Source organism: Rhamphochromis longiceps, linkage group LG19 (genome assembly GCF_057381845.1).
Source record: "Rhamphochromis longiceps isolate RC_006_pf linkage group LG19, R_longiceps_female_GT1.1, whole genome shotgun sequence".
NCBI classification, from domain to species: Eukaryota; Metazoa; Chordata; class Actinopteri; order Cichliformes; family Cichlidae; genus Rhamphochromis; species Rhamphochromis longiceps.
Genome location: NC_140575.1, coordinates 27,021,913 through 27,082,860, shown reverse-complemented (window position 1 = coordinate 27,082,860; position 60,948 = coordinate 27,021,913). Strand labels below are relative to the sequence as shown.

The following is a 60,948-nucleotide window of genomic DNA, read 5'->3' as shown; positions in this document are numbered from 1 at the left end:
TTCAATTCTTTTAAGTATGTCAAATAATGAGCCTTTCATTCCTAATTATGGGCTACGTAGCGTAGAGTGAAAGTTTAAGCAAACCGTGTATCATATTGAATGCACGGGTATTCAAGTGTGTCATTGTGTGATTCAGAATGAATGGCCTTTGAATGTGCATCTGTTTATCACAGTGAGTCACCCATTTGTCCCCCCAGTGGTACGTCCCTTCTCAAATGGGGCTGAAAAGGGGACAAAATACTTTACGCAGTGGTTTTTCTTTATTTTATAAATATAGATATCTGTGTGTGTATATATACAGAGCTTTGTGGGCAGACATATGCATAAATTAACACATACTGACACATATATACACAAACACCTGCACACTAAACATAAGGTAGGAGGAGAAAGATTTTTATTTCCAGTGTAATAATAAGAAAGGCAACAACAAGTAATAAAAGGAATTAAATTGCAGTGTTTAGAAAAGTTAAAAACTAAAGAAAAACAGCATTAAAATCAAGCTAGTATTGGTGTCTTTGCCTGCTAAGAAGTATAAGAAACTGAGCTTTGTCACAGTGCTGTGGCAGTGTTGGAGGTGAGACGGATTACACGGATCAGGTTGGAAAACCGTTTCATCTTCCAGTTTACCAAGACAATGTTTATACACTCTTCCTTTGCAATATCATCCCACATTATATGTATATTATACATAACGTATGGATTTCTTTTGTGAAATCTCGCCACCCTCTGGAAGCTGTTAGTTACTGCAGTCAAAAAGAGCACTGCAATACAAAATTCAATCATGTTTCAAATTAATTTTTATGCAGCTTTTAAACATTTATTTTGTGTCATTGCTCTCCAAGTTTTTCAAGGTTTTTTTTGTTTTGTTTTATTTAGAAAATCTCTCAAAAATGTTTTACACATGTTTGTGTTCTCCATAGCTGGAAGGCAGCCAGGAATTACTGAAGCTTATAACAGATATGAGGCTCAGTAATGATGTTGACTAATGTGTTATTATCTTACAAATACGGACAGATGCATTGTAGATACAGTCCATTTATAAGAAAAAGAAAATAAATTAGATGCATGGACTGCGAACAATGAAATTAGTGCCTTGAAGCATATTCTGCGAGCTGAGTATTTTCCCTCTCTCACCACACGTGGCTCACAGTTCATCCTTTCTGGCGCCGATGGGACAGGAAATCCCGGTGCCTTTGAGGCCACAGTAGCCTTTAGGTACCTTCTTCAGGTACTGCTGGTGATAGTCCTCAGCGTAGTAAAACTGCTGCCCAACCAGAATCTCAGTTGTAATGGGACCATATCCTTTTTTCTCCAGCTCCTAGAGACAAAACACAAACATTCACCACTTTAGTTAAAACTGAATGCAAACTGAGAAATAAAAAGAAAAGAAAAAAAAGCACCTGTTCATAGTGTACACTGTTTGTTATTCAGCTGATGCTCAGCACAGTGATGCCATTGACTGAGGTTAGTCATTGTCATTACGTTGTGGGTTTGTATCCTCCACACTGCTTTCATTACCACACTCATGAAATATATTCAGCATTGCTTTCTCCAACTCCCTTAGCTTCCTCAAATGAACACACCTCTTAAATGTTTTTTTTTTCAAATTCTGTAGTGTATTGCGTGTGAACTTCCAATACATCTCCCTCATACAGTAAAGGGTTTCTGCTCCTCAACTAGAAAGCAGGGTGATTGAGTGACAGAAGAAAGGAACATCTTTTGTTTTGTAGTGCAGCGTGCTTCTGTGGCTCTCTCTGTGGGACAAAGCATCAAAGAGTATCCGCTCTCTTTGAGGCCTCTTTAAGACATTTTCACACTTAGCCTTTTCTAAACACCTTTAGAGAAGGCTTCAAACCCACTAAAGCAGCACGCTCGTTCACATAGACACTCATAACGCCTTGAAAAACACCTCTGACAGATATATCAAAGGTTTACCTGCTGTGCTGAGTGGTTTTCTCTATCTAATAATACAAGCACTCAGGCCTCTCTAGATCAGTGCTCCTGAGAGCTGACAAACAACAAGTCTGAGCTGCACTGGGACTGTCTGTGGGCAACAAGTAGCTTGTGTGTACAACAGATTGCTACACCTCAGAGAGAGCAGTTTGCAGCACTGAGGTGCTTTGCTTTGTGGGGGCGTCAGATGGCTCAGAAAGTACACCAAAACAAGAGCTGAATGTGCTCAAGAAGGATGAGCATGTTCTTACCTTCTGCATGTAAGTCATTAAGTATGTTGTTTATATCCGATAAGAGTATTGTGTAGAAGGTTGTGATTGTACAAACCTCAAAGATCTATCCCTAAACTTTACACTCCTTCTGAGCAGGTTTTGGCTCATCACTTTGGTTTTATGAGAGCTCTTCTGCTTCATTTTTATTAACCAGCACCGCTGGTAATCAGGGTTGGGGTTAATTACAGTTTTTTCTGATTGCTTAAGCACATTTTTTGTAACTATTGGCTAATTTTGCAAAACTCTTCACACAAATAAGAAAACCTGTCACCCAATAATCAAAGCATTGTAGTTCTCTTGCAAAAGCGAACACAGCTAGATTACAGTTTTTTCTGAATGCTTAAACCCTAACTGTGATTCCTGTAGCACAATCTCTAAAACTATTCAGACTTATAGCAAAACCACTCACTGAGTTTGCAAAACTAAAAGCACAAAAACTGCTTTGCACTCAGTTTGCAATTTTGTAACACACACTTTGCAAAACTGTAGGCACAATTCACTGCACAACACTCAATTACCAAATTTCCAACACACTCCTAGCAAAAGTATACACATGTATGGCTATCATTAACACTAATTTGCCAACTGTCTGGCACACTTTCACATGTGAAAACTTTTTTAGATAATTAGTTCACTTTGCAATCAGCCTAAGCACTATAATACAGGTAAGCTGTGTGTGCGGAGTACAATGGAGGGAGCAGAAAGAGTGAGAAGTAGAGGAGGCCGAGGAAGAGGACGTGGAGGTGAAGAAGTAGGATGAAGAGGACGACAAGGACAAGGAGGAGCAAGAGGAAGACGAGGAGGGGGGAGAGGAAGGGTAGGAAGAGTAAGAAATAGAATTGCTGATGACATCAGAGCTACAATAGTGGACCATGTAATCAACCGTGGAATGACCCTGAGGGAAGCTGGCCAACGGGTCCAGCCTAACTCGAGCCGCTACACTGTAGCAAGTATCATAAGGACATTTTGAGAATCGGTTAGTACAGTCACTTCGCACAAAGATTTGTAGCACTGCCATATGCCAATGAGAAACACACCAATACCATTGATGTAAAAATACTGAAATTGTTACTTTACAGAATTGCTAGATGACCAGATGCTGGGGCAGAGGAAGCATGTTCACTGCAGACCAAGTAACCCATATAGTCATTATGGCGGTTGCAAATAATCCTATACTTGGAAATAAACACTTGTGTTTGTTTTGATGTGTTTGAATAAACACCAGTACTTGAAGTTTGGATCCCTCTATGCTTATGGATCTATGACAGAAGTATGAGCTCAAACTGACATGGCCTACCTTGTGCACAGAGAAAGCAAAAGCCAGATGTGTTTTGTATTCATACCATCAGTGTGTAGTTGGCGCATTGTGTGCTTAGTAGATGATGGCTTGTGTGTACTGTTTGATACGGAAACACCATTTTTACAAAGGTGTGAAGAGTTAATCTAGCTGTGTTTGCTTTTGCAAGAGAACTACAATGTTTTGATGATTGGGTGACAGGTTTTCTTATTTGTGTGAAGAGTTTTGCAAAATTAGCCAATAGTTACAAAAAATGTGCTTAAGCAATCAGAAAAAACTGTAACTCTTCACACCTTCGTAAAAATGATGTTTCCGTATCAAACAGTACACACAAGCCATCATCTACTAAGCACACAATGCGCCAACTACACACTGATGGTATGAATACAAAACACATCTGGCTTTTGCTTTCCCTGTGCACAAGGTAGGCTATGTCAGTTTGAGCTCATACTTCTGTCATAGATCCATAAGCATAGAGGGATCCAAACTTCAAGTACTGGTGTTTATTCAAACACATCAAAACAAACACAAGTGTTCATTTCCAAGTATAGGATTATTTGCAATCGCCATAATGACTATATGGGTTACTTGGTCTGCAGTGAACATGCTTCCTCTGCCCCAGCATCTGGTCATCTAGCAATTCTGTAAAGTAACAATTTCAGTATTTTTACATCAATGGTATTGGTGTGTTTCTCATTGGCATATGCCAGTGCTACAAATCTTTGTGCGAAGTGACTGTACTAACCGATTCTCATTTCAAAATGTCCTTATGATGCTTGCTACAGTGTAGCGGCTCGAGTTAGGCTGGACCCGTTGGCCAGCTACCCTCAGGGTCATTCCACGGTTGATTACATGGTCCACTATTGTAGCTCTGATGTCATCAGCAATTCTATTTCTTACTCTTCCTACCCTTCCTCTCCCCCCTCCTCATCTTCCTCTCCCCCCGCCTCGTCTTCCTCTTGCTCCTCCTTGTCCTTGTCGTCCTCTTCATCCTACTTCTTCACCTCCACGTCCTCTTCCTCGGCCTCCTCTACTTCTCACTCTTTCTGCTCCCTCCATTGTACTCCGCACACACAGCTTACCTGTATTATAGTGCTTAGGCTGATTGCAAAGTGAACTAATTATCTAAGAAAGTTTTGACATGTGAAAGTGTGCCAGACAGTTGGCAAATTAGTGTTAATGATAGCCATACATGTGTATACTTTTGCTAGGAGTGTGTTGGAAATTTGGTAATTGAGTGTTGTGCAGTGAATTGTGCCTACAGTTTTGCAAAGTGTGTGTTACAAAATTGCAAACTGAGTGCAAAGCAGTTTTTGTGCTTTTAGTTTTGCAAACTCAGTGAGTGGTTTTGCTATAAGTCTGAATAGTTTTAGAGATTGTGCTACAGGAATCACAGTTAGTGTTTAGGCATTCAGAAAAAACTGTAATCCATATTTTGTTTGTTGAAAATTGATTAGTTACTGTTACAGTTTTTTCTGAATGCTTAAACCCTAACTGTGATTCCTGTAGCACAATCTCTAAAACTATTCAGACTTATAGCAAAACCACTCACTGAGTTTGCAAAACTAAAAGCACAAAAACTGCTTTGCACTCAGTTTGCAATTTTGTAACACACACTTTGCAAAACGGTAGGCACAATTCACTGCACAACACTCAATTACCAAATTTCCAACACACTCCTAGCAAAAGTATACACATGTATGGCTATCATTAACACTAATTTGCCAACTGTCTGGCACACTTTCACATGTCAAAACTTTCTTAGATAATTAGTTCACTTTGCAATCAGCCTAAGCACTACAATACAGGTAAGCTGTGTGTGCGGAGTACAATGGAGGGAGCAGAAAGAGTGAGAAGTAGAGGAGGCCGAGGAAGAGGACGTGGAGGTGAAGAAGTAGGATGAAGAGGACGACAAGGACAAGGAGGAGCAAGAGGAAGACGAGGAGGGGGGAGAGGAAGGGTAGGAAGAGTAAGAAATAGAATTGCTGATGACATCAGAGCTACAATAGTGGACCATGTCATCAACCGTGGAATGACCCTGAGGGTAGCTGGCCAACGGGTCCAGCCTAACTCGAGCCGCTACACTGTAGCAAGCATCATAAGGACATCTTGAAATGAGAATCGGTTAGTACAGTCACTTCGCACAAAGATTTGTAGCACTGGCATATGCCAATGAGAAACACACCAATACCATTGATGTAAAAATACTGAAATTGTTACTTTACAGAATTGCTAGATGACCAGATGCTGGGGGCAGAGGAAGCATGTTCACTGCAGACCAAGTAACCCATATAGTCATTATGGCGATTGCAAATAATCCTATACTTGGAAATAAACACTTGTGTTTGTTTTGATGTGTTTGAATAAACACCAGTACTTGAAGTTTGGATCCCTCTATGCTTATGGATCTATGACAGAAGTATGAGCTCAAACTGACATAGCCTACCTTGTGCACAGGGAAAGCAAAAGCCAGATGTGTTGTGTATTCATACCATCGGTGTGCAGTTGGCGCATTGTGTGCTTAGTAGATGATGGCTTGTGTGTACTGTTTGATACGGAAACACCATTTTTACGAAGGTGTGAAGAGTTAATCTAGCTGTGTTTGCTTTTACAAGAGAACTACAATGTTTTGATTATTGGGTGACAGGTTTTCTTATTTGTGTGAAGAGTTTTGCAAAATTAGCCAATAGTTACAAAAAATGTGCTTAAGCAATCAGAAAAAACTGTAAGTTGACATTTTTATACACTCGCCGGTCACTTTAGGGTTAGGGATAGGGTACATATTGCCAGCACTAGGCTGGATCCCTTTTTCCTTAATTCTTCACGCCAATGGAAACATAATCAGGGATTTTGCTCCATATTGACTGCAGTCATAAACGGATGTACATGGTTAGCAACCATGTACAAATGGTCCTAAGGGACCTAAAGTGTGCCACGAAACACCATTAAACATCCACCAGCGGTAAGGATTTGTGTTTTCAGGAATTTATGGCAAATTTTGATGTCTCAGCAGAAATCGAGACTCATCAGACCAGGCAGCATTTTCCAATTTTCTATGTTGTCAGATTTTGTGAACTGTAGCCTCACGTTACTGTTCTAAGCTGACAGAAGGTCTGCATACCTTGGTTGTGTCAAGTTGTTATAGTGTTACTGTTGCCCTCCTGTCAGCTCGAAGAAATCTGGCCATTCTCCTTTGACCTCTGGCATCAACAAGGCATTGTCATTCAGAGAACTGCTGCTAAACCCAAGGGACGGCTGTGCAGCTTAAACCACTTTTCTTCCCCATTCTGATATTCAGTTTTATCTTCAGCACATCATCTTGACCATGTCTATATGCCTAAATACATACAGTTGCTGTCATGTGATTGGCTGATTAGATATTTGTATTAACAAACACTTGAATAGCTCCAGCCAATGAAGTAGACAGTGACTATACTTAGTAAAAAACCCACATGACCAGATTTTGCTTGTTAAATCAGTCAGTCCATCATCAAAACTGTTACAATTTCTTTGATTAAATTACTAATTATAACTGAGCTGATGAGTCTGTTGGAAAAGAGAAACAATAAAAACTCACAATGAAGCAGCGGTATGCTGTTTTTCACTGCCTAGAGCTATTTAGCTGTGAGAGTTCAACAAGCTAACCTCATACCTTTGGTCATCAGTAATTGTGTGATGAGAGAGTGAGACAATATCAGAAAAAATATCATTTCTAACTGAGACTAATGTCAGTGAAAAGCAGCAGGGTAGTGTGTGATGTTGCCCACATGGAGGCAGTGTGGTACTAACCGTGTGTGCTCGGGTTTGCTGGAGGTGATGCAGTGGAGTCAGTAAATCAAAGCTCTGCACCCCACAGAGAGGCTGAGGCAGCAGCTGACCTCTAACTCCTCAGTGGTTGCCGCTACAATGTGAGGGCTTCCTGCAGGAAGGACCCAGTGTCCACAATCCAAACTACAACACAATGCAGTCCTTAACACAGAGCCCGAGCCTCAGGAGCACAGACGTATTTACCTTTTAAAAAGGCAAACTGTGAGCAGTCTGCTAAAGAAGAACCAATTTTCCTGCTTGTATCCACCAGCACTGTGGTTAGCCAGCCGGCACAAGCAAAGAGCTTTGTACATCATGGCCTAATTAATCCGCCATCACCACCAAACCACAGTAGCAGAGAACCCTCCGGGGCAGAGGATGCTCCGTGTGAAGGGAGCGCCACGTCCAAGCAAAGGTCTGCTATTCTGAGTATACATACACCTCCACCCTGACACCCCCACACCACTCCCTCGCTCTCCATCCAGCCTTGTACAGCAGTCACAACACGGCGGCCATTTTAGATCTATAAATCAAAATGCATGGCGTCATGCCACTGTGTATAACCTTATGTGGCTTTGCTTTCTCTCTCTCTCACTGCAGCAGCGGCGGCAGCAGCAAAGGCATGGAAGGAAGAATATGGAGGGTAGGAAAGGATGTAAAGATGAGGGGGAGAAAATTCTAGATAGGAAAAAGTTGATGACGTTCAAATGATGGTTACCGAGAGACAGGCAGAAGCGTGTTTGCATGTGCAAATATGTATATGAGTGTGAGACGGCTGATGCAAAAGGTGTGTGTGCTGTTAGTCAATTTGTGGAGTCAGATATCTTGTCACAAATCCACATCATGGGGACCTGATCCCCAAAAAGCGAAGCCTTTTAGGGTTAATATGTTTTTATTTAGCAAAGATCATAGTTAGCATTGCGGCTAGTCATGGCTCGCAGTTAACGCTGGATTAAATTTGAAGCTAATGAACGCAAGTCAATGCAATGTCCTCTTAAGTGACAAAAACATGTTTGTGTGTGTGTCCAGGGCTGAGCTCACTCAGCCCAGTCAGCCCTTCCTTTCTTCACGCCTGTCGGAAAGACTCCCATGTCAAAGACATGGCTGAATGGGTGCATGTCTGTTTCTCTCTCTCTCTCTGCATCTCCCTCCATTGCCGATTCTCTCGCTCTTTCTCCCATGTGAGCACAGAGGACTTTGCTTCGTGCTACCAAGTCCTCCCCGTTCGCCATCCAAGCGAGAGAGCCCCTCGCACCATCGCCATCGCTAGAGAGGCGGCCCCGGGACACAAATAGGACGTGACACCCCGAGAGAGGGTTGAGGTGGAGGAGGAAAAATGTACTCTCTCCCTCTCTCTCTTCCTTACCCCACTGCCTTGTCTCTCTGTGTCGTCTTCCCTCGGAAGGCCTACGGCTGCAGAGTGGTGGGGAAGAGTCAGGCACTGACATAGAGTTTGTGACACTCAGTGACTCATGGTGAAGACATTTGAAAGAGGGATATGACCTCAATTCGGTGATTTATGTAATCATGACTTAGTCTGCTATACTTTCACCGGTGTGTCACTGCTGCTATTTGGGTCTCTCCATTTTTCTTTTGAGCTCTCACCTCCGTCTTGGTCGCTAATTCCAATTAGCTTTATTGCCATTATCATAATTAAGTACAGTGTTGCCATAAATTTCAGTATATTTACAATGTAAATCTGATAGTTTAACTGTGGATGAAAAAGTACTGAGACCTTAAGCAAAATTGCAGCCCTGCAGAAAACACTCTTCGTATGGGTTAATTATTCATCGTGCTTTGCCTGTCTGTGTTGATGACTTACTGTGTAATCAGACTTTAAAGTTGCGTAATTAGGCGAGTTTTGACTCTTTTACGAAGCGTTGGGTAGTATATATTCTATAATACTGAATTAATGTTTTATCGTGTAAATGTACTGAATGTAACAGCTAAAAGGCAAAAGAAGTGGAAATATAAAGAAGCATAAAATGTTAATACTCGAGCAAAGCAGTTGTTCGCATGTTTGCGCAAAGACAAAGTAAGATTTGCGCGTTCCTACCCGCTATCCATCTCCTTTCGCTCAGATCTAAAAGCCAGCACGGCACTGACTGCAGCTGCAAACATGAACTCTGGAGCACAAAAAGCTCTTCAACATCTTAAAAATGTAAATACACTCTGAGTACTACGGACGGCAAACCTGCTCTGTGGCGAAATGCCGGGCTGCGGCTCTGCCTGCAAATACACGAAAAAGCCTGACGTGATATTCATGCTCCAGTCCACGGCACCATGCTTGCCCTCAGTGACCTCGGGGAGAGAGGCAGAGTGGGAGTGATGGAAGGACTCTAAGGGAAATACAAAAAGAGAAAAAAATGGAGCAAAAGAGCGACTTTTGAAGAAATGGAGTGAAGATCGGTGACCAGAGTGTGGTCATACACAATAACAGAAAAAAAGGATATTGTATTGTTCATGTGAGGTTTTGTGAAATGCAATGAGTGTAAAACTCATCATGCACATCGCTGCATCTGTATGTGTGCAACTGTGATTTTTCTTTTTCTTTTTTTTTGCCTGCTCTGCTCATCTCTCTTTCCCTCTGTCATCATGGGTCAGGCATCCATTTTAGCTGGGCTTCTTAAGCGAGGGCTCCTACATTTTGTGAGCAGAAAAAAACACTCCTACATTTCGAGCGGGAGAGAGAGGATGCACGCTCTTCAGTCTCGGAGCAAGGTGGTGCACGCTCCTGCATTTTTTTCTTTTTCCCAGGGCAGACAACAAGTAGCTCGCTATCAGAAGACCCCAAATGCAGAAGATCAGCTCGACGTTCCCGTGAAAAGCGATCGCCTTCGAACATCGCAGCTGCAAGGCGATCGGCAACATCTCACTCGCAGGCGGCGACTTAAAAAAAAGAAGTTGCCTGCGAACAATATTCCACTAAAATTTTTCTACTTATTAATTCATCTAAGCCGATAATGCTGTTTTAATATTGATCAGCTCGGCGTGCGGCTAAATTTAAACAATTTTTTTAAAAAAATGTGCAGCACAGACTGGGTTGAGAACGCTAGAGCCGGGGAATCACTGGAAGGGTAAATCTCACTTTCTGACGACTTTCCAAAATGTGGAACGTGAGCTTGTGCGACGAGAAGCGTGATTCTGAAACCTGCTGATGTTGTGCCCTGTTTTAACAGCCCCCGGGCTTCTCCTCAAGACTTCTAGCCTCAAATGATCTCCTCCTTTTTTTTTCCCAGCCATCATCCGAACCCCTGCGCACCACCCCTACACCCTCCACCCCCCACCCATTTCAAGCTCATTAAGTTAGGATGCTTTATCAGAGGGCACACTCACCCCTCCAAGGCCCTGCACACATGCATGTGCGCATACACACGCACACAGTATTCAAGCTGGCTTGATAAAACCTATTGTTCATACATGCACACACACACACACACACACACACACACACACACACACACACACACACACACACACACACACGTGTATATATATATAGAACCCCCCGTTCATCCATTTTTCTCTCCCCTAACCCATCTCTAAGCCACCCCCACCCCCCAACTCTCCTAATCAACTCTTCCCATCCCTTCTCTCTCTCACCCTCCACTCACCCCCACGCCCCTCACCCTAGCTCAAGGGAGACACATTTTAGCAGAGAGGGAGGGATAGAAAGAAAAAGAGATGGGGGGGAAAAGAGGGATGGGGGAAGACAGAGGGAGAGAAAGTGATGCACTCCTCCTCTCTGCTCTGCTGCCACAGCAGCTTGGCTACAGAAGCCTTTGATGTTCTGCAAATTTCAAATTTCATTATAGAGAACCCCCTTCTCCTCCCCTCCCCTCCTCTCCCTCACCCACCCCCTCCCCCCTCCCTCTCTGCTCTCGCGCTTAAACAAGCTTTTCTGCCTCACTCTCCCAAGCCTCCATGCACCCCCCCCCTCTCAATGCTGAAGTTAAGAAACTGAAAGCCCTGCAGAAGAGACTCTTCGTATGGGTTAATTATTCATTGGGCTGTGCCTGTATGTGCCAAATGTATGTCTGTGTGCGTCTGTATGTACACGCGAGTGTGGGTGAGTCATGTGCTGGCAGTGGGGTGGAATAGGGATTTTGTGATGCCTTATCTCTGGTTGTCTTAGATCGCCTCCACCCACTCTCTCTTGTCACTCTTCTTGAACATGCATTCACTTCTCCTGATGCTCTCCCAGACAGCATTGGGCTTTCAGGATAAAATACACACTCACATACAACCTCACAAGCGCATACACACACACAGCAAGCTCTTCCTCCGTAGAGATGCTGTTTTCAAGCCAGACGTTCTTGAGACTCAGCATCAATGTGGCGAGGCAACCATTTCAGGGCAGGAAGCTGCCATTTTGGTTCAGAGTGTGTCAGCTGCTTTGGGAAGACACGTATCCCAGTGGTCCCAGTGGCCCTCAGATGGAACTGGGGTGCCACTGAAGTGGCTGACAGATTGGTGGAGTCAGCAGCGTTCCAGAGAGTCGGGGAGATTGAGTGAATACTGTTTCTATTCTAGAAGTTTGCAAATGTGAGTGTGTGTGTTTTGAAGGGTCTTCTATGGACTGGTTATTTATTCTCAGCCCTTCTCAGGCAGGTGATGATATAATGCTCACTATAACAGCCTTTTCTGTGCTGTGATACAAACTCAGTTTGTTTGTTTAACATTCATCTACTTGTAAATAATTACATTTCATTTTTCTGGCTATTTTAATTATTAAAAAAAAGAAAAACATCTCATCTTGTCTTAAAAAATCTCAAATTCATAATAGAAAATCATTTAATAATATTACAATAACATATCATATCATGCAATGACATATTTAAGGGTGATATTGATATTCTTTGAATGAGTACAATGTACAAAACCTCTCTAGTCTAGAGCTGCCTGGAAAAGATGACCCTAATCTGCTGACCTGCTGGGGATCATACATCGATCAGGCATAACATTTTGACCACTGACAGGTGGTCATGGGGCCTGTTACTGTGTGGGATACATTAGGGAGCAAGTGAACATTTTGTCCTCAACGTTGTTTTAGAAGCAGGAAAAATAAGGATTTGAGTTGGACCAGAGCCAAATGGGGCCAAACTGTGATGGCTAGACCAATGGATCAATAGAAGCTATGGAAGAAGGTAGCCTGGTCTGGGGTATCACATAGATGATGGGGTAAGTGCGCGTCACTCATCTGGGAAACACCAGGATGCACTAGGGGAAGAAGGCAAGCCGGTGAAGGCAGTGTGATGCTTTGGGCAATGTTCTTCTAGGAAACTTTGACACGTACCACGTATCTAAGCATTGTTGTACACCATGTACACCCTTAATGGAGAGGATAATGCACCCTGCCACAAAGAAAAATAGGTTCAGGAATGGTTTGAGGAGAACAACAACAAGTTTGAGGCGTTGACTTGACTTCCAAATTCCCCAGATCTCAACTGATCAAGCATTTGTGGGATGTGCTGGACAAACAAACCCAACATCTCGCATCTTACAGGACTTAAAAGGATCTGCAAGATAAAATAGCACACCTTCTACCTTCATGTAGTCCACGCTTCGACAGGTCAGGGCTGTTTAGGCAACAGCACAATATTAGGCACGTGATCATAATGTTATGCCTTTTCGGTGTACAAAATAATGTTTAAAATGACTGAAAGTTCTACAGGAGATTCAGGATGGCTGAATTATTTCAAAGTGGAGGGGCAATAAATAGATGATATAATTTCCCTGCTCATAGTTGGTAACAAATGAATGAATGAATAATGTAATGACATGTGAAAAGTTTCAAATATACAGACATAACATGTCCTCTTAAGTAGCAAGTTACCATTTAAAACTAATGTTTTGTGTTGAGTAATGATAAGGAAACACAACAGCTGGACAATAACGCAAAGATTTAGCATGGCTGCTATCCTCGCTAATAAAAAAGAGATATTTAACAATGAACTTAAGGAGAAAAAAACGCCAAAGCAACCTTTTATATCTGCCTGATTTCGTTCATCTAAAGTCTTAGTCGTATGTGACCGAAGTTATTATGACTGTGTACCATCAATGTTTGAAATGATCACATCAAAGACGGGGACCAGATCTGAGACTACTCAGTCAGTTGCCATCTTCAAAGCAACTTTGGTGTGTCAAGAAGGCGATAAAACAGGGACAAAACGGCAATAAGAGGCAGTCGGCGTGCTGTTGATTTTTCCTTTGAATTGGGTCAAGTTGGCACTTACATGCAATGTGTTTGCAATAAAACAGAGATTAACTGTGATAAATCACAAATCTGTGGATGTTTGTTGCCGTCCATATCAGATGTTTAGTATAGAAAAGAGTCCCTGTATGAAGGAGCGTGAATGGGTGATTGAGCCATGTTGTGTAAAGCACTGTGAGTACTTACAGTAGACAAGCGCTATATAAGATCCACGTGTTAATGAGGATATTGTTACTGTACCAAATGCGTGCATTGGTCTGGGTTTTCTTCTTTCAGGTTCTCCCTTTAGCGGTTGCCTCCGTCTCACACTATCCCTTTCCTCCTCTCTGGCAGCTTCCGTATTTAACATGCCCAATATATCCACTATCCCTCCTCTGCACATGTCCAAACAATCTCAGCCTTGCTTCTCTAACTTTCTCTCCAAACTGGTCAACCTCAGCTAAGCTCTGATGGACTCATTTTTAATCTTGTCTGGTCAGTCCCAAAAAAATCTCTGCTGTCTTCAGCTCGTCCTCTGGTCTTTTTCTCAGTTCCACCATCTCCAAACAATACATCCTTTCCTTTCACTCATGCTGCTGTCCTTCTGTGACAAGTTACCCTGACACTCATCTCCTCCCACTTCACGCTGCCTGCATTCTCTTCTTCACCTCTCTTGTGCCCTTTCCGTTGCTCTGGATGGTTGATCCCAGGTATTCAAACTAATATACCTTCACTACCTGCAGCTTCACTGTCATACCTGTCTCCCTCTCATTCACACGCATGTATTGTGCCTTGTTTCTACAGACTTTCACTCCTCTTGTCTCCAGAGCATGCCTCCACCTCTCTTTCACCTGCTTCTTACTCTCATGTACAGATCATCCTTCTCTCTCACTGAGTCCAAACACAACTTCCATATCTCTGCTTTCTTTGTCTTTAGCCAACAATAGATCAGTTTCCACCAGCACCTTGTTGGCAAACAGCACCGGAGGAGGTCATTTTTAACTCGGGCCCCAACCGATCTGGTATGGAAATCTCATTCTTGATGTTTTTGTTTGATCTTATAAAGATTTTACACCATCATGATGCTACCTTTGACATATATTTGAGTTTGGGCTAGACGGGGAGCATTGATAAATGGGATAAAGGCAACAGAACCCTGGAAAAAAAGCCATGGAGAGATGATTGAATTATGTCCTGACGTCTGTGTAGAAATGTCTGAAACACTGGAACCGGCTCTGCTCACTGTAAAAAGGAAAGCAAGATGTATCCTTGTATGTGCCTTGCATACAAGGATACTCCTCCTCCCCTCCCTCCATCGCTCCATTAAGTTCAGTTCAGTTCTGCTCTGCTTCAATAAAATCCCAGTATTACTGTGGAGCAGGAATATGTGGCTCGTCTCTAAACACTCAGAGCGGGGACTGAATAAAGAGCAACAGGACAGAGCCAAAGTTTTAGCACTGTGCTCACAGCTTTGAGCCATCCAGTCATGCCAATTACACACTCATTCTGATAACATCTCCCCCGTCTTTCCAAATAAATAAACACTCCTAGAGGCAATTATCACACACACATATCAGCCACAAAATAAGACATGCTTTTGGTGTAAAAAGCATAATTTACAGTTAATTGCCTGCCACAAACCTTAGTCACTCAGGTTTGTGTGTTTCATTATTTGAAGGAGCACATGCCAATCTGTCTGCCTTTATAAATTGAATAGCAATTAGTTGCAGGCCTTTCTCCAATCTGTTCGAGACTGACTCTTGCCAGTTAAGGTTGAAATGAGACAGGCTGTCTCCCACCAGGTGAACTGTGCAGTCCTTGCAACTGCAAGCATCCAGAGGTTGAGGGTGCCGCACGCTCAAATTCCAGGTGAAAATGGGTCATTGAAACTACTTGCTATTGGTCCCAGGTAACAAGAAAATTCAATGTAAGCACTTCGCAACTACTGATTATTCTGGGTCTCCTAAAAGTTTTCACTTTCACTTGCATTTGAGGCCCTACAGTGAACCGGGTGAACTCCAAAGAGCTGCCAAACAGATCACAGGTAAGATTGTTTGGTCGAATGCCGTTTCTAAGTTCAAAGATGAACTTTTAAACTCAAAATATACACATGTAATTTCCTCCTGTCTCTTACTATGCAGATGGTAATGCATGTGTGCCATCTGTGCATTTCTCTCCCTGTTTCTTTGTTGACTGTTACAGGCTTCATCCATTTGCCCCATGCTCTTTAGCTTTTTAAAAAATACTTCAAGGGTGTATCTTGGTGGTATGTGTGCTTGTGTGCGTGTGGGTGTGATGAGGTCGTGGTCAGTTGACAGCCAAAGGGCAGGGTCATCTTCAGTTGATAACCTGTCAGCGATGACTCTCTGATCTAACTGGCTCTCTCGTACTTTTCATGTTCTTCCTCCCCCACCTTTATGGTCCCAGCTGCCACTCCTCTCTAACCTCTGACCCAAGCCCAAGGCCAAGGTTGGGAGGTTGTTGCCACGGCAACAAAACAGGCCCGCAGCGCCTGGCTGCTGACCCCGGGAGCCCCAAGTAACCCTAACGATCATAATTTGCTCCCCTCTGCCCCCTGCCAGCTCATCCATGAATACCATTTGGAGGAGCGAAGAGGGTGATGCCGGGAACAACGGACGGATCGGCAGGCTGATGGGCAGAACAATAGAACGAACAAAAGAAGCACGCGTGCGCCACTGAAAGGGAGAGCTTTAGAAATCAGTTAAGATGGCCTTTTGACCCCCTTCCTCTCTTTCGGTTTAAGAAAGACGGTTTAGATGCATATCACCTAAAAAGATGGTTTTGCTTGACTAAACTGCATAAGAGGTTGCTACTCCAGACACTAATTTTTAATTGCCATTCAAATAATAAAGAAAGCTCCAAACTACCACTTAGACTGCTGCAACACTCAAAAAGGTTCCTATATACTGATAAAACCTATATATGATGACTCAGTCATATTTATATACATGCATTACGTTAGTCTTTTAACTGGAAAGGTGTGTGAGACTTTCTTCACATTTTTCAAAAGCAGTAGCCACGGAGCGTGGCTACTGCTTTACTTGGCTTATAGTTTGGTTATATGCAATCCCATACTTGAGTAAATATAATAATAAAACCTCCTGATGTGTGTGAGGGGGTATCATACCTGCTGGAAGGCCACTTTACTCTTCAGCGCAATCTCCTGCTGAGTGGGGTTGGATGTGTAAATGGCTGAACGATACTGAGTACCTTGGTCATTGTGCTGCTTCATACCTGCATAAAACACACACACACACACACACACACACACACACACACACACACACACACACACACACACACACACACACACACACACACACACACACACAAAGGAAAAATAAGACACCCCACAAAAATGCATGAAGCACCACAATCAGAGCAGACACAATGTGATTTGCATGCAAAAGGCTTTCATAATTATGTCCTCATCCTGCGTCTTGAATTCATGAGGCCGAATGAATTCAAAGTTCACAGCAGATTCAGGCTTTCATTAGGAAGGCCTGAGTCGTGTAGGTGTATGGGCAAATGAAGGTGGACACATTTTCCTCTTCTTTGTCATCTATGTGACAGTGTCAAACATTTTCATCAGCTTTACGTCAGAGTGTTTGGGAGGATATCCAGGTATACTGTAACTTGATTAGGGGGCCAAACAGCTGCCATCCTTTCTATGCTTTTCAAATGCTAAACTCCTGAGCAGCTCAGACATCCGTGGACACATCTCCCACTCTGCATTTGTTTCCTTTCTTTACTGAAGTGTGTCATTCTTGTCTTCTTCTATCTTTCTAAATCCTTGTCTTTTTCAGTCATTGGCGTTTTGTTATGGGCTTGAATCACTGATACATGTGTTCTTGTTTAGAGGCCTGTCAGATATGCCTTTCAGCCTGATTTTGATGGTGGATTAGTTCATGTGGACAACACGTTTACTCCTCCTTCCAGCCACTCTCATTTTACTGCACTTTTGGCTACTGGTCAGCGATTGGCAAGCAAAACAAATGGTTCATTCTTACATTTTAAAGCTTGTCATGTTTCTGTCACCATATTCAGAACATTTTGCTGTGTCTTTGTCATGTAGAGGTAATATGCTTTTGTGTCTCCTTCCCTTTCTCTTTTTCTTGTTTTAACACAGATTTTTCTGGGGCACCATATCCTACATGGCCAGAAAGCAGCAGCATGGGATCAAACTGGCGTGAACATTTTGGCAAACATCTGCCTCTTCAGACATCTGGCAAGAAGCAACTCTTGAAAAAAGTCACACAACATTTTGAAACAACAGTTTTGCTCATTTGTGTTGTATTTTGAAACTGTGCTGGGCCCTGTACCAAAGCAAGGCAATCCGACTCAGTAAGTCAACCCAGGACTTCCAAATCTAGCTACGAGTGTGTTCACATGAAAGGCATTGCAAATGTGGGCAGGTCTACTGACAGAAGAGCAACTGATCTTACAAAGAAAGATAATACAATGATATTAGAAAAATATTTAGAGAATAAACACATATAAAACCGACTGCCACAGACAATGTGTGCTAGTATGAGAGTGTGTGTGTGAGAGGAAAAGTGCTGAACAGTAGTTTAGTATTAAAAGCCCTGTATGAATGTGTGAGCACTTTAAGCACTTTTGTCAGTAAGACTGGAAAACACCTCCCACATTAATAAAGTCTAGCCTATTTGAAGCTGGGAAGAAAAGCCGGAAAAAATACAGACTGTGTGAGGTACGAGAATTATTGATATCACAGTTTTATAATGGAAGACGTGGGAGAAAACTTGATTTCAATATTCTGTTAAATTCCTTTAACATTTTTAATGTAAGTAAGTAAGTTTTAGGATTTTTTTTTCACATTCAAAAATTTAGTGTAAGATCCACAAGTACAAATAGCTGTCCTGTTTTAAATTTGTATATTAATGCTTATAGAACAAAACAACTGTTGTAAAATAGTTTACAGCCAACAGGGAAAAAGCATAAAGGAATAAAAGTGCATTAAGAATCTATATTTATCACTAAGGCTCAGGAGGGAAAAGCAAAGACTTTGGACGCTCTTAAAAAATTCAGCTCCTCCTTCTATCTCTGGATCCATGAATGCAATGGTAAAGCTATTTTCCATAGATCTGCTTGATCTTTATGTGGTGATTTCATAGCTGCAGATCTCTAATGTTGAACATTACCTGTTCCAGAGGAGGTTAGGTCTGCAGCACAAGTTACCATGGTGATATACTCTCGCAAAAAGTAAACCACCTTCAAAATCTGATTTACCCCTAAAATCACAAGTTGTAAAAGCAACCAACAAAGGTGAGAATGGTCTTGCTTTTGAAGTTACGTTACAGACATCAACAATAACAAAATTCCCATATTGTACATTTGTGTTGTTTGTTCAAACCAAAACAATGAGCTGAAAGATGGTAAAGAGATGATAAGGGCTAGTTCGTCACTAAGAATGAAACTGCTCTCATTACAAGTGTTCCTCAAACCAATTGTTAACGTAAAAATAATGGTTACAGCCTTGTGAGTTTGAATAATGGTGGCTTCAGTTGTCTTTAGGTGTTTGTTTTTTTTTTTGGGGGGGGGGGGGGGGGGGGGGGGGGGATTGGTTTGCTGAGCTGGTCAGTGCAGCGCTTCTTTTTAAAAGTGCATCAGACTTTCAATTTCCCCTCTCCTAAAGATTTCCTATCTCCCCGATAGGTTTAACTTTTCAGCCTAATGATGGCCTTCTTCACTTGCATCAATAGCTCTTTGGACCTGGAGCTGACAGCTCCAGTAAACAGATAGAAAATGTAAATTCCACATTTTAAAGCAACTCCAGATCTATTATCCGCTTAATTTATCATGGAAAAACAAAGGTACAGGTCTCACCTGGTCACAGAGCTTCTTGTAAGTCAACTGTCCAATTTCTTTTTCAGCCTATTATGTGGAACTATGTATGAAAATGGCAAAACGACAAAAAAACGTGTCATACTTCAAATATTTACGTCACTAAATGTAAGGTTTGTTGTACGTGTAAGGTAAAACAACACACTGTAAGCGATGTCTGTTGTTACATCTCAGATGTGGGTGTTCAATCTATACTGTGGCAGAATAACAATTTCCACTCACTGTACGGACAAGATATCTCCCTGACACAGTGATCTGCATATCGTGTTCTCTTTAGATTAAATGCTACCTTACATCATAGAGTGTCACAACCTATCTGTGACACAGTCTGTTCAGGCATAATGGCTATAAGTATTCATCTGGTCTTCATTCAAATCAGAGCAGACAAGCAGGCATTGACTGCTCTCCGACACACGTTGAATAAACTCACTGTTACTAATGTTGCTGCCTTGAGGAATTTGCTTCACTGAATATTTCTGGAACAATATCAAATGCTCGTACACTTAAAACATGATCTAAAAACAAAGAAGGCATACATATCATAAATGCAATACAAATAAATTAGTGCTGTCAAAATTATCGCGTTAATTGTTAAGATCAACGCGAAATGTTTAATGCATTAAAAAAATTTAATGCTGATTTTGTTTTTTTATTAATTTCCTGTAATCTAAGACCTTTAAATTCATGAGTACCTCTGGAGGAGGGGGCAACAGTGTGCTATGCTGGCGTTTGGCCTGACAGAAATGATTAGAAGAAGAAGAAGAAGTGACACCATGCTACTATCTAGCTAACACTAGCTAACACACGCAAGCATGGACGAGGGCGGACTTTTGGGTGGAAAGTTTCTCTTTAAGAAGTTGCCTGATGGCTTGTTGGACAAAACGAGAGTAAGATGCACAATTTGCAACGCTGAATTCAAGTACCACAGAAGCAGTTCATCACTGGCGTATCACCTGAGAGCAAAACACCCAACTGAATCCACCTCTACGGGACCTCGCCAGTCTACGCTTCAGGAGTATGGTGCTTGTGGACGAATAACAAAAAATGTGAGAGAAAAGGTAACCAATTCCTTGGTTGTTTGGATAGCTAAAAACTGCCGACCAGTTAGCATAGTAGAAGATGATGGACTGAGAGAAGTCATTCGTGCTGCATCAGGAGATGAGTGTTACAATCTGCCCTCGAGAGGAACCATTGTGTCGAGACTGCACACTTTGTATGGGGACCAGAGGGCTCAGCAGTCCAGCAAGCTTGTGCAAGTAAGGAATGTCGCTCTCACCGGAGACCACTGGACTTCGGTGAACAACGATAATTACTTAAAATATGAAGAATAAAAAAATTTAATTGGAGCCAGGCTATTAATAAAGTAATTGAGATTAATCGCAATTAATAACAGAAAATTGTGAGATTAGTTAGTTAATTTTTTTTAATCTATTGACAGCACTAAAATAAATACATTTGAAATCGGCAATCCTAAGTAAAAGTGATATACAGGTAAATTTTACGACAGTGCATACTTGGAGTAACTTGGATAGTGAGTGAAATAAAATGAACACATAACTGCTCTGACCTTCAGTAAAAACCAACTAATAGTAATTAAGTTTCAAAATGTCACCCTGTTGCTTGGAATCAGTGTGTGTATGTTCTCTATGATCCACCAGCTTGGAACTCAAATACAAATATTCTGCAATTTTGTAATATTTTCTAATTTTACCTTTTTATATCTTTAATTTAGCATTTACTGCATCTATACCCTCAAACTCCATCTTCCGTAAACCTGCATTGTGCACCCCCCACCCTCCAGCACTGCTGTTCAGTGTAAATGGTTGCCCCTCTATCAAAGGCTACCAACTCAATCTTCCATTGGCTTCTCACTCAGAGTCTTTCCTCTGATTGGTTAACTCGAAGGGGTTTTGCAGCTTGGCGCTTCCCTCTGACCTATCCTGCTGACCTGTGGTCCTGAGCATGCTGACCACACACAGAGCACCGCTTGCATATGCACGTGCATGGTGTCGTATGCAGCAACACATATATTAATTATGCCAGGGAACACCATCAAATATCTCGAAATTTACTCCGCTTTAATTTGATTAAAGCTTTTTTTTTTCTTATACAGCTGAACATAATTAATTTTCCACCTTACAGAAACAGTGGAAGCTTAATATCTCACATAAAAAAGTAAAGATGAAAAAGGCTTCTCATCACAAAGAAGTGGTAGACGATATGGAATATCAAAGAAAAGCCAAGAGACAAACACCCTGGAGTGGTAATTGCAGCTTCCAACACAATTAAGTTCTGAGATCCATCCACCATCAGAAGGAGTCACTCCCTAATCAAAATATTAACACCATCCAAAATATGAGCCTAGCCTTTGATTATACTAACTCCAAATCCATCCCCATAAGCATTCAGCCCTCAACTATGATGGCAAAAAAAAAAAAAAAAAAAAAAACAGGAGGGGGGAAACACCCCAAAAACTCTTGATTCTCCCCTCCCGCCTCCATCGTCTCTCTCAGTCTCTCCATTTTTAACAGCCCCCTTCGTTATTTTCTCCATCCATCAAAGGCAGCAGTAATTATTAATGAGAGCCTCCCTGTTCACTCTGCATTATGCATGAGAGCCTTGCCTCTGAAAGCAGAGGGTAATGGGGGTGGACAGAAGAGGAGGGGCTACAGGTGACACATGTACACACACACAAACACACTCATCCACATATATATGTATATATAGATATATATCTATAGGGCAGCACGTTGGCACGGTGGTTAGCACTGTTGCCGCACAGCAAGAAGGTCCTGAGTTCAATTCCACCATCAGGCACCATCAGGCAGGGGTCTTTCTGTGTGGACTTTGCATGTTCTCCCTGTGTTTGTGTGGGTTCTCCCCAGGTACTCCTCCCACACTCCAAAAACCTGCAGTTAATCTAAATTGCCCATAGGTGTCAATGTGAGTGCGAATGGTTGTCTGTGTCTCTATGTGTTAGGGTGTACCCTGCCTCTTGCCCTATGAGAGCTGGGATAGAATCCAGCACCTCCCTCGACCCTGGAAAGGATAAACGGAAGTGAATGGATAGATATGAACACTGCCTCTCTGGGTTACTGATGTATACCTCCAACCCCCCTCCCTGACCAAATGAGAACCTTTAAAGTGTATCTTTTAACACAAATGGAAGCCACAGTGAGAAAAAGAGGGAGGGCGGAAGTCTCACAGGGAGTAGCTACTCTCTTCAAGAGACGCTTGCACACAAACCAGCGTATGCAGAAGCAAACTCTTCTGGGTCTTGTTGCGTTTAAACCTGCTGAGATTTCTTGCAACTCTATACAATTTCTTCCAATGTTTGTCCTTGCACACACACACACATACAAAAAGGCTCCACTCAGCTTGTCCCTTCTGGCTGTTGGGGATAAAAGCACGCCATTTCTCCCACTCCCAACTTCACTTTCCCTCCTTCCTTCAGCACTCTGGGCTTTTTCACTTTCTTTCTCTAGCTCTTGCCTCATTGCCCACTTACTAATTTGTTTCCAGATTTCTTTCCTTGCTTTCTTTGCCATATGCACGTATATGTTTTTTGTGCTGAAAGGATGCAGAGAGGGGCGTGTTCTGGCACCAGCGAGTAGCCAGACTTGTGAATTAAAAAAAAAATTATTTGCAGGCCAAGAAAAGAGATGAAATAGTAAGAAAGTAATCAGATTAAAATGAAGGCTGGTGTTGTGACAAACTGGTAGGGAGGGAGGAGACGAACAAGTGATGAAGGTAGAAATTACAAGCCAGGGAAGAGCGAGTGGCACACTTTAAACATGCTCCACTTTCCCGCCATCCTACGGAAGTGGGGGCTTATTTTTTTTATCCGTGATCCTTCATCTGGTAGCACTCCACCGCTTCACGTACCGTTCCCACCTCCCCTTCGGTCTTCATCGGCTGCTCTACCATCCCTGTATTTCAAACGCGCAGTTGACACTTAAATAGATGTAAAACAAGAAAATGAGGCACAAAAAAATCATTAGAAGAAAGAACAACAAACATTTCAGCAGTCAAGCTTCTGTAGGTGTCTGCAATTAAGAAACGCTTCTGCGGGGGCACCCCACCTCCAAAGGAGGTGGGGTGCCCCCGGCCTCTCGGCCTGGGGCTCGGTCACTCAGGCACAGCTGGCTGCCGGCGGAGCTCACGGGCGCGTCACTGCAACTCCCCCTGGCTTCTGCTCCGCGGCTGCTGAATGAGCTCTCATTTGGGACTCTCCTTAGCTCTTACTGGGACAGTGGCGCGGCTGCCCCTCTGTGGGTCTTCCTTGGTCTCTTGTGTTCTGGGGGCCTCTGGATGTCTGGAGTTTTGATCTCCTCCATACCTGCTTGATACCATAGAGGACAGGGCTGTGGCTCCCCACACTCTCTAGCAGATCATTACATGGAGAAACCTTTGGAATGCAAGCATGCTGATCCACACAGGTATGCACACAGGTGTACACATGGGTATTCACAGATGCGGACTACAGCTTTCTTGGCTGCTGCCTCAAAGCACACTGTGCGCTGTCTATCTTGCGTGCTGCACAATATCGTTTATTATTTAGTAACTATTGATATCTATGACTAGCTAGTTTATTGTGATGGTGCTTTTTTTTTTATTATTATTATGTTGCTCTTTGTTGTTTGCTGTCTCCCCTGTTTTTTTTGTTTTTCTTTCTCTCCATACAGGTGACCCAGGAGTTTTTTTTTGTTTTGTTTTTTTTTTTGTTTTTTTCTCTCTTCCCCCCCTTCTCACCGTCTCTTCTCCCCTTTGGTTTTCTTTCTTCCTCTCCCCCTCTTTCTTTCATTCTTTCCCCCTGTCCTATTAAAAAAAAAAAAAAAAAAAAAAGGATGACAAAGGATGAACTGAAGCTCCGCCATCACGTGATGTCACATGCTGCTGTTTCTGATGTCACTTCCAGAAAAAAAAAAAAAAAAAAGAAACGCTTCTGCATAATTGGTGACTTTCTGCATGCTTCTGAACACGGCGGGAAAAACATGTGAAGTGAATTCAGAACTACTGCACTTGGCAGCACATACCAATTACACTGCAGCACAGTGAAAACTAATGAACTAATGTAGTTTCTTTTTTATTTTTCAACTCTTGATTCCTTACTCTCTACCTCCGTTTAGTGCGATGCATACACAACTCTGGTTACGGAGGAGGTTTAACACAGCCCTGTGCCCATGCTGAAAGATCATCGGGAATTATTCGGTGTTCGCGGAGTCCTCATTTCTACTATTCTGTCAGAAAAGTACACACACGCACGCACGGAAACACAAAAAGATGTATAATGACTGATAACTGCAGTCTTCCCTGTGCATTTGTGTGTGTGTGATAGTACTCAGGGTTGTGCCGTGCCCCGCGGTCCTGTTACGACTGTGCGTGCCAGCAGAGCTCTCTCCTCCTCTCCACTCTCAGATGCTATTTTTGCCCTGTTCTTATGTAAGACGCTCCTGATGCGCTGGAGACAGAGGCAGAGTACGGAGATGGGATGAGGAGAGCATCCCCAGCGGACACACACTCTCTCCTGCACGTGCAAACGCATTCGCACACATACGGACAGATGTACTGTATGCATATATAACATAACCATTCAAAGGAAAAAAATAAGCCATTGCAAAGCTTGCTGTGAGGTAGTGACACAACACTGAAAGGAGGTAGTTTTAAATCAGAGCTGTGACTCTCAGGGATGTTACCGCGACTACATCTGTTTATGTGACAATGCATGAGGTAGATAGCTGCAGTTACCTCTTTTGAAAAGCTGCCTCATCTTACTGTTTTTAATTTCTCCATACAGGAGCAGTGCTCTCTAACATGATCACTTCATAGTTCTGGGCATGTTGTCAGACCACTGTGACTCTAACCCTGAGCTGTTTATTTTTAGCTGCTCCAACAGTGAAGCGAGCTCTACCATTGTACTCCAGTCAGTCCATACTGAGAGCATAAGTTGGATTCCTCGAGTTATATCCCTCTCTACTTTAGACAGAGTTCAGGTCAGCAGTTTCAGCAAACCCAAACCTCCTACTGGGATCAAATTTACATATTATATAATTATGTAAAAATGAAGTAAACAGAAATATAAAAAAAAAACCCTGACTGCTCCAAATTAACAGTTACAATAATAACACTCTAACTTCTTTGAGTTTCTGTCCAGAATTAAGTACATGCAGTTTCTCTTCCCTGGAGGGAATATGTTTTTTTAAATATTGATTTTTCAAATGCTGCACATCTTATTTTTCTTTTAATAAATTTGATCTCATTTTGTGTGCTGTCAAATTAAATGTACGACAGGCAGTCAAAAAACTTAAAATGTTTAGGACACTATCACTCTTTATTCTGAAAAACACTTTAGTTTAGACTTTAATTTTGAAAGAAGAAACCACACTTACCTTTGGAACCCCAAATCTCATGTCTAGCTCTGTTTGTTTTAAATATATTTTTTCAGTCCAGTTGTCATCAGTGTTGGGTTATTACCACGAAATATGAATACGTTCACAAAAACCCACAGAAAGAAAGGTTGCAAATTTGTAAATTGAAAAAAATACATCGAAATATTGAAGTATGAAAATGTTAGAAAACTTTAACATATTCAAATGGACATGCAGAACTCAACCCCCACGCTGTGAACACACGTGCCTCAATCTCCATAAATTAAGGCCGTCAGCATGTGTGAGGGTGTAATAACCGACACCTGGTAATGAGCCCGCCAACCTCAGCCAACCACAGGAGAGAAACAGGGTTGGATTAGAAGTGTGGGGGGTTGCAGAGGTCATGGGTTATATGTCAAGGTCATCTCCTGTGGGATTTTGGCTTTGGATGTGCACGGGCACCCCTGAAATTGAGGGATGTGGTGACACGGGGGGGACACGGGGGTACCCCAACAGGGAATTGACGTGTGTCGCCGCCAGCTGGGGTGAAGATATTACATAAAGGAATATTCATGCTCATTGCAATTGTCAGAAAGTAACCGCTGCTAGGGTGACTCAAATAGATCATGTTTATGTGTGATAGGCAATAAGCCATTTAAATACAGCTTGTCATATAGAATGTAATGCAGCAACAATGCTGTGCAACTTACATTCATATTGTAAAATATAGATTTTAGAACAAAAAAAAAACCCCAAGCTCAAATGTAAAAAACCCCTCACAATCATTTTTTTCTTTTCTTCTTTTTAACTAAACTATTTAAAGTATCTAACCTACAAAGGTTAGCATGCATGTATGGTGCAGACGCTATCAAATGAGGACAGATGCGTCGGCCATTTTAGTTGTACACTTGTGTTTTTGTGTCTATCGGCGTACGCCTGTGATGTCTGTTCACTGACGCAGCATCAGCAGCCCACAACATAAATACTGCATGGCCTCAAAAAATAGAGAGGATGGAGGGAATGAGGGAAGAGGAAGCAAAGAAGGGGAAAAAGAGATGGGGAGGAAACAATGAGGAGGGGAAAAGCCTCGCTTGTTAAGATGAAGGGCGGCGGAGAGGGTGGGGGACAAGGGGAACGGAGGAAGAGATGAGGAGAGCGGGGGGGAGGGGGGGGATGAGGAGCAGGGAGGAGAGAGTGACTAAGAGATAAAAGAGGAGTGAGTGAATGTGAGTGTGTTTGTGTGATGAGCGGATGGCCTCAGGGAGCGGTCGACTCACTGTGCTGCTCTGCGGATGTACTGACGGGCTCCGGGCCGTTTGCTCTCTCACTTGCCCCTCCGCTCCACTCACTGCAAAAGGGACAGGGGTAGGGGGTGCAGGTGAAATGGGTGGGGTGGGAAGGCGGAGGGGGTGATAGGATGAGACAGGAGGAGAGGGGGAAACTGGGACAGAATGTGCAAACACAGAGGAAAGAATTGGAGGAAAGAAGATAGAAAACAGAATAAGAAATCAGAGAAAAAAAAGGGGGGGGGGTGCTTGTTTAAAAGGGTTAAGGATTAAAAAAAAAGGGTGGTAAGGCAAATATTGAAGTAACAGAGAGAAACAGTGGGGTTTGCGCTGAAAGGTTGGCAGGATAAAGAAATGACCAGATTAGGTGCTCCTATCTTCCACAGGGAGTGCGGAGATAGCAAAAACAGAGAGTGAAACCGGGCCTACAGGCCTCTGTAACAAGGACTCGTCCAGTGAATACACTGACAAGCAGCCTATGCTGCTGTGTACACTCTCTGCATGCACAGTATGCATGGGTGTGCTCTTAAGTGTATGTTCAAATGAAGCAAAGCTTAATTAAAGCTTAAAGTAGGCATAGTGGGCACTTGTGCATAAGGTAAAATTTTACTGCGCCGGAGTCCGCATTAAAGCGAAAGAAAAACTGGATGGGCTCGCAAGTCAGCGGTGATCATCCTCAACGAAATCACGTTTTCAGCTTTCAAGATGCAACAAAATGGCTGCTGCCCTCTGACATGCAATGTCACCCGACTGTTGAGAGTTTGTCATTCACTGGCGTGGAGGGGTGCTCCTGAAGAGTTGACTGAACGTAGACATGAGAAACTTATAATATGGAAGCATGTTGGAATGGGGGGGTGTGGGGGTGGCTTTATGCAACATCCCAAAGAAGCCAGCAGATTGAGACTAGTGTTGCTGAATATGGAAAGGGGGCACACAGCAAAGGCTGCTGGGAGTTTCTGATTGGCTGCTAATGTTGCTATCCAGGCTGGGATTGGTGGAGCTGACGCAGCCCGACATCACGTTGTCGGGACTAAACCCTTTTGAACTGAGGCAAAGCAGAGAGGCACAGATATCAAAACACATACACGCGCGCACACACATATGTGCATGCACACACCCACATGAACGCATTAAAAGGGAAGCATTACATGCAACTGAATATGCACCTGTGCATTGCCCCCCCGACACACACACGCGCATATGTTTTTATAGATATATATCTATATCTATCAAACCTCTGCTGTTTTGATACGTGCCAGGAGAAAACAGAATTCGTAATGCTCCCGGGCTCGTCTTCATATACGATCTCTAGTGAATGTGTGCAGTTAAAAGGGAAAAGAGTGAACTTCCTTAATTTCTCCATTCTCTTTTAAGCCCAGCTCTAAGGTGGACAGAATAAATTGGAGCTTAAGCATGCGTGAAGGCACAGCCAGCGGGCCCTTTTCCACCACTCCATGCTACATTTGTCAAATCAGAGGAATTTCTGCTACACGTGAACCCGGAATCTGAGAAGAGAGAAACGGCCGGGATTCACATTTAAGTCACGCGCAAAGGAGCAACACTCAGGGAGACTGAGAAAAAAGTACATTTGAGTTTGTGGTTATTCCAAAATATGTCGTCTGATCTTACCTGTGACAAAAAAATAAAAATAAAAATACATAGTGCATAGACAATAAGCTGCACACTATTAATAAAACATGAGATGAGACAAGGCAGCGAGTCAAGGGAAATGCATGACTAGTCTTTTGGCCTCACTGCTTTTTCACCGTGGTGTGTCAGCTCGACTCTTTGCCCCCAGTAAGACGTGTCTCTGCTCTCAGCTGTGGTCAACAGGAGAAGAATCCCTTCTGATTAGGAGGATGGGGCTCTTGGATGATCTTCAGCGCTCAGTAGCTTCTTCTTCCCCTGCATCCTTCCAAAATCCTGCCTCATGTAGAACAGCCGAAGTGAAAAGCTTATGCTTGTATTTATCTGGGTATTTGCGGTAGACGCACAAACATGGCTGACATTCCAGTGTATGTAGGTCACACCAGGAGCGATCATGAGAGAGCAATCATGACAGATGCAAAAGGGATGACAAAACCGTCACGGGCAACGTTACTGTGAGTGTTGCGTGCGTGCACACAAGCCTGAAGGTCGGGCCTATGAATCTTTGATCCATCTCTTCCCAAGTTGTCATGCCCCTCCCTACATTCAATATAAGTGAGCACAGTACCTCTTTGCCTGTCCTTTCTGTCTCTCACACACACATAGATGCACACACCCTCTACATATCCTCCCGGTGCATTAATGTTCTTACATCACCTCCTCCAGTGAGCACAGAAAACAAGAGAGCAACAGACTTGAAGAAAAGAAGAGATATGGCTTTTGGGGGATGTGGTCCTTGTCGATGCTGTGCAAGTGCGATGGAATAGCGATCACAAGTGAAGCATCTGAATTAGTTAAGCGAGCTGTTACGACGTCGCTCCAAAGTTTCTGAACAGTCACCAGCTTCCTGTCACTGACTACTTCAGATATGTCGTTAAGGGACTAAACCCACGGATGAAGCACAAGTGAGCACAATAACATAAAAATCCAAAGACGTTATTCAACCTAGAAATGAGCAAATTTAGTATCATCATTGCGTCACCCAGAATCCAATATGTGTAGTGAACGACAAAAGGCTGGTATACATATAATAAAGTAAGAAAGACGCACATGCTCAGTGAGGTTTTCGGGAGCTTGAACATGCACCGCACTGGTGGGTCTCTCCATGGATGGCTGGATCTCAGACACATTAACACTGTCTGGCGTTGACTTACACCCATGAGACCTCCCCCCACCACAACACACACACACACAGGCACACGTCTGGGCATCATCCTTCTGCTCTAATACACCCTGTGCCCCTTGGGAGAGGACTTATTTGAGGGCAACTTTGGGGTTTGTCTGTGAGTGTATGTGTGCGCTGCTACCTTGTGTTGGATCGTGCTTCTCCCAAAAGTGTTTAAGCAGTTCTTCAAGGCTGATGTCTTGGGGGGAGAACACCACTCTCACCACCTCGGTGTGACCTGTCAGACCTAGTGGAGAAGCACAAATTTGCATTAATCTAAGTAAAGTGACACGACATCCCCTCTTATGATGTCCACTCGATCCAGGTTCTCCTTATTTCACTCTGTTCTCCTACATTTCACCACAAACACTGGACATACTGTAACAGCTGATTAAATTTAAAACAATTGCCTACTGAAAACTGCAAAGGAGAGCTCATGAGTGGGATGCTTGTGCAGTGAGTTCAGGTGCCACAGGTAGAAGACAGTCAGCCATTGCTCATGGCACAATGGGGAGAGAGAAAGTGGCAGAAAGAGAGATTCAGATAGAAAGAGAGAGCAAGAGAGAAAGCAGTCAATGTTGGGGTTTATGGTGGAGGTTGCCAAAAGCACTCACTCCTGTCTGCAGCTGCCAGGACCCCGAAGCTTCAACAAGCTGCCTGCAGGCATTCACAAAGTAGGAGCTGCTTTAAGTCTCACATGTAGGTGCATCCGCAACGGGAAACACATTTAGAGCAGAAAAGGTAATCTCAAACGCCAAGCACCCCTTTGCAAACACATTTTTCTTCTAAACATAAAGACAGAGGTGTCAGCTTGGAACTGCTTCAGAAGAAACTGTAAGTACAGTATACAGCACACACACAAAAGATGCCCACACAGAAAGATTTATCAGGTGCATTGCAGATAATAGATGAATGTCTGCCAAATTCATGCATCTGGTTTGAAACCAACTTTCTCTTTTCTAAATGATGCTCAGAGGAACATGGTGTGCCAAATGAAAATGGAGGAGTTCGTTTATTTAAACTGTTGTTACCAAAGTCAAGGAGTGTGTATTAACTAATTTCTGGAAAAAAAAGGTGATGCTAGAAACTTTAAGCATATTTTTAGATTTAGATTGTAATATATAAGCATATTGTGCAGCAAAACTCCTCAAGTGTTTATATTTTGCAAGGAAAATTGGAAACAGGTGGAGCTATTTAATGAAATGTGCAAATACTCATAGAAGTACAGTATATAGGAGCTTGAAAGACAGTATTTCATATGACCACCTTTATTCTTCAACACAGTCTGAACTCTCTTAGTCAAGCTTTCTGTGTGTTTTTCTATCCAGGTATGCTTTAAATGCATTGGCAGTGTGTTTGGGATCATTATCATGCTGGAAAATGGAGCCACTGCTTTCAGATGCTTTCCAGATGGCACTGCATAGTGGATAAAAATCTGATGGCAGTTTTCTGCATTCATTATTCCATCAATTATGATACGATCCTCAACACCACTATGACAGATCCTCCACTGTGTTTTATAGATGGCTGAAGACACTAACTGTTGGATCTCAGTTACACGACAATTTAAACCAAAAATTGCAAATTTGCAATAATCGTCTCAAAAGACCTTTAAATACTTTAAAAAATGCTTTAAATACTCTCTGTTGCAGCAGGCTTCCCCTCCCTGAGCCTGGTTCTGCTGGAGGTTTCTTCCTGTTAAAAGGGAGTTTTTCCTTCCCACAGTCGCCAAAGTGCTTGCTCATTGGGGATCTTATCATTGTTGGGTTTTTCTCTGTATGTATTATTGTAGGGTCTACGTTACTATATAAAGTGCCTTGAGGTGACTGTTGTTGGGGTTTGGTGCTGTATAAATAAAACTGAATTGAATTGAACTGAATTCTTAACAGCCACCCTCACCCTGAAATCATTTCTTATGACTTCAGTGAACAGCTGGTGGATCAGCTGATGGGCCAGATGCATCTCTTGGGTCCTGTGTTAGGTCAGGTCTGGATTATTTCTTAATGACATCACTTTCAGATGTCATTTATCTGGTGTAACACAGTTAGCTAAATATATTAGCAAAATATAAAGAAATGAGGGGTGGCTCGAGACTATGCATAATACTGGACTTGGCATATTTAATATGTATTACCTGTATAAAACCTCTAACTCTGTGGGATTGCAAACATTCTGCAAACACAGAACAGTGAGTGTGGTTGCAGACTGGCAGTCATGCTGTGAGCAACTCAACAAAAATGGTAGAAATTCAGCTGGAGCAAAAATAGCTGTTAAGATCTGAAATAATATGACTGTGGTATGACTCTTCAGGGTTGTCGCACATGAAAGGGGTGAAAGTGGAAAAGGCCAGCAACACTAAAGCTGCTAGAGATTCAATTTTTGGCTGAAGGACCCTTCAGCAAGGTGAACAGCCCTCTGGGTGAAAAATACCTCAAAGCCCAACATGGCATCCCGTTGGCCTTTTTAGTTTAATTGTTATCTGCTGTTATAAACAGCAATGAGTGAAAAAGCTTTGGAAATCCACAGAAATACTTGGAATTACCTTCAGTGAGCAAACAAGAGTCTTAAGTATAATTATTGTTATTTCACCCACAGTGGCTATATGAATGCACTCAGAAGCTACGCCTGTGCTGAAGAATGCATTCTTGAAAAATATAACTTCACATTGGGGCTACTGCCTTCTGACATTTCTCTTACAAGTTTCTTATGCCAGTAGCAATCATCCAGAGCCAAAACAGCATGAAGCAATAAAACACACACTCTCTATTGCAGTAATGGCCCTATAGCAAAGCCATATTTACTGCAAACTTTCTGCTCACTGCTCCAAGTCACAGTGAATGACACAACATAATCACAGTGGTTCCTTATAGAAAAGTCCTATATTCAATCACAAAACACAACTGACCTTCCAACCCAAATCAAAAGTGTATGAAAGACTATATAAACAGTCACAGTCTTTCTCCTTTCTTCCACTCCTATTTATTATAGTGGTTGTGATATTAATAGTTCAGATCCTGCACTGAAATAGAATTTACGGCCTATACCTTAGAGATCTACACATGGCCTCCATTAACTCTATCTGTAAGATATAAACTGAACTAAAGTGGAAAACATGGAAGTCGTGTAGTGGTGCTGTGTCGCTGTGAGGATATAAGCAAAACACTGGAGTCTGGAATTTATGGGTTTTTTTTGTTCTAATAACAATCACCAACCTTTTTTTGTAACCAATTTTACCACTTGTTAGTTTACTAAGGTTTGGCAGAAAATAACAAACTAATGAGAGATTTTTAAAAATCCATTGATATGATCAGCAGTCTATCTGACTGTTATGGTTGGAGGACTGGATTCATCTTCATGCAGCACGGTAGAACTGAAAGGTATCAGCATTAGCCTTTGATTCTGTATCGCAAACATCTCGTGCAATGGACTGTTTTACAAATTAGTTCAAATATGCTCATTGATAATAACATCATTTTCTCATCACTCCCAGCTGTCTGTCTGTGTCTGTCGAATCTGACTGCACCTCAACCTCTTCTATTTCTGTCTGTCAGAGCATCCAGCCTGTCCTTCTATCCCTCCCTGGCTCTTCTGACAGTTCCATCAACCCCTTCTTTCTGTCTGTCTGTCTGTCCTGCCTTGGCTGTGTTGACAGCTCCTCGGTCTCATGCCGTCGCAGTGTTCTGCTCCGTCATGGCCAATGGAGCGACGCCTGCACTCTCTCAGCCGATGGACAGGTAACCATTCTTTCTCACACTTTTTTTCCTCAAAAGTTTATTTTACCCATTTCCCCACTTGCTTCGTCACTCAGTCTCTCTTTTTCTGTCATCTGTCTCCATCTCCATCTTCCTCCATAGCTGACCATCGTGTTGCTGGGAAACTGACAGAAAGCAGGACTGGGAGGAGAACAGATAGAAACATAGAAATTCTATGAAGGGCTCTGCTCAGAAAATCTGCCAACTAAGCCCAGAGCATCTTTCCCTTCCTTTACACATGCTGTGCCTTCACCTAGACATTATGCCAGTATGGAGTGATGGAGAAGCCTCAAACTAACACTCATATCTCCTAAAACACAAGGGAGGGAAAAGGAGAGTAAAATCTAACATATTCTCTTGAATATATACATCAACTGCCTACATAAATCTTTTCGACTGTCATGATGAGGACCGCTGAGAGACTAATTTAGAGGGATTCAGACAGGTAGCCAAACATTTTCAAAGCCTCCGACTGCAAATACTCAGGATTTATGCCTTCATCTCCGGCACGTTCGCCAAATCAAACTCTCAGGGAAAGAAGCCCAATCTATGGCGCTTCATACACAGTAACCTCTGTTGGCAAAAACGCCGCAGTACAGCACAGTACAGAGCCCAATCCTTACAAGTAGGTCATGGGGGGGTGGGGACGGGTGGGTGCAGCCCATCTGGAGCGGTGCATTCTGAGTAGTTGACTGCAGATGAAGGGAAGGAGCAAGAGGAAGAGATAGCTTTACTTAAAGCAACCTTTCCAGCTGTTTATCTGTTTTATTTTGGCCATAGATGTAACAGTAAAATGTCCTGCTCAGGGGAAGGTAGCATGATCGGTTATTATAAATCAAAGTGCAGGTATAATTACACAAATGCGTAAAAGCGCAGTACCTGAGCAGACCTCTTCGTAAGTGGGGTTTGGTGTGAAGCCACTTGCATAGCCCGCTTGTGTGGAGAAGACTCCCGGAAGTCGCCAGAAAAGTTTCTCGGCTCCCCAGAAACAGCCCATTCCTGGATGCGCACAAACAAATGCATGAATCGCCCCTGCTTCAGCGCTACAGTAAAACCAGCTTCTCGCCAAAATGTGTTACTAACCACAAACTGGTAAAAGAGGATGCCATATTGGTTTATTTCTGATTTTTCAAAAGTGTGATTGTGCAGTCTCACCAAACATGATGGTCTCCATCCCTTCTGGGAAAGGCTCCACAGTTGGATTCCCATTGACTGCATGCTTGTCTGTGAAGAGAAACAGTGTGCAAATATGGCTTCAGACCATAACACAGTGTTGCAACAGTACAAATTACAATACGAGAGCAAAGAGGCCTATTAGGCGCCTCGATTTGGCCTCACAAGTCTTTACAGGCTGCCCCGGGCCAGCAAATCAAAGCCAGAGGCTTCTGTGCAGGAAAGACATTTAAGGGATTACACAGCTTTGACTGCTATTCTATCCCTGCTGTCCTCTCCTCAATACACACAATTAAACACAAAGCAGCAGTTCTGTCTGATCTCTCTCCCTCTTACTTCACTTTATGTGGAATGAAAGCGTGTTTAGTGTGCAGCTCGACACCACTGGGCGTCCACAAAGCAAAAAAGATGACTACACTTCAAGGGCGTGAGCCTGTATAACCTCACATGTGGGGAAGAGCACTGCAAGTAGACTCAATGCCACCCTAATCTTCATCATGTTAAAAATACCCAATAAGTAAAACAAACTGGAGTGCTGAGAGGTAGCACTCTACTGCCAACTGTGCTGAGTGGAATTAGAGTGCTAAAAAGGAAGTGTGTGTGTGAGTGTGTAGCTCGCAGATGTGTGAGGGGGATTAGGGTTTAAGAAGACTGAGGTGACTTAGCGTGCAAATCTCCACTAAGCAAGGCTGGTTTGTACTGCAACCACTAATATTAGTCTACAGATAAACAGGCCACGGGGTACACTAAGAGCTTAGGCACATCCCAATAATGGACGCTTGCGCTGAGTTCAATGTGCGATTACTTTCTGGCTGCTCAGAAATGTTATGTGCAACACTGACCTGAATAAAAACAATCTCTAATCTGATACGGACATAATAGTTCATTTCCTAGATGGGATGATCTCCCTCTGCGACAAAAGGCCAAAGAACAGCAGCTACCTTCAGTTTAGGCTTCCAGAAATCGTTCCGAACCCAGACAGCAGAGCACAGAAAAGAAACAGTTTCTGAATGCTTGGGCCCTTAAGATTAAGTGTTTGGAAGACTACACAATAAAAGAGTACACTTGAGCTGATAATACTTTCTTGGCGTGCTAAGGCACTTCTGTTACTTGACAAAAAACTGTTTGTTTTTTACTGTGGAGTAGCACACTGCACAAGCACAAAGAAGTAAAATGTCACGGGGGCCTGGGTGCCCTAAGGCGGTCTCTTCTTGCCCTCCTGTTGTGCGACAGTGCTGTCTTTCAGCAGCAGGTTGTTTGGCAGTGCTAGGTCATGTTCACGAGCACAGTTAACTCCAGTCAAAGTATATGAGTGCCTGTACGGGCAAAATATTCTCATCCGATGGAGGTGACTTGAGGAGGTGTGAGAACATTAGATATCTTCCGTTTTTTCCCTGTGAATTTGCATTGTTTCTATCCTCCGCTCACTCTCACCCTCTTGTCCTTTGTTTCTGGCCACGACGATAAAAAGTACTGTAGCTGCCAAACGACTGAGAGAGAAAGAGAGCGCGAAACTGAGAGAGTGAGAGGGAGAAGAGTGTGCGATAGAGAAGGAGGAGAAGTGGGAGGAGGAGAGATCAAGCTTGCCAAAACAATAAAAGGCGTAAATAGCCAGTGAGAAGCAACAGATGAGGGTAGCAGAGAGGCAGTGAAGGATTCTTTTTGGCTTTCGGACCACCATGCCTTTGGGCGCTATATAAAAAGACCAAGCACTTCATCCAAGAGAACACGGAGAAAGCAAACACACAAACAAATAAACAAACAAAAAAGAGAGAGAGAGAGGTAAAAACAAAGTTAGCCAAGAATATGCCGACACAGCACTGTCCAAAGAAGGAAACTCAGAGCCAAATCTCCTCGCCCTCTCATCTCTGTCAGCTGCTCTCCATCTTCACTTCACACTCTCTTCCTCGCACCACCTTCCCATCATCCCTCACTCCCTTCTTGCTAAACATGTGCGCGGCTGCCTGCATGCACGCAACCAGCCACACAATCACCTGCACACCAACCTCTGCAGTGGGTGTTTCTCCCAGGGAGCATCTGGCAGAGGTCCAGACAGTGCCAGGCTGGCTCCTTTCACTGTGCCTGGTCCAGCACCCCCCGCCCTCCCCCTCCAGACCAGCGCCCACACCCCACTCTGCCAGAATTACCCCATCTAACACACGCAGGCACTGAGAAAGAACTGAATACCCTCACTACGCTCCCTCACTACGCCAGCAAAAGAAAGAACAGAGGACGACAAAAAAAAAAAAAAAAAACAAGCAGGGAGGGTGACTGACTGGGCTTACAAAAGGAGAAAACAGGCTGAATATGGGGGAAGGATTCATGAAAAGGCTTTTTTTCCCAACTTGGATGAGATATGGGCGTAATTTTTTTGCGTGTCTTTGCTTTCTCGGATATCTGAAAAGCACTGCGCCTTCTATACAGTGCAGCAGGACAGAAGCGGAATACGTTGGTCACCTTTTGTTGCTTTTAGGATGTCGGTTGTAGGCGGCTGGACCAGAACCAGAAAAATCAAACCCGGACACCCTGCCACTCTGCTTGAATCAAGCTTACCACCAGTCAAGGGGACAACAATCTGTCTGTTGTTTAGCGGACAATAAAGCCCAGTTTGACTTGTTTTAGTGGGTATTTAGTCTTTGTTAACCTCCGCTTCTACCCGTGATCCCGTGTTTCTCACCCGTAAAACTGAAGTCCAAGCGCTCCTGCCTCCTCACAGGGACCCGGGAGAGGTTCTATCCCTGGATGCCAAAACTGGCATTGGAAGGTTGATTTCCAGGCTGCTCTGTTTATTTCCTTCCAAAAAAAAAAATCCATTCTATCGCTTTCCTCTCTTTCGTCCCCTTCCCTCCCTCTTTCCTATTCCCCTTCCTAGCTTCACACAGGTTGGCAGGGACTCAGGCACGAGTCGTCGGAGCAGGCTGATGCTTTATGCCGCTGCCAACTACTCCTCTGCTGAATGGGAGGGTGGGTAGGGGCGAGAAAGAGTGGAACAAATTGGGGAGGGGGGGATAAAAAAAAATACCATTAAAAGGTAAGTAATGAAAACTTTGCTGCTGTGGCCTGTAAACAACTAACCCAACTTGTTATTGTGATGCATACATACACCTCACACAGTCACTATTCTGGGTTGGAAAAAGATTGCGATTATTACATCAGCTCCACTATTCCCCTTCCTCAAAGATGGAGGAGCATCCTGTTTGGGCCTGCCCGCAAATCTAACACAAGCCGGTGTGATGGGAAAAAAAATAAAACAGTCTCCAAGTGGCCCAAGAAAAATGCTCATTCTCCCCCTACACATATATGAGAGCAAATCCAATGATTTTCTATACAGCTAGTGTCACAGAGGGGTTTACTCCAGAGTGCACTGACCAAGATGCATGAAGAGTGTAAAGGTCTCCAATTCACTGACTGACTGTGGTATGGAAACCATACAAGAATCAAATGACAGATTTCAGGTTATGTTCTTGCGCTGACATTCTAGTAAAAATCAGTGAGCTGCAGGACCGCCCATAAGCAAATCTCTCATTTATTTATCTTCTGTTTGGATACTTAATTTATATGTTTACTCAACACATGCATGCTTTCTCCCCCTCCAAGCTCTTTCCAAAACTAGGAACCCAAGGGCATCAAGAGACGGAAGAGAAGCAACAGAGGTATAACACCAGAAATATATCTTCTCTATGAAGCTGCTTTTAAGAGTTATAGTGAAACATGTAGCAGAGATTGATTTTAGTCAGCTGACCTCCCCCATCCTGTTTAGAAGAAATATTGGCAGTCTATCCCGCACTGACTCAAAATAATAGCTACTGTGCCCCTACCATGTAGCAATCTGCCACTGGATCATTCTCGCCAAGGTCACTGAGTACATTATACAGACTGGAGCAAGGAAGGGAGAGAACACAGGACAACAGGACATCTGAACAAGAAACGGGGTGCTTCTTTAAATGGAAGGCTAGAAGTAGCTTTCAAAATTAGCGATCTTCATTGTGGACAGGACGCAAGTGCGTGCACTCGGACACACACGAGGCTGGGACAGCACAGGGCATATGTGGAGACCGTTCTTGCAATCCTTAAATTACTCATGCTTAATGGCTCACACCGTCAAACACAGAAGCATGCTATTCCAACACACACATACACACACTTGAACGACCCCATCTAAACTGCTCCCCCATGGTGAAAGGGGAGGAACAGATTTCTGCCATGCGGTGTCTCCGAGCTGCTTCAACAGACGGAGAAGGAACTTACGACGGGGCGGAGCCTTCATGCGCATAATGCCCAGATGGACCTCTGGACGCTGCGGCACGGCTTCATCCTATGCGCTCACACCCAGGTCCCACAATGCACTTTGTGGATAGAGCTATCTATGTTCATATCACACCACGATTCTCCTTGGTGGTACACTGATACTGGCCTTGCGGTCCCGAATTAATAAGACGAAAAAGTGAATGAAACGACAAGACGAGCTGAGGTGAGGCAGGGATGTTTGACTCACAGAATGAATGATATTCCGAACAGTTCAGCAAAAAGTAGTAAAATGATTTCATTCAGTTGTTTAAATGTGACATTTTCTGTGCCAGGATGGCTATAACAGAGCTGAGGACTTGATCCAAACAGATTTGTGTTATCCTGACTTAATCAACAACTATTTGTACACAATCCCACCACATATCCCAACAGGCTTTTGCTGCCACTACAGATTTTGTTGTTGACTGAAAGATTTTATTACTGTCCACAGACTACATCACACAAATTCACTAAACAGGCTAAACAGAGGGGTGAGGGGAAAAATACAGATACAGTACAGTGACACCAAATATCGACATTTTATTCATTAAATCAAAGTACTATGGAAATACAACAAACGCGAGGGCTGATCTCATGCACCACCATCTTGAGATAATGTTACTCGACCAAACCGCTCAAACAAAGGGAAAGTTGCTGAGCACAAATGTAATAGTTAAATATTAGTTTCTGTCCATGTAGACAGCAACAGTTATGTGATTTTTCTATGACCTATCACAGTTAATTGCTGCAGAAACAGGTTGCATGTAATTGCTAACTTAACCCCATTCAATCGCAGACTGATAGCAGACTGGCTCCGTCTTCAGGACACATTTAAGGCAGGTGTTGGCATGCTTGATTATTATCATTTTTGTAGAAAAAAAAAAGACATTAAATAACTTTTATTTCCAACTCTACTAAATAGTATCACAGCAAATGTATCCTGAGGTACTTGGTTTGAAAAGTTAATGTCAGGGCAGGTAAAAAAGCTCCAAACCTCCATATTTATATCTCCACAGTTGTGAAAATGTCAGGCTAACACAAGAGTTCTGTGGATACAATTTACTTAGTCATCGTATCCATATCAGCAACCCATAGTGTGATGTCAAAAGTCCAGCAAATACTAACATTTTTATTTCCACCCAATAAAAACTGTAATTTAAAGAGTAAATAATTCTGACCTGCAGCTCAAACACATTTAATTCAACATAAATTAAGCAACAAATACTGCATCCATTCTAGTCATCGTAAAATGGCCTCTTCACTTACTGTGCAATGCTTGGAAAACAAAACTAAAACTATATATGGCGGTACATAGTCTGCCTGGATGGAAGGGTTGTAGTATACTAGAGCTTCCATGGGAAAAACCCAAATGGAGAATGAATCAATGTGTTGGTGTTGTTCTTACGCCACCGTAATTAATGCTGCTCCAAAACCGTCACTGAAAAACTGACTGTTCAGGATGCTGTGCTGAGTTTTACAGCTCAGGTGGAGAAAAGACTGGAGCCAGAACGTCAATGACACTGTAACTCATCCGGCTCACAATCCATCGCAATTCATGTTATTGCCCGTAAAACGACAAGTATGACCTTCACCTTGAGCACAATTTAGGTGAGGACCCATTAGGTGATAAACGTGTGCAAGTTTGATTAAATTCTGACCAATACTGTAGGAGGAGTAGCGATTCTTGAGGAATTGTAGATGGACGGACGAACTGTAAATGCCCCGCCATGGAATAAGTTCACAGGCAGGATGAGCTAAAAATATAGTTTCAGGAGAAGTACGCTTTCAGGGGTTTCTGAAGGCTTTTTAAGACGTGGTTAACATTGTGAAAGTGGTTTAATTCAAACCCCGAGCTTTTCCTGAACCTAAGTAATTTTCTTGACTATCAATCAACCCGAAATCTGATAATCTTCTCTTACTATAATGATCGTAGTGTATGTATGTCTGGTGCCTAACTCTTGCTATATAAACTGCCACCATTATCAACATCTATATAGCGTCTGTAAAATACTTTCTTAACACTCAAAACATTACAAATGATATATATATATATATATATATGTGTGTGTGTGTGTGTGTTTGTGTGTGTGTGTAGTAGGTTATCTTAAAGCAAATGACCATTGCGTGTATGTTACATTTACCATTGTTGTTTACCAGCACGGTTTGCTAAACTATGTTCAGTGTCACCTTGGGGTTATTGCAATGTGTTGGCATTCATTTCTGTAAGTAAGTGTTCATCAAACAGTAACTAATAGCTTCACAAAATTAATAAGTTGCATGCAAAGAAGAAGAAGAGTAAATATATATATATATATATATATATATTTACTCTTCCTTTTGCCTGACTTTTGAAAGCCTTTCTATTTTTCACTGTGCTGCAGAGTTTTGACAACACAACAGGTCTGGTCAGTTACAAAAGTGGAGGAAGATTTACTTGTTGAAAATCCACCAAGACAGACTTTCACGTGATTCTGGATCTGATCATATTTTCAATTTCTGTCATAAGACAGCCATAATGTCCGGGATAAACAGTCACAAGCCCTTACCATCAGTTGCACACACTGCAGTGCGCAGGGATATAACTTCAGTTAACACAAACCAGTGTGTCTGTTGTGATATGTCTCAACCTTTAATATGGCTGGATTGATCCCTGAACAAAACGTCCAACACCTACGTTGTGCCAAGATGAAGTCAAGGACTTACAAGTGAAAAAAGAAATAAAAATTAAATAACGAAACCTAACACCCACTTGAAACCTGGGTTTTCCTTGATAACTATAATCTGAAAAATACTGTTTTCATTTGTGCTGCCCCTATTTTTCTGCAGAATGGAACGAGTTCAAACCTGTGGTCATGCAGGGCATCAGCACCTCCTACCAAGAGTGGAAAATAACAGCAGAACAAGTTTCTCAGCTGGTAAGTATTCTGCAGATGGAGCAGAGGCTTCGACTGTTTGGAAGCTGTCACCTTAATCCTTGTATACTTCAGCTACTTACTTGTGTACTTCAACTATCTATACACTTAATAATTAGTTTATAAAGCAGTACCAACTGCACATCTTACTTTGCTTGCTCTGAACTTAAAATTTCTTAACAACGACGCTGTTTTCTGTCACTATTTTTCACACGAGCTGTTCTGATGTCACTCGTGTGCGTGTGCCACAGGTAACCTGGAGCACCAGGTGTCACCCCCGTGCCAACTGTTATCTTGGTACAAACTCACCACCGTGCGATATTTACCTGCCACGACCATTTTCTCCTCCCTTCCTTTCAGCGCGGCCTCTCTGCTCGGCATCTGAGTTTTATCAAGTGTTTTATCGCTCATTGTTTCAGCGACAGCGAAGCACACGTAAACTACGAGGAGCCACACGATCTGTGTTTGTGTTTGAGGGCGTAAATGTGAGGTTGCCCGAGTCTTCCGGCATGCCTCCATAGCGCCACGTCGTTCCGTTACATAGCGGGATAAAGGGGAGGGAGAAAGGGATGGAGAGACGTCGTCGAAAACGCCATCAATATGAATATTCATCGCGCGTGGGCAACGCCGTGCACTGCATATTAACTAGTCAAGGGGTTAATATGACTTTGGCACAAAAGCCTGCACAGCACCGTGTGCGGGAAAGAAATTAAATTTAAATAAATATCCACGGTGTCCAGCATGTAAATGAGCACTCGCCAGTAATCAGCGCTCATTCTGTAGGAGGTGCTACTGGTGGAGCGGGTTGGAATATAGATGTATGGAAGGTTATTTCCCCTTTGTGGTATTTTATATAAAGTAATGCTCGTTTGTGGTTAACGTTGATGAGAAACAGCATTAAGAGCTCGCAGTTAATATCTAACAAAATGGCTCTAAGCCCTGCAGGATAAATGAAATGCAAACGAAGATGGGCCACGTTTTCGTGGACACAACTCTGACCACATAAACGATCCTAAAATATCGAAAAAGTCATGCCCTTTAAACCCTTGTGTTGTCCTCGGGTCAAAAATGACCCCTAGGTGAATGGCAAACAAGTATATGGGAATCCCGAGGACAACACAGGTCTTCTTGGTTATTTCCGCCTTATAAACCTGACACCTATATTTTTCTTTAGAAAAATCATATGGAAGAATATGTAGAATGAAGAATGTGTACTTACAAATGCTTGGATGAGGGAATGTAAAATCCCAACTAGTGCACGTATATTATGTCTGGAGACATCATTCATGATGATTCGATGACTAAAAAGGCGCAAATTCCAGTCTGAAGTCTTCAAGAAAGGCATACTTATCAATCATCTGACATCTCATTAGCAATGAAAGCTGATGCCTTGGATTGAAAGCTGAACATAATTTCAGTTTTGTGAAACAGACAAAAGAGACAGAGACTAAGAGGTAAAGAAAAGTTGAAAGTATTGGTCAGCTGATGGATAACTAAGGACAACTAATTAATTGTGCCAGAATTTCTACTCTAGAATCTGTTGGTTTTGTCTGTTAAACAAAAAGTCCTAAATCTTTAGTTTAGGACTGTTGGGCAGATAAAACTCCTACTTTGGGAGAAAGTTCACCCAGGAGTCAACAACAATCATTGTGTCCTTCACTGTCTTTAACTGGCACTAATATGATGTGTGATTTGCAATTATAACCCACAGAAAAAGGCAAAGGCACAAAACTATTTAAACTATTAGTCTAAAAAAAGTCACTCAGAGTTACAAGTCTGCAACAGTCAAAAAGCAGAGTTTTACTGCAAATACAGCCAGACCAGGTGATGCGATAGTAATGACTGTGATTATTTATGTGCGGAAACTTTAAAAAAAAATTTTTGTGTGCGCTCTGAACCAGACAATGAGAATAACAAAGAATTTGGGGCATTGTTCCTATATCCTGCAATCCAGAATAACATCACACCCTGCCGCAATCCTCTTTTCCTCTCCCTCTTCCTCTTTCTCTCTCTTATCTGCTGGGGAAATGAAGCTCAATCACCTGCGGAGGAGCTGAGGGCGGCATTGGGGACTTTGCAATGCAAATGCCAGGTAATTACCCGAAAGCTAGGAGAGTGGAAGCACACGGATGAAAATAGAGGAGGCAGCGGAGAGAGGGAGTGAGGGAGAAAGAGAGCGATAGAAGGAGATGAACCAAGCACAAGGTTCACATGCCTGTTGATGCAGGATGATTGGGGTGTTTTCAGGGTGTTGTAGGGAATGTAGGAAGTGGAAAGGGGAGAAGGGGTGGAAGATGAGAACCACAGGAATGGATTGGATCTAAAAGGACTCTGTGTTGTGGGTTAATTTCCTCCTGCGTGTCAGTCTGAGTCTGTAAAAGTATATATGTTCATTCTGCCAACACATTAATTTCTAATAATATGCATAGTGTTTTTTTTTCCATGAGTGCAGTACTCAGTTGTGCCTGCACTTGGATTTGCTTGTGCCTGAGTGCTTACATCCACGTAAACATGTATGAGGGCCTGTGCGCATGAGTGTGTGCGTGCTCCGTAATGGGCACTAGTGCAGGTCGTGCTCATATATGCATGCGGAGAGCGACTGCATATGTCTGGCGTGTGACTCGTGTGTAGTAGCAGAGGATTTAGTGAGCATGCCAGCTTGCAGCTGCTTGATTGTCAGTGAGTGAGAGCAAAGAGATGTGCAGATGTGAGTGAGTATCAAAGAAATTATGAAATGACCTGGAATTAAACACTGCAGTACTCGGTATCATTGCATGTTAAGCCTTCTGTTAGATGGCGACATGGTTGGGAAGCAGGCTTGCATACCTGGTTTACACAATTTTATTTAATAAGACAAAAAGCCTATTTGCAATTTAGTAAAGGACTCCAAACATCTGATTGTTTGTGTGTTTGTTGAAGATATTACCAAGCAATAGTGTGACTCACAAGCAGTTTGCACCTCAAGTCAATAGCTGCCTCTGATTAACATCTAAACAGAACAGGAGCCAGCCAACCAGAAAACTGTTTTGGCGATTTAGTGTAATTGTGGCTTTGCAAAAGTCTCACTTCACCTAATTAGAATAATAAATCATGCCGCCTCGTTCTTTTCAAAGGGCCCTCTATCGTATCGTCGAAGCAGGTGGGATTGTGGGATGGTGTGAAAAAACAAAGGGTTTGATTGCTCTGCTGAACCTACAGTCAGTTAAAAGCAACATGGCGCTCTCCGGGGATTCATATTAAAAAGTAAGGCTGTATCAATTCATACAGCAGAGTGGGAAAAAACGAACTTGACAAATTTTGATTCATATGCTGGCCCATGCTTGACTTCACTTGACATAAACCACTTGGCTCATTGGAAAATAGGGAGAAGAGATGGGGGCCTGTTTGAATGACATGAAAGGCTGAGCCATGGCAGTACCTTTCTTCACTTGTTTCAACAGGAAAGTAAATATACACTATAATGGACAGCTACTATGGATGATAATATAATATTTGTCCATGTTATATTAGATTTAATAGTACAGTTTTGGTAAAAAGAAAGCAAGGTTTTGTGCATCAGGATATAATACTACTACTACTACTAATAATAATGTAGTCTTTAACAGGCCTTAAAATAAGGCAAATACAATCTCAAATAAACTACAAACTATTGCACAGTGTCACTATTTATTTAGTAAAAATAAGCCAAAATACAGAAACTATGTGAAAAGTACACCCATGATTTGCAAGCTTAATAAGAATTTTCTTTACAATATTATAAGTTCAGTGAAACTTAAGTCCTGCCACAGCACGTGAGACAAGTTGAGGTCTGGACTTTCCCTGCACTATCGAAACACCTTGATTCTCTTATTTTCAGCCATTACATTGTAGAGTTACTGATGTGCTTGGGATCCTTGCCTTGTTCCATGACCCGATTTCAGCCAAGCTTTAGCTGTTCGACAGATGGCCTCACATGTTTTTCATGTATTCAAAAGTCACATGGACTCGTCAAACTCACTGACTGCAAAGCGATCTTCTCCTGTGGGTACCAAATAAACCCAAATGATAACCCCTCCACCACTGTGCTTGACAGTTGGGATGAGGCATTTGTGCTGATATGCTGTGTTGGAAAAAGAGAGAGGAGGTGTTTTCCTTTTATTTTTGGCATTTCACAGCGTGACCTTGGGTTAAATTTGCTAGGAAGATTGGAATGATGGACTTTAAATTGTTTGGAAATGACGTTCCCAGATTGATGGGCAACAATGATTACTTAAGATCACTGCACATGTTTTTCCTCCTTGGCATTGTTTTAACACATAGAAATGGCTCAGGGAGCAAACTGCCAAAACGTCTGCTCTTAGCGAGGTGCTCACGCTTGCTGTTGATCAGTTATTTAAGAGCATTTAATTTAGACCAAGTTATTTTTCATGCCTGATATGTAAAATAATAGAATAAAAAGGGGGTGACGTTTCCTTTTACCATGACTGTATAAACTCATTGCTCTCTTCTTTTCTTTGATTTCAATGAACTTCACTGACACAAGGGCAAAGGCAGTAACCTAAATTATAAAAATAGCTCAAAAAGTTGTTTCTGTTTATCTGGACGTTGTGTTTGCAGAATGCTTCGTCATTCATCAAAAAGTGCATGGATTATAAAAAGTCTGTTATTAATGTTGACTGTGCAGGTAATAATTGCAACCATCACTTAATTTTATTCCTCATTAATTTTTAAACTATTGCAAATTTTGTTAAAATGTCTTAAGAAAGTGACAAATGTTCATCACTGTGATGCTGTCAAGTATCTGATTTTGTGCAAGCAAAAAACACAAAAACAAACAAAAAGCTCCAAGATACTCGGATTACTTCTGTGTACAGAAGACCAAAAAAGAAAAATATTCATAGTCTTTGAAGCTTGAACGATTGAATAGTTCAGCCCCACCAATTACCTGAATTTTGCTTAAAAACTCACTCACACAACATCCAAGTACCAAAAATACTTTTATTTTGATTTTATAATAATTTCAGTGTTTCAGAGCAACAGAAAATGCAGAAGCCAAGAGGTATTGCCAATGAATAATAAAATATTGCTTTCTTATTCATAAATGTTCTCAGTCTTGACAGATAAAAGGGAATTTCTGTGGAGTGTGTTCTGTCAGCTCAGAAAACAACGAGAACAATGAGAACTTTCCACAGTGAAGGAGAAAGTGCATCTCTGTCTAAACTGTCCCTGTTCAACAGTGATTACAAACTGTATGCACTCGTTTTTTTGTTGCATTTTTCTCTCCCTCTCATTTGACAGTCACTATACTGTAAACTCGGTCAGGATGTGGCCGTGCTTCTGCAGAGATAGTCGGCCAATTTGTACTCTCTCTTTAGAGTCATCTAGCATATCATTTTATTGAGAGTTTTGCATTTGTTTTGTCAGTGGTTCAAATAATTAGATTTATTTTGCCCACTGATTTTTACTTCACTATAAAACATTTGTAGTCTAAGACATACTTATGTTGTAAATCTGGAGCACTACTGCAACTAAATACGTTATGGAGTATTAAAGGGGTTGTTAAGGCCTAGATTTTATATTTAATAGATCCTTCTCAAGTGATGGTAAGTGGGAGCACTTATTTTTTTTGCACCTGCACCCATCAGATTTTTCTATATTTATACCTTTATTTTTTTTTCTCCCCTCAGTAAAATGTAATGTATTTATTAAGGGCTTTTCCACTGTTGTGGTTGGGGGCAGAAGGGCTACAACACGGGCTCACACATATTCATACTTAAGTCCCTTTTTTTTGCAGAACCTTTTTTAGAAACATTTTTATAGAGCAATTTTCCTCCCAAATAGACAATTTAACATTACAATATTGTAATAGGAATTGTAACATTTTATAAGATTTACAAAAAAGATCATTTGAGTAACTATTCCATTGTTTCTTTGTTTTGTTTTTAATAATTAGGGGTTAAATGGAAATGTGTTGTGATGTACTCATACTTGCCTAAGCAAATGAGTGAATGACACCCCCCCCCCCCCCAAAAAAAAAAAAAAAAAAAAAAATTAGAAAGATTTTCTCCTTAAATTGATGTCATGAAAAAGTTGATCAGCCAACTCTGTGTAGAAATATAAGGATAAAGTGGGAAGGGGGGGAGATAAGCACAGAGAAAGCCAGGGGTGATTTGAGTGTAGCTATGTAACACCAGCCCACTTCCTCTCCCTCTCACACCGGTGCTTCACCCATGCTAAGAGTGGCTGGGCTAAGCTACTCTTGCCCTACATACAGCCTAAACAGCAGATTACTGGCTGTCCCTCTAATCCCATGCACTAGGGCATGTGCCACTGTCACCATGCACCAACCACCCAATCACCCTGCAGCCACCACCACAGTCCCTGCTGTTCTGTTAGCTCTGTAACCCCCACTTCAATCCATAACATCTTCTCAGTTTCTGTTTACGGTCAGTCATTTTGGACTTTTGGTTTTAGTTTTATCGGTTAAAAAAAGAAAAAGAAAAAAAAAGCCCAGGATAAGCAGATATCAAAATACCTACATTTCAGTCGCTTCCCCCTCACTCTCTTTTCTCCCCGCCTTCCCTAGCAACACCCAGTCCCATCCTCATACTCCCAGTGCCCCCCACCCTCTCCCAGTTTTAACCTCCTCATGACCACCTGGCATGGGATAGCTTCCTTCAGTCGCTCAGCCTCACCTAAAGCACCAGGCCTGAGATTAGGGTTAATCTGGACCTGGTGTCATCCTGTCTCTATCCACCACCCCCATAGCCCCATTCTTTCCTCCCTCCCTTCCTCCCTCCTCTTTACCAAAGAGGCTTTGGTTTAAAATCCTTTATTGTGAACCCCCGCTCCCTTTGCAGTGTCTTTCTGCCTGCTGCCAACTGCAACTTTTCCTCCCGCACCACATCCTGAGCCAATCCTTAAACAGATACTGGTAGAACCTGTCCCCGAGCTATGCTGGTTAAGAGATGCAAGAAAAGGATTTTTTTTTCATTGTCTCTCCCTTCAGAATAAATTTTGAATTAGGCAAGAAGTGTCAAGTTTTGCACACGCACTATGCTAAAACGAAACGCTTGCTTGGGTATGTGTATATGAGCATGCGGTAATACATGACTATACATAGGAAGCAGCCTTATTTTAAAAAGACTTGCTATGTGTTTGCACGTGAGTGCTTGTCAATATAGGGTAAGGAAATAAATGAGACAGTAGAGAATTCATCTTCTGCTGTACTGTCCCAATCACGCACACATTTAGCCAGCCACGCTCTTCTGTTCCTCTCACCCCAAGGACAAAGTGAAGGCATGGAGGCCTGAGTTGGATGAAGAGGCACCACAATGGTGCTGAGAGCAAAGATGCGTAGAAAAAGAAGACAAAAAGGGGAAAAGATACAAAGCACTAAAGCCCCTTTCCTTTTTTTTTTGTCTCCAAAAATAAATGGCAAATTCTCCCTCAAGCAAAGTCTCCTGTCTTGAGTTGAAAGGCCAGCAAAAAGCATTTGGAAGACAGATACTGGTAGAAAAGACGAGTAAGAGGTAGGGTAGCAGCGACAGATGTAGGACAGCAATAAAGAGACTTAATGTAAGGGGAAGAGAGGAACACCCTTGAGCATATAAACTGCACAACTTGGATGCTTTAACGATAAAACAGCATGAAGGATGCACTCAAATGAACAAAAGGTGCTGAGCTTATAATGTTAATGTTAAATTCCTTGTTTAATCATAATCAGACAATTTACTGAGCACTGTTTAATTCCTTCTGATTACACAATGTGTGTTCATTTATTAAAAAGAGTGAGTATATGTAACATAATGATTATTTACAGGGATTATTTATACAATTAAACAGGAGATTCCTCAGCTCTTCGGGAGGCAGTAACACACTCCCTCCCTCCCTATCTCCCTCATACACACTATATTAGCACAAACTCACAGACAAATACTATGAACTTGATGGCATTATCGTTTATGTAGAGACCTAGGTCAAAAGTGATGCTAAAGGTCTGCTAAATGGATTAGGAATATGAAATCCCGGTACACTAAGAGGGAAATGTGGGAGCTACCGGTAGCGTGAGAGTGACTGATTAAAGCGGAGAGAACATGCTGAGATGGGAGAAAGTCTTAGAGCAAGTGGAAGAAGCGAAAAAATGTTCAAACCGATTGTGCGAGAGTGCCAAACGTCCACAGAGAGCACGAAAGAAAGAGCGAGCGATGTGGTTAATGGATGTAAATTAATTGCTGTCATGTGGATTCTGATCCCAATAAATCAGGGTCAGTGTGGTCTCCGGTGCCATCTCTTCATGGCTGGGCAAAGGCACAAGGGAGCCTTGATCTGATACACTGAGATGCAGGAAAAGGTACACATATACAAATATACACACATGGAAAGTCACAATAATGGACACACACACTCTCACGAAGACAGCTATTTAAATGTAAGGCTCAAAACGATGAACAAGAAATATAAGATATATGAATAAATGAGTTAATGAGTACAATTTATAAAGAAGATTTAATTGAAACAAATTATGAAAGGCTATTTTTGAAGTATTATATATTAAAATTTAATTAAAGCAAAATAACGAAACACAATAAGTCAGTAAAGCTCAGCTGCTGTTTAACCTGCCTATCTGTAATTTTCTGGATTTTCAACCCTTTGCTACAAAAGCCCGTTTATCGTGAAGTGATTTGATAAATCCACCTCAACTCCAAAGAAAACACTGGATGCCAACTATTGCAGACATAACTGGTTTATAAATGCAATGAGGTCCAATGAATTAGCCATGGTTATTACTGGAAATTGCCACTGTGCTTTCTGCTTGACTAGGCTGCAAAATTGATTTACCTTATTTCTTTAGTCTATGACAACCACAAAGACATCCTGCTATTATGAGGGCTATGAGTATTATTGTATGTGTTAATCGGGAAATATGTGAACCATGTATTTTAATTACAAATCATACTAGAGCAATTTTAATAACAAAAGCCTTAAAAAAAAAAAGCTTGCCTATACATTAAAAGAATGTGCAACACTGCAACAACACCAAACTGCAATTCATGAAAAAAAAAAATCAATGGTGATGTTAACTTTTTCATATTTTTTAAAATATATATTCATTACAGTTTACAATATGGATTGTCCCATAAGATTTACTGTACACTGCGATTTCTTTGAAACTGTATGCCCCAAAGCAAATCACTCGCATTCAAACAATAATATCTCAACATGAGAGAAATGGTGCAAAATGGGAAGTAGGTCACATAGCAATTTATTTGACAAAAAGGGATGGGGGTGGGGAACTGGGGCATGCTGTATGCAGAGGCAGCAGCAAAAGGGAAGGTTTTTGGGAACACGCAGATCAGATAGTGTGAGTTTGCACGTGCATGCGTGTGTGTTTGTTTGATAGTGGCTGAACGCGCGTATGATCGACCTGGAAGTGAAGTAGCGAAGTGGTCACAAGCTAAATGAGGAGTCTGGACAGAGAGGAATTTTCCTTTTTTCTTTCTTTTTAAAAAAAGGCTAGCTAATATTACCCAAACACACACACTCATCAGCAGCTGTATTGCCTACTCTAGTGAAACTGAAACTGATATTGTAGTCACTCGACCATATCAGCGCAACTGACACAGAGAGCGTCAGCAGCATTGATCAGCTGTCAATGAACAGCCCAGCTGCCCCGACCCCTGACACAACAAAACACATACACATACAACTGAGCTGTGTGTGTCACCGCCGATATTTAGAGAGCAAATACCCCAAATCCATATAACCTACTGTAAATACATGTATTCCCTTGCAAAGACACCCACACACTCATAAGCTCTCTGGCTCCTTCCTGAGCCTGTTTAAATCCCATCATCACTGAACGTCACATCTATATGATTTGCAAGTGCAAGAAGGCCATATAGCACCATTTTCCCCACTGACCTACATGGTGCTAAATGCTACAGCTTACCTAGCAGTACACTTAAGGACAGTGAAGATGCATTTTCTCAGTGACTTTTTACTAACGCCTCAGTGTAGTTAAAAAATAAAGTTTTCAATTAAAAAAAAAGAAACTATGTTGTGGTACTTTAACATAAATACAGTCTAATTACAGGTGATAAATTTCAAAATATATAGATTATAAAAAAACTAAAGATTTCCAATTTTGAAATTTGATTTATATTGTTTTCTTGTACCAACACAACCATGCTTTAAAACACATTTAAAGCATTGCACGAGCTACCTTTACAACCTTTACAAAATAGATACAAATAAAAAGAAAACGTGTGTAATTCTGACTATGAGCCATTCTTAAAAGATAATTAAAATATTCTGAATAATTAGAACATCACTCATAAAGACTATTATAATCCCGGTGGGATGTAAATAATACATACATACATACAGAAACTGGTGCGTGAGATTTATGAATTTGCATATTGAAGGACTATCTACTATATATACTCTCAATACAAGACAATCTGCACAGACTGCCGGGAGGACCTGTAAAGCCACATTAACACATGAGAGAGGCTCTGGAGCATCAGTCTTTTCTAATGACTCGATAATCCGACCCAAATGCTGCCTGCTTGCTAATCTCTCCATCAGATTACCAAAGTAGGGACGAGCACTGTCTATTTGCCTGTCTCTCTGTCTTCCTGCCTGTCTGTCTCTGACAGCTTGTCTCTTTGTATAATCGCTCGTCTATTTCTCCTTTTATTTTTTCTGTATGATAAGACAAAAAAAAGTCTTTGCTAGCCTCTCTATGATCCTCCGAGCTGTGCGCTTGTAAGGTTGCATGCCTGTTCGCCCGCTCTCATCCTCACGTGTACAAGCCTTTAAAATGGAGGACGGGGTTGTAAGGACATTAAAATGCAGTTGCAAATCTTTTTTTTTTCCCAATGCCATGCGAAAGTGCACAATCCTCAACACACCTGATACAAACAAATAAAATTTGCAATATGCATGAAAAGTATGGCATGTAATTGATGAGCATAAATATTAAGTTCAAGCTTTTGTCAGTTCATAGACAAAAAAGTATATATATCTTTGACAAAAGTGTATTCCACAAAAACATAAAACAATTTTTTTCTAAATGCCTCTGAGGTAAACCTTAACTTATGTTACCTCATAAAATCCATCTCCCCATGCCTCATAAACAGAAGGCCAAGCTGTCCTCCATTTGTGGCCAAGCTATTGAGCTCTGCTGCGGTGTTATTGTGTATTCCCGGTAAACAAATGTAAACTAATGTCATGTCGGTCACACGTCAACCAAGTCTAATTCTATATATTTATTATAAAACAGTGGCACAGTTCTTTCTTTTCTTTTTTGCCTGTAAGGCCTCACACAATGTCTCTTTGATTTTTCATAAATCATACTGTGTGTGTGAGTGTGTACCTCTGCGTAGTGTTTGTACCCGTCTGTGTAAGAGTGTGTTTGGATTGATGTGTGTCTCTGTCTAACAAACTGTAGCTCAAACTGCTGTTGACAGTCTGAATAACTTTTGACTTTTAGCTTTTCACAAAATAACACTCGACGCAGCTAACGCTAACTGAAAATATCCCCAAATTATCCCCGTATATGTGGCAGTTTGGGCAGATTTAGTGACGGGCTCGAGACAGATCATATTTTCTGTGCAAAAATAATATATCAAATTCTACACCATTTCACTCCATCAAGGTATGTAATTCTGTGCGATATTTAAAGCAGATATTTGACGCTTTTGCAGAAATGAAGATCAAAGGGGTGTGAAGTAAATGTGTGTCAAATTGCTACTGTGGAGACTTGCGGGTAGTTTAGCCTGCGTGATTTTGGTAATGCCTGACAAAAATCACACTGACAGCAGTGGCCAAACCATATGATTCATGCTTCCAGGATTATTTTAAACTGCATCATTATAGATAGCTGAACATACAGGAGGTAAAAGATTAGAATCTGATGCTGCTTATATGATTTCTAATCGTTTGAGCCGCACATGTAATTTACACTACGTGCTGTTCAGTGTTTATTACTGTAAAACAGTTACCACACTTTCCAAAAAAAGATTGATTTATAAAAGCAAAAATTGTTTCATCCTACAAATATAAAATTTAACTACAGTATGTGTCACTGTGTTGTGACATAGCTGAAAATAAGTCTAAAAATGGTTGAATTAGGATTTTTTTTTAAGTATAACACAGGGACAAATCAAAACATGAACGTATGAGAAAAATATTCTCATGCAGGCTGAATCTCTTCCTGCAGAGATGTGAAAGTTGTAGATGTCGACACATTTCAAAATAATCAGAAAGGTTAGGAGCGGGGATATTGGATTGAGCTAAGTGGTGAAGTGAGGCATGAGACGGCAAAGAGAAATGGAGGGAGGGATGGAGGGAGCGAGAGATGGAAAAGGAGTGGTAATAAAAAAAAAGAGAGAGGTGAGATGGGTCTGGGTGGATTTAGTGTTGTTAGCAGACGAGCGCCCCGTGTGCATGTGTTCATGTGTTTGCGAGGGCGATAGCGGAGGGAGGGGGGGGGTATTACTGTGGCTGTCCATTTCTCTGGATCAGCTGATGGCTACGGATGAAGGAGCGGAGAAGGGTCAAGGGTCAAAGCCTTGCATTGTCAGCCTGGCCCCACTCTCCCGTGGGGTTCCCTCCCTCTCTCTGCCCCCCTCTGCCATCCGTTCCCCGGAGCCTCCTGCACATTTACATACATTTATCAACACTGTGTGTTGCCCTGTTTTGTCGGGAAAGAGGCTGCGCTGCACGGCTTACTCGCTGCGTTACCCCTGCAGTTACTGCAGCTCATGCATTCCTTCAAATCATATTTGCAAGCTTTTTATGTTATGTCCAGGCACTGGTGCATGCCGTGGATGCGCATCTGCATGAAACATCTATGCGCCGACTATCTGGTCAAGTTTGTGTGTCTCCCTGCACATCTGTGTGTGTGTGGTTGTGTGTACGCCTGTGTGTTACCAGGACAAGACAAGGCCTCCCATCCCCCCTCCCCCAGTAGGCATACCCTCCTCGCCCTTCATGCCCCCTCCCATTCCCATCACCCCCCACCCCCCCTTAACGCACACACACACACACCTCCCCCACTTTGCCTGTGTAATCCCTGCCAGCTGGCCCTGTTGGCTAATCCCTCTGCACTGATCAGCTGGGCCACGCATCCAGTACGGGACAGGACAGGGACAGGGGCAGATAGGGGCGGGACACTCTATGTGCGTGTGTGCGCGTGTATCTGTCTGCATGTGTGTTTGCGTGCGTGTGTGTTAGGTGGGGGGTGGTGTCGACCAGAAAGCATAAATTGAAGCCCGTGCCTTCGCCTCGGCGCAGTGTGTCTGTGTGTGAGCCAGTTGCCTGTTCCTCCTCGTCCGTCCATCCATTATCTCTCTCCTTCTCCTCCTTCTCCCTTGGATCCTTATACATATATACCTGCCTGGCTTATATATGTATATTTTACATCTTGGGCTTTTTTGTCTTCCTTTTTGGTTTTGTCTTGAGCAGATCCGAATGGATTTTTCTATTTTGTGGTGACTGGGTAGAATTTAGTTTTGTTTTTTTTTGTTTTTCCTGCTACCCTCTCCTCTTTCCCCTGACTGCATGCGTGACACCTGCCTGCCTGCCTCCCGTCCCTTCAGCCCCTTGTCCGCCATCCCACCATCCCCCTGTGTGACTGCTCCCCTGCTCTTCCCAACCCACAAGGACCTTCACAGGATGGAGCTGCGCAGGCACAGCTACAACTACAGCGACAACAATCACAGAATCAGGACCAAGGACCCGAAGGAGGAAATACACTGCACCTTCTTTGCAATTTTTTTTTTTTGCTACGTCTTTAGTGAGGAAGGATATATTTGATCTGAAAAACAAAAAAACAAAAACTGTATTAAAAATAGAAAGGACCTGAGGGCAGTGATCAAGAGTTGTAAAAAGAGCGATTTTAGCTGTAACACTATCAGTTTTTCAGGAGAGTCTTGCGTAATGGCAAACAAGCTTAATTTTTCCTCTTGCGCCTTTGCTTTGGGCCAAACATTAATATTCACTTTTTTTAGTTACTTATTTACTTATACATACATAGTTTTTAATTACAGGATGGAGAGTGTTGTTATTTAGATCCTGTTTTCCAGTCTGTACATAGCTATAGTTGCATGCGCAGAGCAGCACAGAGAGAGAGAGAGAGAGAGAACAGTAGAGAAGAGATGGAGAGTGGGAGGGAGGGAGGGTAAGGGGGAGATAACGACACAGCTTTACCAACTGTAATGAAGAACTGCTTGATCTGGTTAAACCGTACCAAGCTCTTAACCAGGAACAGTGGAGGCAGTGCTATGGCGAGGATAAGGCGTAGCTGTGCATCGTAACGTGTTCTCATAAATATCTAGTCGTCGTCCTTTGTTTTGCTCTGAGGGGAAGATGGTCTGCAGGAATGGTAGCAATCAGGTAGCTGGGCTGCTGCTCTCTTTATGGTGCAACAAAGGTAGCTTTGCTCGCCTGCTCTATCTCCCTCCCTGTTTCTCTGTGCTTTCCTCTCTCTGTGGTGCTTTTTTTATGATATGCTTTAGTATGTGTATACAAAATGTGTACACATGTCTTAATGGTGTGAATTCTATTTTGATGATCACAAAATGTATTTTTTTTTTTCATCTTTTTTCTGCTGGAAACCCTCTCTTTTGCACAGCTAGAACTGCATGCATGCATTTACATACTGTGAGCTGTTCCATTAGAAGAATCACAATGTCACTGGCTTGTATTGTGTATGCTTTTTTCTGTATTGTTTATATTGAAAATGTGTTTTCGTTGCAAAGGGAGAGTGCATGTTAGTGTGGGATTAGCATGCAATGTACTTTGTCGTGTAGAAGGACCGCATAGCAGCCCCTGAGGCTTCAGGGACAAGGAATCACAGGTGAGGAGAGAGGAATGACAAAGTCAAACAGGGACGGAGTGGCGAAATCCAAAACAAAACGCCCATTGAAGACTGAGAAAGTGACAGCGTTTAGCAAAGAATGCGCATGTTAAAAATTGCTGTAGTGCAAGCATGGTAAGTGAAGCGATTAGAGGCATCGAAGTAGCTGGGAACATTTTGGAAGTTTCGGTTTGGGCTCTTTGTGTTCACAGTGGACCTTGATTTAATTTCAATACAATTAAGGCACGCGGTGAATGCCAAGAGAGAAGCCACAGTCTTCGCTCACCTGAGAAAACAGTGTAAAGCCCATCCAACACAGGAAAGTGGCACTGGTAACTGCACAGATGGGTGTTTGTTACCATCCTATGGGATTAGGAAGAGAATCAGGAAAGTAGGCATTAGGCAGAGCTACTAAACAGTGGCCTAAGACAGGTGTACAGATGAGTTAATGCAAACCACAGAACATATATTCTTTAGACATTGAGGGAAAATAGGCGAAATAAGGACACCACAATCACTGGGTGCCAGGCTAAGCCTATACTAATAAACTGGTTTTCCATAACGTCAGGACAGACAGAGCCATAGGCAGCCTACCAGTGTTGGTCCTTTGGCCAAATGGACAGAGGGATCACACTAGGGGGATTTGCCATGTGGTGACAGAGAGCCACTTCAAAGGTCTGTGTATTTCCGCATGAGCGTACACTTGCCCTATCTGACAGAAAGATGAAAAACAGGATGAAAATGCTACAAGGGGATAATGTGCTACTACACAATTATTGTTTTTAGGCCTATCATAAAACACAACAACCACCTCCACCATTCTCATGCATGCCGATTTATTCTTTTTCCACTGAACCGATTTCTGTTGCTATTCATAGTCTGAAAATACGGCTTTTTAAAATTTGATTTCACTTGACTTTATATGACTTTTGCTCATTTAGAATGATATTTGTTTTGTTTGTCAGTTTCTGTGTCACACCTTTGTGTTTTTGTTCTGCAAAAAGTCTCAATAAAGACATCGTTTCATGGACAACATTTCTATTTGTAGTATCTAGTATTTCTTTTCAAAGCAAAAAAAAAAAGAGAAAAATTCAGAAGAAGTAAATAAAAAAACATAACGAATAAAGTAATTTAAAAGACGAGCTTCGGTTTTACTCCTATAATCACAGAGATGTGTCAGATGATTCAAGCTGTACATCGCTGTAGGCAATAAAGATGTGAGCTGACCTACATCTCGGATGATGGAAGCAGAACAGGCAAAAAAAAAATATATATATATATATTTTTATAAATTGATTTTGTTTAATTTTACTTATTTATATATCTATACTATTCGATTATTAAAGTTTATATTCAAAATTTGATTCAGTGTGTTCAGTATAGGAAAACTGGATAAAAACATCCCCAAAAGACAACATTTTGAAGAGACTTGAAGATTAAAAACACAAAAGACTTTTTTTGTTTTCTTTCCCGAGAATAATCTGCATCTGTTGTAGGCCTAAATGCGTTATGCTGACATGCTGGTGAAGAACAATTCATTATTGACTGTCATCTGCACATAATTAGAGCGTGCACAGGGCAAGTGTGCCACATATGTTAAGACAGAGGTCATCAACTGTTTTCAGGCCCCTATGGCTGTCTACACATTATGCATTTTTTGTAAAACTCTCAATACGATTGGAAGACTATGGGCAAAATGAGGGGGTACCACTCAATATATTAACGGTGTGGAACCCCTGGCAATGGAGAGCAGGTGACTGAGTGTAAACCCCCCCATCATGTGGTAAAAAACATGAATTGACTGTTCTTTATATATCTATCTCTCTCTCTCTCTCTCTCTATATATATAGATATATATAGATATATATCTATATATAGATATCTATATCTATATATATATAGATATATATAGGTATACATAGTGAAAAATTCCTGATTAAAAAAATCCACTTTGAAAATTAGATGCAAAATATAATAAAGTGACTGAAATTGCAGCCAGTGAGGTCCAAGAACACAGAGTGTATGCATATATTATTCTTTTCTATTAGAAAAATATCAGTCCATATACATATTAGTTATATTAAGTGCCTTATTCTTTCAGGACTGCTTCTATTTTTTACTTTTAGCTATGGGCAGGCTTTCTGAAACAAAATGCACGAAATCTAATTTAGTCATGTAAATAGAGGTCGGTTTGGCGACATGGTGAAGCGTCACTAATGGAAGAAAGAGATGGATGCCTTATGATAATGAGGGGAAAATAAAGCAGATCCATGACCTTGTAGCGCAATATGAACCCACCGACACAACGCATTCAAGTAGCTCTCTCTAAACAATACTTCCCAACAGAAAATATTTAATAATCTTTTTTCCCCTGTGTGAAAAATTTGCAGGGACTAATGTTTGAAATATGAAATAAATAACCCGCCACGGGCCTACATCAGACCATTTCTTTAATCAGCTGACAGATCCACTGGATTGTTTGTGGTGCTGCTGTATTAACAGCTAAATTTTTTTCCGAATCACAGAAGTCAGGAAAGGGACTTTAACTGATAATAATTCAAGTGCCTCTTGTGAATTCAGTCAATATGCCGAATTCTACACATGGAAAAACACAAGAAGTCCTCCACCAACACACGCAGCCATCATATCTACATTGAGTTTAAAAAAAAAAAAAAAAAAAAAAAAAAAAAAAAAATTATATATATATATATATATATTCGCCTCCACCTCCTTCATGCATTTAGGTTCATGCGCGCGCTGAGATGTGAGTGGTGACCCCCCTCTATACCACCTCCTCCTCCTCCATTCTCCCCTTGGTCCCATTTCCCTTTCTTCTCCTCCACCACCGTCTCTGTAGCAGTATCTGCCTCTGTTTTATGGCCGCTCATTTGCATCCCAGGAGGGGCTAAAAGGCGTCCCCAGAGACGCGCAGATAAGGGTCACGGGAGATCCCCTCGAGGCAGCATGTTTGCCACGCACCCTCCACGCAGACACGACACGTGCCGTCGACCTCCCTATCGACACTCACACACGCAAACACACACAGATCCTCGCAGGCTACTTCTATCTTTGTACACACAGTTCTTTTACACAGACCCCGCACTTTCATCCCAAAGAGCAAAAGGATGCTCGCCCGTGTCGCCTCATATTTTCCTCTCAGGCCTCTCTCTGTTACATTGTGTACTTTAATAATATATATATTATTTTTAAGCCCATCACTGAGCACATTGTAGTTATGTTGTCCAACACCAGCAGGTCCTTACAGCTTTCCAGGCAGTGTGCAAGAAAGAGGACTTGAACTGAAGCAACGACCCCTTCCTTTAAATAAAAGCGTTATGAGGTATATTCTTTTGACAGACTATGGAATCTATGTTAAGTCAGTTATGAATGTAACGTGTATGGCTGCAAATAAAGTAGTAGTAATAGTGTTTCGCAATTACAGCATACCACATTTTCAGTGTTTGCAAGACTGATGTAAAGCCGCATAAGCTCTAAAAATATTGAACGGCTCTTTGGACGCGTTTTGCATTAAAAACCGACGACTTTCTTTTGTAGTGTTTACATTATCTGTGCAGAAATAGGCTAAATTGTTTAATTTTGTCTACCAGCTTTTCAATTTTAAAGATACATTAGAAATTTTGTAGACTACATATCTTTATCCAGCTGTTGGCAGCGTTTAAGGTCTCACAAAAACAAAATATGAGGGTTAAAGAGCACGTGCCATTTCTATTATCAGTAACTTTTGGAGGAATTTAAAAAAAAAAAAAAAAAAAAAAAAAAATGCCAGGAAGAATAAAACCAACGAATCTCAGAGCAAATAAAGTCGCAGCAGGCCCTTGATGCTGAGGCCAGTTTCGGAACGCCATCGAGCCCAGGCTGAAAATCCTCGTCCTTGATCATGTTGAAGCGTCAGTAAATAGTCCTGTGTCGCCCTCTTGTGTCTGCTATGTTCAGTGCAAGCAGCAAAGGTGAGAAAATGGCGGACTGTACGTTAAACAGCTGTACATCACATTTCCTCACTCTACTTCCGCCATATCAAAAGGTAAGAGGAACCAGTTTTTCCGGTTCTTTGCTCCCTTTGAGTGCGTAGAATCGGAAACTA

At 42.0% G+C, this 60,948-nt stretch overlaps 1 protein-coding gene across 2 annotated transcripts; it reads right to left on the bottom strand.

The window, feature by feature from the left end:
• Positions 1-357: 357 nt before the first annotated feature.
• msrab (methionine sulfoxide reductase Ab) lies at positions 358-42,538 on the bottom strand. Of its 2 annotated transcripts, XR_014908807.1 has the most exons (7): positions 42,328-42,538; positions 34,785-34,853; positions 34,509-34,628; positions 30,020-30,124; positions 16,674-16,780; positions 9,527-9,671; positions 1,191-1,321 (listed from the first exon to the last, which is right to left on the bottom strand). XR_014908807.1 is itself a non-coding variant. In XM_085391672.1 (6 exons), the coding sequence occupies exons 1-6, from the start codon at positions 42,518-42,520 to the stop codon at positions 1,148-1,150; spliced, it is 768 nt and encodes a 255-aa protein (XP_085247798.1). In that variant the 5' UTR covers positions 42,521-42,538; the 3' UTR covers positions 358-1,147. The 2 variants fall into 2 exon arrangements, 1 of the variants encoding a protein (XP_085247798.1); XM_085391672.1 differs by lacking the exon at positions 9,527-9,671 and having other exon boundaries at positions 358-1,321.
• Between the last annotated feature and the right edge of the window lie 18,410 nt (positions 42,539-60,948).

Coding starts and splice junctions, on each gene's coding strand:
- msrab (XM_085391672.1), bottom strand. CDS start 42,520: ATGGAGGCATGCCGGAAGACTCGGGCAACCTCACATTTACGCCCTCAA. Junction 34,629..34,784: donor GATGGAGACCATCATGTTTG/GTGAGACTGCAC, acceptor GTGCGCATCCAG/GAATGGGCTGTTTCTGGGGA. Junction 16,781..30,019: donor GAAGCACGATCCAACACAAG/GTAGCAGCGCAC, acceptor TGTTTTATGCAG/GTATGAAGCAGCACAATGAC.